The sequence below is a fragment of the Gossypium arboreum genome, chromosome 13, assembly GCF_025698485.1.
Source record: "Gossypium arboreum isolate Shixiya-1 chromosome 13, ASM2569848v2, whole genome shotgun sequence".
NCBI classification, from domain to species: Eukaryota; Viridiplantae; Streptophyta; class Magnoliopsida; order Malvales; family Malvaceae; genus Gossypium; species Gossypium arboreum.
Genome location: NC_069082.1, coordinates 84,876,816 through 84,948,904, shown reverse-complemented (window position 1 = coordinate 84,948,904; position 72,089 = coordinate 84,876,816). Strand labels below are relative to the sequence as shown.

Genomic DNA, 72,089 nt, shown 5'->3' with positions numbered 1-72,089 from the left:
GAACTTACTAAGCATTTGTGCTTACTCCCTCCTTTTCTTTCATTGTAGTTTTGACAAGTCGGGTTGAGAATCGGGATAGGTCGAAGACTCGTTCACACTATCCAAAGGCTTAAATTGGTAAAATGGCTTGTGTATTTTGAATGTGGCATGTATGGCAAAACACTCACTTTTTTGTAATTGATCTTATGATATGGCTATGGTTTGGTAAGAAACGGGTTTGTAAATGATTAGCCATTGGAATGGCCAACCTAAGTCATATTTGATGTTATGTATGTTTAAAATGCTATTTAGTCTATGAAAATCCTTAGTAAAGTGAAATTTGCCATAAAACAGAATCTGACAGCAGCAGTGATGTAAATTTGAAAAATCACTAAAAATAGTAGAAATGGAATTAAATGATGAGTAAGTTATACAATTGAATCTTAATTAGTCTATTTTTATATGGATTGAACAAAATAGGTATATAAATTATATTTTATGAGATATTTAAATTTTTGTGAAACAGGGCCAAAGTGATTTTTGGATCCCCTGTTTTGACTTTAAAAATTCATCATAAATTGTGTAAAGATAATTAGAAGTCATAATTTATATGTACAGATTCCTTATTTAGTCTAGTTTTAAAGAAACAAACTTCATAGTCATTGAAATTCTGTAAAGAGAGATATGTGATTCGTAATATACAGATGTCAGAGCAGTCGAACCCTAAAACGGGGGAGAATTTAACTAACAAACTATATTAATTGGCTTGACCAAAAATTCTAGAAAAAAATAGTAAATAGATATATGAGTATAGTTTCAGGGAAAATTTACGGAATTAGATTTCAAGTTTCAGAACTCGAGATATGAATTTTTAAGCGACTGTGATGCAGATTGCTAGCTTGACTGGAAATTTTAAAAATAAATTGTTTGAGTTGTTTAAGTAATGAATTAAGTCTGTTAACACCTCGTGTTCGACTCCGACGATGGTCTCGGGTACGGGGCATTACATTTGGTGGTATCAGAGCAGGTTTAGTCGGTTCTCAGGCTAATGTGTTGTATGTACGGGTTTTACTATACATGCCATATATATATTGTGATAGTGTGACGACTTCTGACCTTTTAAATGATTTTTTTATAGTAAATGGATCCCGATCTAGTTGTGGCTGATGATGTAGGGAGTAATGCACCAGCTCCGGCTGAAGGGGCGGTGCCAACTGAAAATCCACCTCCTACTGTTGGTCAAGGAGGAGGAGAAGGGGCTCGGGAAGCCTTTCTCCAAATGATGAATGCCTGGTATACTGAGTTCGTTCGTACGAACCCGAATGCACAACCTCCCCCACCTCCCCCGATTCCTCAACCTGTACCCCCGATGCCACAAGGTGTAGATCTGATGAAATTTCACAGGACTCCAGTTGACATAATCCGTAAATAAGGGGCCGAAGAATTCAGGGCAAATATTGATGATGATGCCGAGAAAGCAGAGTTTTGGCTCGAGAATTCTATTCGAGTATTTGATGAATTGTCTTGAACACTTGAGGAATGCTTGAAATGTGCTATATCATTGTTGAGGGATTCAGCTTATCATTGGTGGAAGACATTGACTTCAGTAGTACCGAAAGAGAAAGTAACTTGGGAGTTCTTTCAAGAAGAATTTCGGAAGAAATATATCAGTGAAAGATTTATTGATCAGAAGCGTAAATAGTTTCTTGAATTAAAGCAGGGGAACATGACGATTCTTGAATCTGAAAGGGAGTTTGTCGAGTTGAGTAAGTATGCTAGAGAATATATTCCTCTGAAGCTAAAATGTGCGACGATTTGAAGACGGACTCAATGAAGACATCAAAGTATTTGTTGGGATTCTTGAATTAAAAGAAATGGTAGTACTGGTTGATCGAGCTTGCAAGGCTAAAGAACTACTTAAAGAGTAGAAAAAGGTAGAGGCTGAGACTAGAAATTGGAAGAAAAGACCGACGAGCAGTTCATTCTCACAGCAATCCAGAAAATCTAGAAATATGAATCCTCGTTCACAGGTTTCGGCTGGACAATCATATGGAAATTTTAAGAAGCAAAATATGGGTCCTAAATCTCAAACTACTTCTGCAGCTAGTATGGAAAATACGAGATTTGTTAAGCCTGAGTGCCAGCAGTGTGGCAGAAATCATTTTGGCCCATGTAGAGCGAATGAATGTTTTCGGTGTGGTTCTCTGGATCATTTTATTAGAGACTGCCCAGAGAGAGCTGAGAAAGAAAAATTTCAGAATGTAAAAGCTAGTGGTGCAAACTCGAGGGGAAGATATTCGAGAAAAGCTGGAAATGAAGCAAGCAGCAAAAATGTAGCCAGAAATTCAGCAGCTAAATCTGAAGCAAGGGCTCCAGCTAGAACTTATGCTATAAAGGCACGTGAAGATGCTTCATCACCCGATGTGATTACTGGTATATTTTCTCTTTATGATGTTAATGTTATTGCTTTGATTGATCCCGGTTCTACTCATTCATATGTATACATGAAACTGGTGTCTAGTATGAATATACCTGTTGAAAACATAGAATTTATGATTAGAGTGTCGAATTCGTTAGGCAAATGTGTGATAGTTGATAAAGTATGCAAGAAATGCCCTTTAATGATTCGGGGTCATTACTTTCTGGCCGACTTGATGTTGTTGCCGTTTGATGAATTTGATGTTATTTTGGGTATGGATTGGTTGACATTGCATGATGCTATAATAAATTGCAAAGAAAAGGTTATAGAATTAAAGTGTGAAACTGGTGAAATTCTGAGGGTTGAACCAGACAAATCAGAGGCATTATCTACTGTGATTTCGTTGATGTCGGCTCAGAGATATTTGAGAAAGGGTTATGAAGCTTATTTGGCTTATGTAATTAATACAAAAGAAGTTGAAAAGAAAGTTGAATCGGTCTTGGGTTGTGTGTGAATTTGCGTCGTATTTCGGAAGAATTGCCGGGTTTGCCTCAAGTCAGGGAAGTAGAATTTGGTATTGATTTGATACCGAGAACAGCTCCGATCTCGATTGTTCCATATAGAATGGCACCAGCAGAGTTAAAAGAATTAAAGTCACAGTTGCAAGAGTTGACTGATAAAAGCTTTGTGAGACCGAGTTTTTCACCTTGGGGTGCTCTCGTGTTATTTGTGAAAAAGAAGGATGGTTCTATGAGATTGTGTGTTGACTATCGGCAGTTAAACAAGGTGACAATCAAAAACAAGTATCCGTTGCCAAGGATTGATGATTTGTTTGATCACTAAAAGGAGCGACATGGTTTTCAAAGATTGACTTGAGATCCGGTACTACCATTGCGAGTAAAAGAGTCGGATGTGCCTAAAAGCGCTTTTAGAACAAGGTACGGTCATTATGAATTTTAGTTATGCCATTCGGGTTGACAAATGCTCCTGCTGTGTTTATGGATTTAATGAATTGCATATTTTGGCCATACTTGGACAAATTTGTTGTGGTGTTTATGGATGATATTTTAATTTATTCAAAAGATGAGACTGAGCATACTGAACATTTGAGGATAGTTTTGCAAACTTTGAGAGATAAGCAGCTGTATGCTAAGTTTAGTAAAAGTGAATTTTGGCTCAGGAAGTTAGATTTTGGGTCATATTGTTTCGGTGATGGTATACGGGTTGATCCTAGTAAGATTTCAGCCATTGTTGATTGGAAACCATCGAAAAATGTAACCGAGGTTAGAAGTTTCTTGGGGCTAGCTGGGTATTATCGGCGGTTTGTAAATGGATTTTCTATAATTCTGCTCCTATGACTAGACTACTCAGAAAAATGTTAAATTTGAATGGACGGAAGAATGTCGTGAGTTTTGAAGAATTGAAAAAGTTATTAACTGAAGCACCAGTGTTGGTACAACCCGAATCAGGTAAAGAATTTGTGGTGTATAGTGATGCTTCTCGAAATGGCTTAGGATGTGTACTTATGCAAGAAGGAAAAGTGGTGGCTTATGCTTCGAGTCAGTTAAAATCTCACGAAAGGAATTATCCGATTCATGATTTGGAATTGGCTGCTATAGTGTTTGTTTTAAAGATTTGGCGACATTATTTGTATGGTGAAAAGTGCCAAGTATATACCGACCACAAAAGTCTTAAGTACTTGATGTCACAAAAAGACTTGAATTTGAGACAGCGAAGATGGTTAGAGTTATTGAAAGATTACGAGCTTGTTATTGATTACCATCCGGGAAAAGCAAATGTGGTTGCCGATGCTTTAAGAAGAAAATTGCTATTTGCTTTGAGAACTATGAACACTCGGTTAAAGATATCAAATGATGGTTCGATTCTAGTAGAGTTAAGAGCAAGACCGATGTTTTTACAAGAGATTTTTGAAGCTCAGAAAAATGATCAAGATTTGCAAGCCAAGAGAAAGCAGTGTGAAGCTGATGTAGGATCAGATTTCAGAATTGGATCTGATGGTTGCTTGATGTTTAAAAATTGGATTTGTGTACCGAAAAATGATGAGTTGATTCAAAAGATTTTGCATGAAGCACATAATGGTTGTTTGGTGGTTCATCCGGGCAGTACGAAAATGTATAATGACTTGAAGAAAATGTACTGGTGGAGTGGAATGAAAAGAGATATTTCCGAGTTTGTATCAAAGTGCTTAGTTTGTCAACAAGTGAAAGTTGAACACCAAGTACCTTCGGGATTACTCCAGCCTATCATGGTTCTTGAATGGAAATGGGATCGGATTACTATGGATTTTATATCAGGGTTGCCGTTAACTCCGGGGAAGAAAAATGCCATCTGGGTAATAGTTGACAGACTGACTAAATCGGCTCATTTTATTCCGGTACGTACGGATTATTCTCTTAATAAGTTGGCTAAATTGTATATCCGTGAGATTGTTAGACTTAATGGAATACCTTTGTCAATCATTTCGGATAGAGATCCGAGATTTACTTCACGGTTTTGGAAAAAGTTGCAAGAGGCATTAGGTACAAAGTTAAATTTTAGCACTGCCTTTCATCCACAAACTGATGGACAATCAGAGAGAGTAATTCAGATTCTTGAAGACATGCTCAGATGTTGCGTATTGGAATTTCAAGGTAGTTGGGAAAGGTACTTACCGTTGGTAGAATTTGCTTATAATAATAGTTATCAGACGAGTTTGAAGATGGCACCTTATGAAGCATTGTATGGTCGTAAATGTCGGCCGCCATTGTATTGGACTAAACTCAAGGAAAATTAGATTTATGGAGTTGATCTAATAAAAGAAACCGAGGAAAAGGTGAAAGTGATTCGAGATTGTTTGAAAGCTGCTTCAGATAGACAGAAATCTTATGCGGATTTGAAACAAAGGGAAATCGAGTTTCAAGTTGGTGATAAGGTATTTTTGAAAGTGTCTCCATGGAAGAAAGTCCTTAGATTTGGACGGAAGGGCAAGTTAAGTCCGCGTTTTATTGGACCATATGAAATAATTGAAAAAGTTAGACCAGTAGCATATCGGCTAGTATTACCACCTGAATTAGAGAAGATTCATGATGTGTTCCACGTATCTATGTTATGTCGGTATTGTTCGGATCCTTCACATATAATTTCACCGATAGAAATTGAACTATGACCGGATATGACTTACGAAGAAGAACCTATTAAGATTTTAGCTCGAGAAGTCAAACAACTAAGAAATCAATGTGTCGCTCTCGTGAAAGTATTGTGGCAAAAGCACAGGGTAGAAGAGACTACATGGGAACCTGAAGAAACTATGAGAAACCAATACCCACACTTGTTTACCGGTAAGATTTTCGAGGACGAAAATCCTTAAAGGGGGGAGAGTTGTAATATCCCGAATTAGGGCCTAATCGGAATAGTGGTTTTGTGACCACAAATCCGAGATAGAAATAATTATTTTATAATTATTTTGATGTTTATGATATGATTGCATGATTGTGTGAAAATTTCGTGATGAAATCCTATGCCTAAAGTGCTTAAATTGAAATTAGGGACTAAATCGAATAATTTGCAAAACTTACATTCTAAGGAGTTTTTAGTATGAAATTGTTTTGGAATATTAATGAGGAGGTCTTAAATAGCAATTTGACCAATTTCTAAGCCTATGGACAAAAATTGGACATGGATGGAATTTTTGGAAAGTTTAGTAGTAAGGGCATTTTGGTCATTTAGTTATTAAAATGAATTAAAAACAAAATTAAAAGCCAATTTTTGTCCATCTTCTTCATTAGGCTGAAATTTCAACGGTTCTCCATAGTTAGGGTTTGTTTCAAGCTTCCAAGCTCCATAGTAAGTGATTCCAAGCCCCGTTTTTAATGTTCTTTACGTTTTTGGAATCCCAGTAGCTCGATTAAGCTTATGCTAGCAATAATTCAACCTAGGGTTCATATTTGGAAAAATACCCATAGGTGAAATTTGTGTATTTTGGTGTTTTATGATAGAATATGAGTTTTTAAATTATGTTAGACAACTTGTACTACTCGGTTTTAAGCGAAAACGAGTAAAAGGGCTTAATCGGTAAAAATACCTAATAGTCATAAGTACATGTTAGAGTGTGAATTTGACGTTGCCATAGAAGGGAAAAATGATCAGCATGTCATAAAACATAAGAATAAGGGATGAAGTTTAATTCCCGAGCCTAGGGGCAAAAGTATAATTATGCAAAAGTTTAGGGGCAAAAATGTAATTTTGCAAAAGTTCATATTAAATGCTGTTTTGATGAATGTATGTATTGAATAAGATTAATTTGGAATTATAGATCAAGAGAAACGAGATTCAAGTCGCGATCGAGGGAAAAACAAAGTTTACGAAGAATAGGCTCGATTGCTAATAATTTTATACCGAGGTAAGTTCATGTGTAAATGTAGTAACATAATTGTCATTTTAAGCAATTTAATGTTGTTTATATGATATGATGCTGATTATTGTCATGAAATATTATGCTTTGTGGTTATTGTTGAATAATATGTAATTATGTGAATTACTTGATGAGTATGAACTATCACCGAAGTATCGATTTTGATATTCCGTGGAAGACAGAAAAGATGTGTGATCGAGGAAAACGCCCATTTGAACCTTGGGAATATATTAGAATACAAGTGACATGTCACTAGGATGGTTGAGTTCCGAACTCGTTGAGTTGAGTCCGAGTTCGTGAGATGTAACTAGGCATCCGAGCTCATTGAGTTGAGTCCGAGTTCACTTATGGGCGGGTTACATGGTAGCTTGGCTACATAAGTTCTGCAGGCTATTGAGTTTGTCTAGCTGCGGGTATGGCTTATATGTTTATGAGATCCGCATATGCGAATTATATTCCGATGTGTTCAACGGGTGAATCTTAAGTGAATAAGAAGAAGGCCTAAAACGAAGGTGACATGTTGGTAAGTGTGGTAAATGAGAAAATTTGACAGGTATGTACTTAAACCCTCAAGTTGAAAACTTGGTGTGATGAAATCGTAGAAAGATATTAAATGTAAATGAAACATGAATGTCTTGGTGTTGTTTATGCAAATGATGTTTTATGTGAGATTGTGTGATTATGTTACTTGCTATTTGCATGTGAACTTACTAAGCATTTGTGCTTACTCCCTCCTTTTCTTTCATTGTAGTTTTGACAAGCCGGCTTGAGAATCGGGATAGGTCGAAGACTCGTTCACACTATCCGAAGGCTTAAATTGGTAAAATGGCTTGTGTATTTTGAATGTGGCATGTATGGCAAAACACTCACTTTGTGTAATTGATCTTATGATATGGCTATAGTTTGGTAAGAAAAGGGTTTGTAAATAATTAGCCATTGGAATGGCCAATCTAAGTCATATTTGATGTTATGTATGTTTAAAATGCTATTTAGTCCATGAAAATCCTTAGTAAAGTGAAATTTGCCATAAAACAAAATCTGACAGCAGCAGTGATGTAAATTTTAAAAATCACAAAAAAATAGTAGAAATGGAATTAAATGATGAATAAGTTATGCAATTGAAGCTTAATTAGTCTGTTTTTATATGGATTGAACAAAATAGGTATATAAATTATATTTTATGAGATATTTGAATTTTTGTGAAACAGGGCCAGAGTGATTTCTGGATCCCCTATTCTGACTTTAAAAATTCATCATAAATTTTGTAAATATAATTAGAAGTCATAATTTATATTTATAGATTCCTTATTGAGTCTAGTTTTAAGAGAAACAAACTTCATAGTCATTGAAATTCTGTAAAGAGAGATATCTGATTCATAATATACAGAGGTCAGAGCAGTCAAACCCTGAAATAGGGGAGAATTTAACTAACAAACTGTACTAATTGGCTTGACAAAAAATTCTATAAAACAATTAGTAAATATATATATGAGTCTAGTTTTAGGGAAAATTTACGGAATTGGATTTTAAGTTTTAGAACTCAAGATATGAATTTTTAAGCGACTGTGGCGCAGATTGCTAGCTTGACTGGAAATTTTAAAAATAAAATGTTTGAGCTGTTTAAGTAATGAATTAAGTCTGTTAACACCTCGTGTTCGACTCCGGTGACGGTCTCAGGTATGGGGCATTACAAAAATATTCATGCAACATACATAGAATTTCATGTACAGTCAGATACTGATTCGGACCTAAGTCCGTAATAGACAAAAATATCAAAATCAGATAAACAGAACAGATATATAGAATTTTACCCCCATCCTCTACACACCATCTCCGACCATCCCATCACAGCATGTGGGGTTAAAAATACCCACCCATCCCAACACACTATATAGTGTCGATACGACACATAACAGAATAATATGCAGTCATACTGCCAGAATATAGGCAAAAGGTCACTGTACCGATCACTTCCTCCACATATGCAAGTCCCACCCCAAACACAGATACAAAATATAAAATTAACATGCTTAACATGCTCGTATACATATATCATATATATTCAAACAGAGAAGCGAGACATACCTATCAGTGTCCTACTTAGTTCAAACTATCAGAATATCATATCGCATGAGTTCGGGTTTGGTTAGCCCTTACCGACCCTATAGTAGGCCAACAGTCGATCGAAACGACCCGTGCGATCTTAGGAAAAATTTCAGAATCCTGGGCCCACATACCCGTGTGGCCCATACGCCCAAATTAGCCTTGCCCGTGTGGCCCATACAGCTTGGTCCAAAAACCACATACCGTGTGGCCCACACGTCCACACTCACACCGTTACATGGTCGTGTGTAACAGCCCGATTTAGGGCCAAAATGGAATAGTGGTTTCGAAACCATGAATTCGAGGTTGAAAGAAATTATTTTGATTAAGTTTTAGTGTTTATATTATGATTTCATAATTGTGTGAAAATTTCGTTGCGAAATTTTATCGATTGGGTGTTTAATTGGATATTTAGGACTAAATTGAAATAGGTAAAAAAAATGTGTGTTCTAGTTCATAAAGTACTTGATTGAAATGGGGGTTTTAAGTAGAGGTTCTTAAATGGAAATTAAACCATTATACTTTATATGGACAAAAATTAGGACATGGATGGAATTTTAAGAAAGTTTAGTAGTAAGGGTATTTTGGTCATTTGTATATTAAATGAAATAAAATGGGAAAAATAACACAGAAATGTGTTCATCTTCATTCAAGCTTGGCCGAAACTTACATGTTATCCATAGCTAGGGTTTTTCCCAAGCTTTCAAGCTCAATAGTAAGTGCATTCAAGCCCCGTTTTTAATGTTCTTTACATTTTTGAAATCCTCGTAGCTCGGTCTACCTATTTCTACCATTATTTCGAGTTAGGGTTTATGTTGAAAATTTTACCCATGAATGATATGCATGTATTTTGATGTTTGATGGTAGAATATGAATGTTTGAAGCTAGAATAATGATCTTTTCTAAGCGATTTTTAGGGAAAACGAGCAAAACGGTATAATCGGTAAAAATACCTATTGTTCATAACTATGTGTTAGAGTGAGAATTTGATGTTGTCATAGAAGGGAAAAATGATCAGCATGTCATAAAACATAATAATAAGGGCTGAAATTAAATTTCCGAGCCTAGGGGCAAAATCGTAATTTTGTAAAAGTTAGGGGAAAAAATGTAATTTTTCCATAATGTGATTTTTGGATTGAAATAAACAGCATGAGTGTTAAATGAGCTAAATGTGTTGTTATAGATCAAGAAAGGCGTAAAATCGATCTCGAACAGGGGAAGGAAAAGGTTTTAGACTAAATTGCAAAATTTCTATATTTTGCACCGAGGTAAGTTTGTATGTAAATAATACATTAACTTCATTTACATTTTTATATTTCAGCCTATTATATGTATTTTAGCTAATTTTGATGCATAAATCGACTATTGGACGAATAGAAATAAATAATAGAGAGAGAAATCCCGGTTGAACTTTCGAAAAGATTGAATAATATAGATGGAGCGTAGCTAGGTCACATGTATGGTGCTGAGTGCACAACATGTGTACAAGAAAGCTACGAGATACTATGTAGTAGCTAGGTCACATGTGTGATACGGGATGTATCCCATGTAGACAAGAGAGCTACGGGAGAGATAAATGTAGCTAGGTCGCATGTGTGATTCCAAGTGAAGGACACCATGTAGACAAGAGAGCTACGAGATAAATTGGCTAGGTCACATGGGTGGTACTAAGTGTTCACCATGTGTACAAGAGAGCCGAATTATATGAAATATGATAGTGGGGCGGTGTGCTGAAACCATCAAGTATCGAGGATTGATCCGAATTGTTTAACGGGATAATTTTACGGTGGCATTGTAATCATGGACTTATACTTGTGATGTATGAAATGTGGTGAAAACGAATTGTGATATGTATGCTAAGTGAGGTTAATACAAGGAAAGTGTGAAAGAGTGAATTTGCAATAATACTGTTTTGGACAGTAGCAGTGACGTGACTTTGAAAAATCACCAAAAATAGTATAAATTCTGGAAAAAAATTATTAAGAAGTTATATGAGTATAGTTTTAGGAAAATTTTATGGATTTGAATTTCGAGTTTTGTAACTTGAGTTATGATTTATTTAGTGAACATGACGTAGGAGAGACAGCTCAATCAAAGTGGAGTAAATATTGAAATTAAAAGTAAATACACTTGAGTTAATGTGTAAACATATTAGATTCTTTAATTATTATTTATATACTTACTTACTAAGCTATATAAGCTTACCTTCTTTTCTCTCTTTTGTCTTACAGTGTCGTCCGGCATTGCTCGGGAGTTAAGGGTTGTTGAAGATCTGTCACACTATCAATACTTTTGGGTATTTGAACTAAACATTTCTTTTGAATTATGGCATGTATAGTAGGCTTCGTTATTTTGTTACATGTCATAATTGCCTAGGTTTAAAATATTGGTTACATTATTTAACCAAATTATTTTGTAGAAGCCATTGAAGTTGGCTAATATTGTTCATGACATATGTTATAATGATACATTATCTATTTGGATGACATATTTCTATTTTGGTTTCATTTAATGATATATATTATGATCTGGTAATACCTCGTACCCTGTTTCGATGTGGAACATAGGTAAGGGGCGTTACATTTAGTGGTATCAGAGCTATGGTTTAGTCGGTTCTCGGACTAATATAGTGTGTCTAAAAGTCTAGCTATACATGCCATAAATATACTGTGATAGTGTGGTGACTTCTGATTATTCTAAACTGTGTTTTGTTTTAATATAGTAATGGATCCTGATGGAACTGTGGCTGATGATGCTGCTAGTAATACCCCGGCTCCCGCACAAGGGACCGCGCCTGTAGAAAGTAGATCTGAGACATTGAGACAGGGAGATGAGGCTCGGGATGCCTTTCTCCAAATGATGAACAATTGGTAAATTAAGTTTATTCGAGCAAACCCAAATGCTCAACCTCCTCCACCCCCTCCCATACCTCAGACGGTTCCTGTAGCTGCTCAAGGCATAGATTTGGTAAGAATGAACAAGCCTCCGATTGACAAGATTCAAAAACAAGGGGCCGAAGAGTTTAGAGCAAAGATCGATGATGATCCCGAGAAAGCGAAGTTCTGGCTTGAAAATTCTACCCGTATATTTGATGAGCTCTCATGTACACCCGAGGAGTGCTTAAAGTGTGCTATATCACTTTTGAGAGTTTCAACCTACTACTGGTGGAAGACTTTGGTAGCAGTGGTGCCAAAAGAAAGGGTTACTTGGGATTTCTTCCAGGAAGAATTCAGAAAGAAATATATAAGTCAGCGATTTACTGATCAAAAAAGGAAGGAGTTCCTTGAATTGAAGCAGGGCAAGATGTCTGTGGCAGAGTATGAACGCGAATTTGTAAGGCTCAGCAAGTATGCCCAGGAATATGTGTCCACTGAGGCCATTATGTGTAAAAGGTTTGAGGATAGGCTAAATGAGGACATTAAAGTGCTTGTGGGAATTTTGGAGCTGAAAGAATTTGTAGTATTGGTTGATCGAGCTCTTAAAGCCGAAGAATTGAACAAAGAAAGAAGAAAAGCTACTATTGAGGCTTGAGATGTCAGAAAGAGGCCGATAAGCAAGTCATTTCAATCTCAATCAAAGAGGTCCAAAGAGACAAACCCTCGAATGGTAGTTTCAGCTGGGGATTCACACAGAGATCGTGGTAGGGCATATTCGGGGTCTAAAGCTCAAGCTACTTCAGTGGCAAGTGTGGGTAATGTGCGATCTAGAAAGCCCGAATGTTAGCAATGTGGTAGGCAATATTTTGGTGAGTCTTGGGGAAACGACCGAGTTTGTTTCAAGTGTGGTTCTCGTGAGCATTTTATCAGAGACTATCCGAAGAAAGTTAAAGAAGAAAAATTTCAGAGTGCTAGATAGAGTACTACTGCTAGCAAAGGTAGACCACTGAGAAATACTGGAGGTAGAGCTAGCAGTAAAACTATAATGAAAGATTCAGCGGTGAGATCAGAAGCTAGAGCGCTTGCTAGAGCTTATGCCATACGTGCCCGAGAGGACACATCATCTCCCGATGTGATTACTGGTACATTTTCTCTCTATGATGCTATTGTTATTGCATTGATTGATCCCGAGTCTACTCATTCCTATGTTTGTATGAATTTAGTATCTAATAAAAAGTTGCTTGTTGAGTTTACTGAATTTACGATTAAAGTGTCGAACCCCTTAGGCCAATATGTGCTAGTTGATAAGGTTTGCAAGAATTGCCCATTAATGATTCAAGGTCACTGTTTTCCGGCTAATCTGATGTTGTTACCATTTGATGAGTTTGGCGTTATTTTGGGAATGGACTGGTTGACATTGTATGATGCCAAGGTAGATTGTAAACAGAAAACACTAGAGTTGAAATGTGAAAATGGTGAAACTCTGTGGGTTGAAACAGATGAATCAAATAAATTGCCTATGGCGATTTCGTACATGTCTGCATAGAAATACATGAGTAAAGGATGTGAAGCTTATCTGGCCTATGTAATGAATACTGAGCTATCTGAATTGAAGCTTGAATCAGTACCGATAGTCTGTGAATTTTTAGATGTATTTCCAGAGGAATTGCCTGGATTGCCTCCGAACAGGGAGATAGAGTTTGACATTGATTTGTTGTCGGGTACTGCACCGATCTCGATTGCTCCATATAGAATGGCTCCGACTGAATTAAAAGAATTGAAGGCTCAGTTGCAAGAGTTAACAGACAAGGGATTTGTGAGACCGAGTTTCTCTCCCTGGAGTGCTCCCGTATTGTTCGTAAAGAAGAAAGATGGCTCAATGAGGCTTTGCATTGATTACCGTCAACTCAACAAGGTGACTATGAAGAACAAGTACCCGTTGCCGAGGATTGATGATTTATTCGATCAGTTAAAGGGGGCCACAGTGTTTCCAAAGATTGATTTGAGATCCGGTTACTACCAGTTGAGAGTTAAGGAGTCGGATGTGCCGAAAAACGCCTTTAGGACAAGGTATGGACATTATGAGTTCCTTGTGATGCCTTTCGGCCTAACAAATGCTCTAGCTATATTTATGGACTTGATGAACCGAATCTTTTGGCCATATTTAGATAAGTTTGTAGTAGTGTTTATAGATGACATTCTAATTTATTCTGGATGAATCGAGCACATAGAACACTTGAGAACCATATTGCAGATCTTGAGAGAAAAGAAATTGTTTGCTAAGTTTAGTAAAAGTGAGTTCTGGCTTTGTGAGGTCAGATTTTGGGGACATATAGTCTCAGGCGATGGTATTCGAGTGGATCCGAGCAAGATTTCCACGATCGTTGATTGGAAACCGCCAAAGAATGTATCTGAGGTTAGAAGCTTTTTAGGCTTGGCCGGGTATTATAGACGTTTTGTCGAGGGATTTTCGATGATTGCCTCTCCTATGACTAAATTGCTGCAAAAGAATGTTAAGTTTGAATGGACTGATAAATGTCAGTAGAGTTTTGAAAAGCTGAAAGCACGATTGACTGAAGCACCAATTTTTGTACAGCCCGAGCCAAGGAAGGAGTTCGTAATTTATAGTGATGCATCATTGACAGGCCTTGGATGTGTACTAATGCAAGAGGGTACAGTGGTAGCTTATGCCTCGAGATAGTTAAAACTGCATGAGAAGAACTATCCTACACATGATTTGGAATTGGTCGCTATTATATTTGCCTTGAAGATTTGGCGACATTATTTGTATGGTGAAAAATGCCAAATTTTTACTAATCACAAAAGTTTGAAGTATTTGATGAATCAAAAGGATTTGAATCTGCGACAGCAGAGATGGCTTGAATTATTGAAGGATTATGAGTTAATGATTGATTATCATCCGGGAAAAGCGAATGTAGTTGCTGACGCTTTGAGCAGGAAATCTCTTTTTACTTTGAGAGCCATGAATACGGGGTTAGCATTGTCTGATGATGGGTCAATCTTAGCAGAGATGAGGGCTAAACCGTTATTTCTCCAGCTAATTTGTGATGCTCAAAAGAACGATAATGAGTTGCAAACCAAGAGAACTCAGTGCGAATCGGGTTACGACTCAGATTTTCGAGTTGGACTGGATGACTGTTTGATGTTTCGAGACAGGATATGTGTACCGAAAAATGATGAATTGATTCAGAAAATATTACATGAGGTGCACAGTGGTTGTTTGTCGGTTCACCCTGGTAGCACAAAAATGTATAATAATTTAAAGAAGTTATATTGGTGGCCAGGCATGAAAAGGGACATTTCTGAATTTGTAACCAAGTGTTTGATCTGTCAACAAGTAATAGCTGAGCATCAAGTGCCTTCAGGATTACTCCAATCGGTAATGGTGCTTGAGTGGAAATGGGATAGGATTACCATGGATTTTGTAACCGGTTTGCCTCTGACTCCTAAAAAGAAGGATGTTGTCTGGGTAGTGGTTGATAGGTTAACAAAGTCAGCTCACTTTATACCCGATGCGCATCGATTACTCACTTGATAAATTAGCTGAATTATATATTGCTGAAATTGTGAGCTTGCACGGGGTACCTATGTCTATAATATCAGATAGAGATCTGAGGTTTACCTCGAGATTCTGGAAAAAGTTAAGAAGCTTTGGGTACAAAATTGAACTTTAGTACTGCGTTTCATACACAAACAGATGGTCAGTCAGAAAGAGTAATCCGAGTACTCGAAGATATGCTTAGATGTTGTGTTTTAGAATTTGAAGGCAGTTGGGAGAAATATCTATTTTTGGTTGAATTTGCCTACAATATGAGTTTTTCATCAAGTATACAGATGGCACTGCATTTAAACCTTGTATGGTCACAAGTGTCGGACTCCTTTATATTGGACCGAACTTAGTGAGAAACAGATTCACGGAGTTGATCTAGTTAAAGAAACCGAAGAGAAAGTAAAAGTAATTCGTGATTGCTTGAAAGCTACTTTAGATCGACAAAAGTCATATGCAGATTTAAAAAGAAAAGAGATTGAATTCTAGGTAGGTGATAAAGTGTTCTTAAAGGTGTCACCATGGAAGAAGATTCTGAGATTTAGCCGAAAAGACAAGTTGAGTCCGCGTTTTATTGGGCCGTACGAGATTACTGAGAGAATTGGACCAGTGGCATATCGGTTGGTCTTACCGGCAGAGTTAGAAAGAATTCATAACGTGTTTCATGTATCAATGTTGCGACGTTATCGTTCTGATCCTTCACATGTGATTTCTCCAACAGAAATTGAGATTCGATCGGACTTGACCTATGATGAGGAAACGATTAAGATTTTGGCTCGAGAAGTAAAACAGTTGAGAAAGAAAAGTATAGCTTTAGTGTAAGTGTTATGGCAAAGACATGGAGTAGAAGAAGCTATGTGGGAACCGGAGAAAGCCATGAGAAAACAGTACCCAAATCTCTTTACCAGTAAGATTTTCAGAGACGAAAATCCCTAAAGGGGGGGAGAGTGTTACAAAGAAGGGTTTTGAAACCGTCGATACTTCGATAAAACCATGTGTAGTTATTTGATAAAAAGTCCAAGTTTTATAAAACAAATTCATTTATATATTTCTGAAACCATTATAAGTTGTTCTTTAAAGTTAACCATTTATTTCGTAGCAGAAGTTTGAAAATCGTTTAAAACAAAACCTAGCTTGTGTTTCCAAAAACCATTTGTTAAATCCATTTGTTTGCATGAAGTGTTTTTGTTAACATTGCGGAAAAGAAAGCAAAATAAAATCTGAAAGTTAAAACCATACAGTTCTGAGAGTCTTAAAAATTACAAACTCTCAAGAAAAACCAGATTTTAAAATAAAATCGTTACTACTAAATAAAAACAGTTCTCTGTTGAGTGGTCACCACTGAGCCTCCATCGTATTAACCCGCCTAAGTCTGTGGATTACTTGAACAGAATAAACAAACATATGTGAGTTTTCATAAACTCAGTGTGTAAACCAATAAAAATAGTCATGCAACATACATAGAATTTCATGTACAGTCAGATACTGATTCGGACACAAATATCAAAATCAGATAAACAGAACAGATATATAGAATTTTACCCCTATCCTCTACACACCATCTCCGACCATCCCATCACACCATGTGGGATTAAAAATACCCACTCATCCCAATACACTATATAGTGTCGATACGACACATAACAGAATAATATGCAGTCATACTGCCAGAATATAGGCAAAAGGTCACCGTACAGATCACTTCCTCCACATATGCAAGTCCCACCCCAAACACAGATACAAAATATAAAATTAACATGCTTAACATGCTCGTATACATGTGACATCCCTAAATTGACCCTAGTCGGAAAGTGGTTTCGGGACCACTAAACCGAGTCATAATAATAATTAACCATCATAATTGATGCTCATTATATGTATATATATGCATGTGTGAAAATTTCATGTTTGGATTTTGTTAATTGTAAGTGAATTTTTATCAAATAGGACTTATGTGAGAAAATTTAGAAATGTGCTAGGCAAATGTAAGGTGGCCTATTAATACATGTGGGAAAGTGTTGTCCTTGCATGTCAAATTAGCCAAAATGAAGCATGATGGCCGGCCATGCTATGGGTGGAAACATGTCTCCAACATGTTAGACTAGTGATGCATGTAGGAAACAATAAAATAAGAAAGTTAGCATTAAAGAAATGGAAAAAGAAAATGATGATAACAAAAAAAAGAGTGTGGATGCTTTCCCCCTTGCCGTACATGAGAGAAACAAAAGCAAAGAAAGAAAGAAAAAAAAAGGGTGTTCATTCTCTCATTTTCTCCTTGCTTGGCCGAATATACTAAGAAGAAAGGGGGGAAAAAGCTTGAGAAAATCAGCCATGGGAGCTTACTAGACTAAGGTGTTTTGATACAAGAAGGTATGTTTTATGCCACTCTTGAAAATGCATGTATGATTTGGAGGATTGGTTCAAAATTTTCCTTGAATCTCAAATCGAAACTAAGTTGTTAGGTGAGTTAAAATTCGGCCATGCATGTTGTTTTCCTTGGTGAGTGTTTTGATGTTGTTGTGATGAAAGCATGGAAATGAGTAAGTTCGAATGTTTAACAAAAGGAAATTTTGTGCCATTGAGTTCTTGTTGTTATGTGTGTGTGCATGAGTATTCGGCCATGCTATAGAATTTATGTTGCAACATGATTAATGCTTAATGAGATGTATAATAGTACTTGTGAATGAGCTTGAGAGTATTTAAACAATTAGACATGAAAAGGGTGGTAATGAGGCTGAAAAATTGTTGGATGGTTATTTGGGTAAGGAATGAAGCATTCGGCCATATGGGGTACAAATGGGCATAGGTGTTAAATACCTTGTATTGGAAACTTTGATAAATAAGTAGCAATAAATTAAGATGAGATTGAGTAAATTTTCAGCTTAGTTGTGTTAAGTATTCGGCAATAACCATAATAATGCATGTGAATGCCGTATGTTTGTGTTTGATGGAGAGGTAAATTGTTTGATTTAGCTCAAGAGCAAAGGGGAACTAGATTGGACAAAGGAAAGGAGAAAGCAAACGAGTAGCCGATTTGGAACCGTTCTACCCCAAACAAGGTAAGTCATTAAGCACGTATTTGATATTGCTTAAATGATTGTAAAATTTATGCAATTGTGTTTAATGGGATGATATATATATATATGAATGAAAATGTATGTGTATGGAGTGATGACATTTGTTGAATGTAAAAGAAATAGTGAAATGTGTAGAAAGTTTGCTTTCGGCACTAAGTGTGCGGGCAATACGTGTGTACGGTGACGAGATCGGCACTAAGTGTGCGTGCTGGAAATATATGGCACTAAGTGTGCAAGCTGGAAAAATACGGCACTGGGTGTGCGAGCTCGGAGGGTATGGCACTGTGTGTGCGGGCTTAAATTACGTGGCACTAAGTGTGCGAAATCGAGTAGTAAGCACTGTGTGTGCGACTTTAAATATATGGAGGGTGTGTCTCCATTGAATTGAGTATGGACAGCGGATCGGGTAAGTACCTCGAGCTCATGACGAATAGAGAATACGTTCATGCTTGGGGTTGAAATTGGTAAGCCTTAAATCTATGTGATGATTGAAATTGTATGGTTGTGCTGGAAAATGAGTTAATGTGTAAAATGCTTGATTATCTTGTTGTGTAGAATATGAAATGTGGATGTATGAATTGGTGCGAGATTGGACCGAAAGGTCCGAGGTATTATGGTATAGATTCGATATGGACGAGTACCTAGCCTCATTTGTTGTACATGTAGTAGTAACTTTATCGGTGGATTGATGAATGCTTATGACTTCTGAGTTGTAAACTCACTCGTTGTTTTTCTTGTCACCCATTTTAGGTCTCTCGGACTCGTATTGTTTATGTGATCGGGACCGTCGTTGAAGTCATCACACCGGCTGAAATCTTGTGGTATTGTTTTTGTTGTTGAAGAACATTTGGCATGTATAGGCTATTATATTTTGTCGAATTGTGGGTTGTAAACTTTAAGCCATGTGAAAATGGCCTATGTGGTCGTCGAGTGGGATGCTAGAACCTATAGCCACGAGTCTTAGAAACTCAAATTTTGATAAGGTGGCCATAATTTGTGTCATGCATGATGGATGATTAAGGCCAAGGAAAAATTCATGAAATTGGCATAGTTCATCGCAGTAACTGTTGCGGACAGCAGCAGTGAGATGAGATTGAAAAATCACTAAAAATAGTAGAAGTAGAATTAAATAGTGAGTAAATTATGGAACTGAACCTTGATGAATCTATTTTTATATGGATGAAACGAAACGACTATATGAGCAGTATACTGAGAAATATTAAGGTTCTCGTGAGACAGGGCCAGAACGGTTTCTGGGTCCCCTGTTGCGACTTTGAAAATTTACCATAAATTATCCAGAAATAATTAGGAGTCATGCCTTATATGTACAGATTCCATTTTGAGTCTAGTTTCATTAGAAACAAACGGCACCAGTATTAAAGCCCTGTACAGAGAGATATTCAAGTTGTAACGCGCGAAGGTCAGAGCAGTCGGTCCCTGTAACATGGGTGACTTTAACTAATAAACTGTACCAATTGGCCCAACCAAAAATTCTAAAAATAAATCCATGGATGGGTATATGAGTCTAAATTCAGGGAAAATTTACAAAACCAGTTTCCGAGTTTTGAAACTCGAGATATGATTTTTAAGGCGACGGTGACGCAGTTTTCCAGCCTGACTAGTAATGTCAAATTGGTTGGTATCTTGAGAGGGTTTGGCCGTTAACCCCTCGTGTCCGACACCGGCGTCGGTCACGAGTTAGGGGTGTTACAATACATATATCATATATACTCAAGCAGAGCAGCGAGACATACCTATCAGTGTCCTACTTAGTTCAAACTATCAGAATATCATATCGCATGAGTTCGGGTTTGGTTAGCCCTTACCGACCCTACAGTAGGCCAACAGTCGATCGAAACGACCTGTGCGATCTTAGGGAAAATTTCAGAATCCTGGGCCCACATACCCGTGTGGCCCATACGCCCAATTGGCCTTGCCTGTGTGGCCCACATAGCTTGGCCCAAAAACCACATGCCCGTGTGGCCCACACGTCCACACTCACACCGTTACATGGTCGTGTGTAACAGCCCGATTTAGGGCCAAAACGGAATAGTGGTTTCGTAACTACGAATCCGAGGTTGAAAGAAATTATTTTAATTAAATTTTAGTGTTTATATTATGATTTCATAATTTTGTGAAAATTTCGTTGCGAAATTTTATCGATTGGGTGTTTAATTGGATATTTAGGACTAAATTGAAATAGGTAAAAACAAAATGTGTGTTCTAGTTCATAAAGTACTTGATTGAAATGGGGGTTTTAAGTAGAGGTCCTTAAATGGAATTAGACCATTATACTTTATATGGACAAAAATTAGGACATGGATGGAATTTTAAGAAAGTTTAGTAGTAAGGGCATTTTGGTCATTTGCATATTAAATGAAATAAAATGGGAAAAATAACACAAAAATGTGTTCATCTTCATTCAAGCTTGGCTGAAACTTACATGTTCTCCATAGCTAGGGTTTTTCCCAAGCTTTCAAGCTCAATAGTAAGTGCATTCAAGCCCCGTTTTTAATCTTCTTTACATTTTTGAAATCCTCGTAGCTCGGTCTACCTATTTCTACCATTATTTCGAGTTAGGGTTTATGTTTAAAATTTTACCCATGAATGATATGCATGTATTTTGATGTTTGATGGTAGAATATGAATGTTTGAAGTTAGGAGAACGAACTTTTCTAAGCGATTTTTAGCGAAAACGAGCAAAACAGCATAATCGGTAAAAATACCTATTGTTCATAACTATGTGTTAGAGTGAGAATTTGATGTTATCATAGAAGGGAAAAATGATCAGCATGTCATAAAACATAATAATAAGGGCTGGAATTAAATTTCTGAGCCTAGGGGAAAAATCATAATTTTGTAAAAGTTAGGGGCAAAAATGTAATTTTTCCATAATGTGATTTTTGGATTGAAATAAATAGTATGAGTGTTAAATGTGCTAAATGTGTTGTTATAGATCAAGAAAGGCGTGGAATCGATCTCGAACGGGAGAAGGAAAATGTTTTGGACTAAATTGCAAAATTTCTATATTTTGCACCGAGGTAAGTTTGTATGTAAATAATACATTAACTTCATTTACATTTTTATATTTCAGCCTATTATATGTATTTTAGCTAATTTTGATGCATAAATCGACTATTGGAGGAATGGAAATAAGTAATAGAGAGAGAAATCCTGGTTGAACATTCGGAAAGATTGAATAATATAGATGGAGCGTAACTAGGTCACATGTATGGTGCTGAGTGCACATCATGTGTACAAGAAAGCTACGAGATACTATGTAGTAGCTAGGTCACATGTGTGATACGGGATGTGTCCCATATAGACAAGAGAGCTACGGGAGAGATAAATGTAGCTAGGTCGCATGTGTGATTCTAATTGAAGGACACCATGTAGACAAGAGAGCTACGAGATAAATTGGCTAGGTCACATGGGTGGTACTAAGTGTTCAGAATGTGTACAAGAGAGCCGAATTATATGAAATATGATAGTGGGGCGGTGTGCTGAAACCATCAAGTATCGAGGATTGATCCGAATTGTTCAACGGGATAATTTTACGGTGGCATTGTAATCATGGACTTATACTTGTGATGTATGAAATGTGGTGAAAACGAATTGTGATATGTATGCTAAGTGAGGTTAATACAAGGAAAGTGTGAAAGAGTGAATTTGCAATAATATTGTTTTAAACAGTAGCAGTGACGTGACTTTGAAAAATCACCAAAAATAGTATAAATTTAATTAGAGGCTGAATGAGATATGAAATTAAATCTCAATGAGTTTATTTTCATATAAAAGAAACATAGCAAGCAAAGGAACTCTATATTTTAAGATATTTATATTTGTGTGTGACTTGTTCAGATTGACTATGTGATCCCCTGTTCTAACTTTGATAAATCATTAAAAACTGTATAAAAATAATTAAGAAATATAGTTTATATGTATAGATTCCTTATTGAGTATAGTTTTAAATGAAATATGTTTCATGGATATTTTAATTGTGTAATGGGAGAAATTAAACTCGTAGTGAACAGAGGTCAGATCAGTCGAGCTGTATAACAGGGGAAACTTTAACTAATAAACTATACTAATTGGCTGGACCAAAAATTCTAGAAAAAAATTAGTAAGAAGTTATATGAGTCTAGTTTCAGGAAAATTTTACGGATTTGAATTTTGAGTTTTGTAACTCGAGTTATGATTTATTTAGTGAACATGACGCAGGAGAGACAGCTCAATCAAAGTGGAGTAAATATTGAAATTAAAAGTAAATATACTTGAGTTAATGTGTAAACATATTAGATTCTTTAATTATTATTTATATACTTACTTACTAAGCTATATAAGCTTACCTTCTTTTCTCTCATTTGTCTTATAGTGTCGTCCGGTATTGCTCGGGAGTTAAGGATCGTTGAAGATCTGCCACACTATCAATACTTTTGGGTATTTGAACTAAACATTTCTTTTGAATTATGGCATGTATAGTAGACTTCGTTATTTTGTTACGTGTTATAATTGCTTAGGTTTAAAATATTGGTTACATTATTTAACCAAATTATTTTGTATAAGCCATTGAAGTTGGCTAATATTGTTCATGACTTATGTTATAATGATACATTATCTATTTGGATGACATATTTCTATTTCAGTTTCGTTTAATGATATATATTATGATCTAGTAATACCTCATACCCTATTTCGATGTGGAACACGGGTAAGAGGCGTTACATCGTGTCTTGCGCACGACCACACCTACAACATTCAAACGGCTGTGTCTCACACATGGCCAGCCACATGGCTAGGCACACGCCTGTGTAGCGTCGACGATGCCCTTTTTTGACTTTCATTGAACCTAGATTTTTCGTGTTTAGGGTACACACCTGGTACGATTTTGATGTGAAAACACTCTTGAGACCACCAGAACCTAAAATTGACCATTAAAAAGTCGAATTAGCTGCCTAAAACGATGCTAAACGGAAACTATATCGACCCACACAATCCCTTTTTCAACCAAAACCCTTACCTTCAAACGAACAGTAATGCTTTCACGCAACTATGGCATCGATGGACAGCCCCGAGCCCCTTGATCTTCACCTAAACGAAAATAACGAAACCCCATCAACAAAAAATTCACCAACCAAAAACAAAAATCACACTTACCAAACCAAAATTGTGTACCAAAAATCGAAACACAGCAAATCGTGTGAAAATTTGATTACCGAATCGAAAAAGAGAAAAGAAGAGCAAAAATTTGACAGAAGTCAAAAATAAGAGGAAGATAGAACGTCAAAACAGAAACAATTTTGGGGAAAGAAAAAATAAATTAAAAAATAAATTAAACTCAAATAAAAATCCCACTATATCCACATCCATAACCACCCAACTAACTCAAAATCCCACTACCACTGAAGCACTATCAACCACCATCGGTAACAAGCTAATTCCTTACCACTCGAACCAGCAGGCTCATTATGTATTGAGTTTATTGACAAGAAAATATAACCCAACGACCAAGGATAGGGCTATGGTCTAAAATAACAAAAATTTTCCAAAAGTGGGACTTGAACCCAAAACCTCACACACACCTAGAATACTTAATCACTGAAGTAGATACATATTTATGATAAGATTTACAGAAACAAAAATATATTATTCAGGGCGTTATAGAGAACTTATTAACTGGTTCAATTTTAGGATCTTTAATTAATCTCCCTAGTTTGAAGAAGGGTCCATTTCCAAAATTTCCCAACACAGTTGAGAACATGGTACTAATAATTTCTGTAATAATAATGGTGATCCTTTTGATCCTCAAGTTATTACATTGCTTGAGATTGCTGGTGGTTTTGGGTACCCTATTTTTCTTTTCGACGATTAGTCCAGAAACGATGCTTGTCAATGGGTTTTTGTTACTTGTGATTCACAAGGCAATCTGGTTACTATGAATCTCGCAAAGAAAAACTTGGTCGGAATGATTTTGTCGGTGATTGCGAACCTCACAAAGTTGAAGAACTTGAATCTAAATAATTATAACTTAACATATTCAATCCTTGATGGTGGGGAAGAGGGGGAAAGGGAGAGACAATTAGATTAGGGGGAGGGATGGTGGCGAAGAGGGAGAAGGATGGGAGAGTAGTGATAGGGGGATGAAAAATGACAACTCCGTTAAGTATGTAACAAAAAAATGATAACTCTGTTACGTTTGTAACTGAAAATGGTTAGTGGTGAAAGTTTTGTTATTTTTCGAAAGTTGAGTGACTGAATTATAACCTGAGTGATTATTTTGTGAGCTACCTAAAAATTGAGTGACTGTTGATATAATTTATTTTTTTATAATTAGACGGTAAGCATAACTTAGGTTTGATTTTGTTATAAATTCATTTTTTTATAATTAATTGTCATAATGATGCTTAATCATTGGTATTTTCAACATCATCTTTATATAATAGCTTGTGTCATTCTTGATTTTACATGTTTTAGGTTTATGATTCATCGGATTTATTTCTTAATAATTTATTAAAAAATTATGTGTCTCTTCCATTCCTGCGTTCAAAAGTAACAAATAAGCTTGAATATTAAGAATTATAAACGCAAAACATACTTGAGAAATAGAATTTCGATTGTCTTACACCCAAAAGCATAGGTTGAATATTAATAATTTAATAATTACATAATCACAATTAATACTACATCACATTAAAATAACAATATTAATTAAGTGTATAATTAGTATTCTTTCATAATTTCGGTTCCTCTCTATCTAAAAAGTTTCAATACTAGTTTTTCAATGTCAATTCTTTCATTTAAGCAATTTTGGATTTCCAACCTCTACTTTATTGAATTTGGCCATTAGATAACATTACTGAATTCTAAAATGGAGTCAATTTCCTAAATTATTGGCCTAAAACAAATATATATTTATTAATCATCACTTTTGACTACCTTCATATGCAAATAGGCATAATTTTTTGTAAGCAAATTAAGTCTCTGTACCATGCCAATATAATACGGCACATGCAAATAGGCATAATTGATATGGACTTCAACACCTTAGCTTCCAACAAAAGAAAATATGATCTCCAACACCTTAAGCTTCGAAAAAAAATGGTCTTCTAAGTAACAATAAATTATTCACACAGGTGGGACTATAATGTTAAAATCAATAGAAGTAGCAGATCAATGAACATGAAACAAAGAACACGGGCACACAAAAAATTGATGCATTTCAGCATACTCTTTCCCAAATCATGTGAAACACTTGCCAATCAAAGCCAAGTCAATAAAAGTTATAGAATAAGGCCAACAAGCAAAGAAGAAAAACATATGATAAAAAGAAACACATACTTGACTCTCAATGAATTGTGGAAAACTCAGATTTGGAATGATTTTGCCGTTGCAAATCCAGGTAAGCTCATATCTAGGCAAAAAACCAAAAACTATATGAGGTTTTCTTGGATTTCAAAAAAAAAAAAATCCCAACATTTTTAAATAAAAGATAATGGAGAATATTATCGTAACTCACTTGAGTTATTAACGTTGGCGTAGATAATGGTGATCGTTCTTAGTCAAAAGTTTAAAAGAGAAATTTTTGGTTGCGATGAAGCTTTGAAGAATAGAGTTGGAAAATATTTTATAAGTTTACAATTGATGTTGGAGAGAATTTTAAAGATGGTGAAGGGAATAGACACACAACATGGAATGAATACTTTTCATTTTATATTCTCTTTTATCTCTCACTTTTTACAATGTTTTCATCACGTACAAATTTTATATAGTAATATGTGACTACTAGTTTCAATACAATGTATCTAATAATTAATGTACATCTAATACATACATGCATCTTAGATAAATATATTCATGCATAATTATTAAATTCCTAGATTTATCCATTCTAAACACGTTTATTACATGCACACATTTATGACTTCACATAATCCAACTATTAGGTAAGACATTTTACACAAGAGCTTCATTTTACTTTGACTTAAAAATGATCAAATCATTTAAAAATAAGGAAAAATATTTTCTAAAAATGAAACAAACATATTCTGAACTTTTATTATAATACTTATATTTCAGAATGTAAAATCATACTTATTGTAAAACCAGCATGTTTTAGTTTATTATACATCATCCAAATATCTGATAAAAGTATACAAAATGAGTGTTTTCTTTGTGCTTAACAATACCAAATATTAACAAACAGGAGGAAAAAACATTCAGATTAGCTTGTCCTTTCTTTTCCATGGTAATCCATGAAGTTCGACAAACCCGTTTCTCGATTCTTACGTTGTTGCATACTTGTATCATTCATTTCTTCAGCTGGAGCCCTTCTTTTGCCTTTAGCTTTGAAGTTGGATGCAGGTCGTTGTTTGGGTTCACTTTGTGACCGGACTTTGGCCCTTGAAACTGTGTGTTAGCCATGTAATGATATTCATTAGAACTAAAAGAGGATCTTGCTGGAGTGGGCTTCGATTTTAATGGAGGACAATGTCTTGGACTATTGTATGTTGTGAAGCTAAACTCTTTGTAATTTTGTTTTGAAAGCTCTTCAAAATAATTTTTGGGGTCTCTTTGCTCCAACGTCTCAACTTTCGAGCTCTTGAAAGTTCCATGTTGTTCATCCTATTTAAGTTCAGACTAAAACATAACAGTGAATTAGTTGTTCAATTTGGATTCAGTGTAGCTTATTACTTGCATTTCATTTAAGGCTGTAGGTGTTTGGTTGGTTAGAAAAGGGTGAAAAATGAAAGAAAACCAAAAAGGTTATCTAATACATTAGGACATTGATCACAATACATGATGGAAGAAACTGTAATTCGAACAACATCAAGGTACACGAAGAAAGGCTTACTTTCTGTGCTCTTTTGAATTCTTTCTCCAGGGGAAACCTTCCATATCTCAACAGTATACTTTTTGGATTGAGACGTGGCTCTGCAGCCATCTGGATTCTATGAATACGAGCTCTAACTTGTATCGCCATTAGAGCATGCATACTTCGGAGAGTTGAAGTTGCTTGTTTTCTCACCAGCTGACCTCTAACTAGTGCTTGCAACTTAACTAATCCCTTCAAAGCATGCAATGCTTTCCTTGCCTGCAATGATACAGAATCAAGGCCTGCAACATTAATGTCCAAAAATGGAAGTCATCAATGGCTATAATAAATCCCAGGATTCGTAATTTAGTACCAAATACGATCGAAAGGCAGCTTGAATCCGCGTTGCAGCGACATCTTCTATTGCTTTAGATATTGCCACTGAAGAGACTCTGGTCTTGGCATGTTGATTCTCCATGTCCAATACAGCTGGTTTTGCAAGTGAAGTAGCAATCATTGAACCGAAAGACCTCGAACCTTTAAGAGCTCGAACTTCAGACGCGGCCACCGGCTTCCGAAAACTCCATAAGCACCTAAAAGGACTTGCAGGTGGAATTGCAGATGGGATTGCCATCAAACTTCCTTGATCTTCAAAAGATTTGGAAATGTTCTTCCATTTACCTTTATCATCTTTCCTTCCTAACAAGAAGCTTATCAGCCATTTGCTTGCTCTTCCCATGTCGATCACAGTAGTAAAGATCCAACATCTTCTATGTTTAAAAGACTTGTATATAGGACTTGGGGTTACTGTATAATTTAATACTATAACTTGTTGCTCGACTGGCATTTTAAATTCATGTATGTTGGTATAGCTTTTCTTGCCATTGAATTTATGTTTTTCCATTGTTTTATATTGGTCAAAACCTGCAACAACCTGATTAAGCCATTTGCCATTAAATTCCTCTTGTTGGAGCTCTCCTAACTGCTAAATTTTTGCTCCTTTGTGTGTGTGTGTGCGTGTATAACTAGAAGAGAAGTTTATATTATAAGTTATTCAGGATCAGATTTGAGTATTTATAAATTATATAATAAATAAGTATAGCCAAGATGCTGCTTCCAAATTACGCCCCAACCTTAATATGAATATTTTTGCGGTCATTTCATGTAAATTTGTAATTTTAGAGTGAAAATAATTTGTAATAGAAAGCTCTGTGAATACGAAATTATTTTAAAAGATGTTTGTAATATTTATTTAAATGGATTGAGGTCCAACTGAAGAATATTTGTTGAAGGGCATTTGTCCAGAGTTGTTGTGGGATAGCCTTCTCTTAAGTCAACTGGTTGAAAGCCTTTGTGCTGAGCCTCGTGAATGGAATGGCTTAACGGCATGAGATAAAGTTGCGAAAACTAGCTCTCCGGGCATTACCAGTTGCAACGCTGCTGAGTTACCCTCCTAATAAAGCAAGACGAGTTATTCATGGATGTTGAAAATATTCTAATTGTTACAACCATATTCACTCCGTATTACATCACTCCAACATTTTTGAATTTAACATTTATTATTATAAAATTATATAATATAAAGGTAATGTATACGGTGGGATCTTTCTACGATGGGATTTCATTACATTTATTTTGAATTAATAGTTGTGGTTAAATGACACAAATGAAGAAATTGTAGTAATTTGATCAAGCCGCGTCATAAACTAAAAAATTATGTTGGAGACCTAGAACCTACTAAATTAGCTACTGAAGAGAGAGAAACTTTGTAACATTATAACATCCCAAAAACTTCCTAGTTATAAACATTATGTCATAGATTCTTAGTGAAATAAGGTATATGATCAGGCTGCTTGGTACAAAGGAAGTTGAATCAAGAAGTACAACATGACAAATTAATTTAGGGTAGGAACTAAATCATAAAAATGCGAAAAGTTATGTGCCCTTAGTGTAAATACTCAAAATTTTTGGGACCAAAATATAAATATGAAAAATTTAAAGGATCCAAAAGTGAAAATACCCCAAATAAGGGAAGGACTAAAGGGTAAAACAAATTAGTGAATGAGGACTAAACTGAATAAGTAGAAAAATAAGAGGGATAAAATTGCAATTTTGAAAGAAATGGCTAAAATTTTGTTTATTAAACGCATTGTTTCATTGAAGTGGTGGTGATCCGAAAATGGGGTGTTGGTTAAATATTGTTTGGGTGGGATTTGGTTATTTATTAAATATTTGAATTATTTGGGCGATGTTATAGTTACGGCGATTGAAACAAATACGAGTAACAGGTAAGTTGGTTGAAGAGATTTTGTTTCTATTGTTAATGCTATTTCTAAATAAAATTAAATAGGATTGGAATAAATCCAATAATTACGATTTTCCAAAAAACTATATTCTATTTCAACCAGATAAGGTATTAATGTAGCTTTACCTATCCATCATATTTCTGCCATTAAAGAATATTAGGGTCCTTAACATTGTATTCTCAGTATGCTTAACAGTGCCCTCCTCTTTAAACCACCATTTTCAGCCTATCTTTACACATGTAATACTGATTTCGTTCAACTTTTTAAATTTAATGTTTATTCATTGCGCACTTAATCCAAATAACTTCACATTTACAAATTTGATGTTTAAATTACTAATAATTACAATAAAACAGTTATAAGACAATATTTTTAGACCGACACTTTCTTAAGTGTTGGGATAGACTTGCTAACATAGACTTTGACTAACTCTTTGTATAAGGGTTGGGATATGCATGCCTAAGGCAACACTTAAAGAAGAGTCGACTTTGTCTAACACTATGCTGACACTTTTGGGCTGACATTTTTCCTAAGTGTTGGGATAGACTTGTCGACATACGCTTTAGCCAACTCTTTGTATAAGGGTTGAGATATGCATGCCTAAGGCAACGCTTAAATAAGAGTCGGTTTTGTCCAATACTATGCCGACACTTTTGGGCCGACACTTTCCTAAGTGCTTTGACCAACGCTTTGACCAACTCTTTATATAAGAGTTGGGATATGCATGCCTAAAGCAATGTTTAAATAAGAGTCGACTTTGTCCAACACTATACCGACACTTTCCTAAGTTTTGGGATAAACTTGGCGACATATATTTTGGCCAACTTTTTGTATAAAAGTTGGAATATGCATGTCTAAGGCAACACTTAAATAAGAGTCGGTTTTAGCTAATATCATGCCAACTTTTGTTATACCTTTTCCAACTATATAAAAATGTTGTCATATGAAAAACTCTCCACCTTAATAATTAACAATAAACATTTAAATATATTAATAATTATGTTATATATATTTCGAAACATTTATATATTCATGTAATAATTGCAGTAGTATTTAGCATTATATTTTAATTATTTTTTTCATATCTTATTTAAACGATGGCATCCTCAATTTAGTGTTTTTTTGCTTGGGGATTAAAGTTTTGGGGTTAATGTTTAGGAAAATGAGTTAAGATTTTTTGTGTGATAGAGGTAAATTTCTGTGTGATTTGAAAAAGATGTCAAGTTCAAGAAAAATCCCAAAGTTTTTAGCTTACTCAATCCTTGGTAAGGAGATGGGTTAAGATTTCTCAATGATATATGTCAACTTTTTATGAGTTTGTTTAAGCACGATGACTAACAAAAATCATCGAGTTGTCTAATGTTAGGTTTAGGGGCATGGGTAAGATTTTCCATTGTAGTAGTTACAATGGGGATCAATAAAAATTGTTTGATTTGAGGTAAACCAATATAATATCATAGTGGATGATTTAATGCATAAAACATGATATTGGTGTTTTGTGTTTGCCGCTTAGATTAACAAGTGGACACTTGAACAGTTATACACTTTGTTGAAGTTAGGGGTCTAGAGTTCTAAAGAAATTAGTTATTAGTACCAAAAAAAACATATTTTTGGAAATAATTCCAAAACATACCCATTTTAAAAACTAATTGAAATACAATAAATTATACTATTATTTAAATCTCTGGTTAAGTTTGTGTCACGAATTAATCGGACACTAACTTAGTTAGAAAAATTGTAAAAATATTTTCTATATTTAAAATAAATTATATTATTAGAGAATAACTTAATTTTTAAATATTTTTAAAAATAAAATTTACATATAATAATGTTTAAACCCAAACCAATAGAGTTTCTAATTAAATATAACTCAGTTAACTTTTATCTAAACAAAAACCTCAACAAGCATGAGAAAAAATCTAATTATACTCCAAGTTAATTTAACTGGCCATTATTGTAATAATAAAAAAACTTGAGAAAAGTAGTGCTGTTAAAATCAGAATGAATATGAGATTTTTTATAATTTAAATTAATTATTGTTGAAATGTGAATTTAATCCATTGAATTGAAAATCCCATTAAACTGGTTGTAACTCTCCTACTGTTTATTACTTGAAACTTGAAAGACACGTTTAAAAAAAGGGGAAAATGAAAGGGGTTTGTAAATTTGGATCTAAACCTTAGTCCCCCTTTCTATTATTCTCTCTTAGTCCTACAGTCTCTCCCACTCCTCCTCGCTGCGACTTCGTCTTCAAGGTTCTTTCTTAATCCTTTCTTTCATTTTTACTCCTTAATGCATAGGAATGAAGTTCTCCTCTTTGAAGATTTTTCCTTATTCCTTTTATTTTATTCTTTGTTTTTCATTTTTCAGGTCTCAGTTCTCAAATCGTAGCACTCTTTTCTATCAAGCCATGGCTCTGGTAAGCTTTTTATCTGTGTAGTAATTAGGTATTTTTGCTTACCGATTCATTTTATTTTGTGGAGTTTCTATGTTGCTTTTTGGATTTCATGCTTAGTTGCTTACTGCGATTTCTTTGATCTATTTAAATGAGAAGCAATTCGATTTGTTTCCCTTTAGTATCATTTTTTTCTTTATTAATTTGGGTATTTCTAGGAATTTCTTTAGTATCATTTTTTTCTTTATTAATTTGGGTATTTCTAGGAATTTCTTTACTGGATCTTTTTAAATTTGAAATTCATTTATTTAAAAAACATGTAACCTGATTAGTGAGCTGCTTGCATTTTCTTTTACAGACTGCAAAATATTTTTATTTTCTAATCTTTGCTACTGAGAATTGATTATATTATTACTATTATTATTAAATTCAATTTTTTTTTCTATTTAAATAACTTCTAGGAATAAGAGTTGTGCTCTGGGATCTTAGAGATACATTCCTGTTTCATTTATATCGCGGCAATGTTGAAAGCACTCGTTTGGAGAATTTTCTTCCCGATTTTGACACAGTAAGACACTAAAGTAGATGGTTTATGCCTTCTTCCATATTTCTATTTCTCTCTTTTGTTGTGTGCATGGTTGCACCTATGAATATTTGTAGGAATTTTTAAATATTTCTTTTCTATGTTCAGAATTTTAGTAGCTTGTGATAATTGTTATGTTTTAGGGTATGTTCAAATGCTTTACATCATGAGAGTTGGAAGCCATAATAAACTGTTTGCATACTGAATTGATGATTAATTCTTTGTTATCAATAGTTTTCATCTACTGAAATTTTGACTAATCAATTTTTGACTAGATTATGACAACACTACCTTAAGGGATTCGACCTCAAGATTGCCTCATATGTTAGATGTTCTTAAGCGAAGCACCTCAATTCGCTGGAACAAGAAACAACAAAGTAGTTTTAAATCGATGAAGAAGAAAATTCAAGGAGCAACAAATGAAATAAAAAATGTTGCAAGGTAATGCAGCTGCAAAATCATGTTATTTATATCTTCATCAAACCTCAATAGAGCATTTTAGCTGTCTCCTTGTGCTTATAAATTAAGTTTCATTTCACACAAGCTACTAGTTTCATCTTAAGCCTTTATGTCTAAGGAAACAGTTTGTTTTCTTAACATATTATTTTTTTAGTAGTTTATTGATTTCACCTTTAAGCCTTTATGTCCAAGGAAACAGTTTCATACAACATAATGCAAGGTTTATGTCTAACAAAAATAAAAAGTGCTATTTATGAATGCAAACAATTTTTATTTTTTATTTAACAATTAGTTTCACACAAGCTACTAGTTTCATATTAAGCTTTTGCGTCACCCAAAGGAACTTGATTTCAATTTCCTGTTTGAACAGTTTATTGGGATATGAAGGGCTTGAAGTTGTTAATCCAAAGGAACTTGATAATCTTCTAAAGGAAGAGGTATGCTGTTTCATTTGATTTGCTATTTCCTATCTAATGCACCATTGAGTTTGCTATATTTTACTATAACAGTTTGAGGTTTAATGAGGTCTGCAATTGGCTTACAACAAGGTTGGGGCTCGAGGGATAATGCTAAATATAGCCAAGATTAAGCAATAATAGTGAAAAGAGAGAAGACTGCAGACGTTACAAGTAGGTAGTAAACAAAAAGGATTGTTAGGGTATATGGTATACTTGGATCTAGAGATGTTTCACTACCTGGGTCTACCCTCTTAGAAATAAGAGATCAATAGAGTTTCTTGGAATTAAAGTTGCAATTTTAGACTGGATTAGCTTTTATGTAGTACAACATCAATATCAATGTCCATCGTCTTAGGTACTTCTTTTATTTGTTTACTATTGTACATTGGGTTGAATACTGGTGGTATACATTTCGGCTAAATGTTAAGTGTATTTTGATTGATGGGTCAATTTTTGTAGTGAATATTCAACATTTATTTTAATTTTAATGTTATATTTTTTAGTTGTATTTAAAGCACAATTTCTGTCATTATTAACTCTAACAGTACGTTTGGTTGGCCGTAATAGAATAAGGCTGTAATTGAATAGAGCTGTAATAAGTAATTCAACTGTTTGGTTGAATGGAATAGAATAGAACTGTAATAGTATTCTTGTGTTTGGTTGAATGGAATGATGACCGAATACCTTTAGCAAAATTTTTTAAGGTAGATGATTATTGTTATAGTTATTAAATTTTAATAAGATTATTATTGAAAATAATTTAATAAAATAATAAATAGTTTAACCATATTTTAATATAATTATTATTAAATATAATTTAATAAAAATATAATTTAATAACATTCTTAATATAATTATTATTATATGAATTAAAAATCAAAATATATAATACTATAAAAATATATATAATCTACTTTATTATTTTTAAACTGTAATACATATTTAATGTGTTAAAATATCATTATTGAAACAATAATTTAATTATTCTACAATAAAAATAATTAAATATTAGAAGTAAGAAATAACTTTTGCTAAAAAGTAATAAATAACTTAGAGAAGAAATAACTTATTGCTAAAAAGTAATAAATAACTTAGAGAATTATATTTCACATCCAAGCATAATATTCATATATTAACAAAAAGTTTCATGATTTCATTAGTTTATATGTCATAATCCATATGTTTTAAGATTTTATAACATCAAAAGTTACATCATTGTAATGACCTTCTATCATATCATTATACCATCCAAATATTATAAACACAAAAAGTTATCAAAATATCAACACAACCATGATTTTTAATGGTTAGCAATAAATCTTTTGACCTATTCCAATTGCATAGTAGAAGATAAACTAAAGAAAATGAGCATTTGTGTTGGATGATCTGGAATTTTCTCAATGCTTGATAGCGTTCATCCTCAGTTAAACCTTTCAGTCCACATAATGTTGAATATAATTTTGGAGCACTTTCTTGAATGGTCATTTCTGACTTTTGTTGAATTACCACTTCGGATACAATACTCTTACTGATTTCAAGGCCAACGGTCCATATATTTTCCGCTTTATGAAGTAGAAAAATCACTTGCATCAGAAATCTTTTTTTTCTTCTTTGAAAATGCAGAATCACCTTGGTTTTTAGCTGGTTGCGGTTCTAGTTGCGGTTGTGTCATCCAAAGAAACATCAGCTTCAGATCCATGTCATCCAAAGAAACATCAGCTTCAGATTCATAGAAATCGTTTCTTTCTTCATGAGTATTTATAGCAGCTACATCATCAGCATTTATTTCTTCAATAATATCAGCAGCTGTTTGAGCATCTTTTCCAGTGGTTCAATCTTTTGCGTAGATGGCAGTAAGTTGGTCATAATAAGGGAAACTCCGATGTCTGAATTGAGCTGCTTCTTTATGACTCTATAAAAATGAAAAATTCACATTAGATATAAGTTTTGTCAAAATAAGATAATAAAGAATTGAAATAATTCTTACATTTATATATGAGTTCCACATCGCATCTTCAGCAACAACAAGCTGCCTATGCTCATCCCAACCAAAACCGTTATTGTTTTTTTCACTAAGCATGTCATAAACGATTAACCATTTCCTTTTCAACGTCCTAATCCTCGATTCAAGATTAGGTTTAGCCTTCAACATGGCATTGGGTAAAACTTTTTCTAACATTTTTTCTAACTCATTTAAATAGCCAGCTTTGAATCCCGTATCCGCATTAAAGGTTCCGGCATTGTGCAAGTCGACCATACAAGCAACCAACGCAGCATCTTCTTCTGGAACCCATTTCTTTTTGGTTCCTCGAGAACTTTGGGAAGAAACACTTGATTGGGAAAAACCTGACATAACTATCTTAAGAAAAAACGCAAATGAAAATTAAGTTTAATATTATGCATCAAAAGGTCAACACTTTATAAAATTATAACACATGATGAATCAAAAGAAAATAAATTATCATTCAACAAGTTTAGTACAATACAAAAAAAAAATTCAAACACCACCAAAGTTTTATAAACTAGATATATGAAATAAAATAAACAACTTAAACGTTTACTATTTTTACTCTAAACCTAACTAATTTCTAGATGCTTTCCATTCATTGAACATTTGGTTGGCTAGTTCCATCCTCCAAGTAGTCCATGCATCCGACGGATGAATATTTATGATATTCGGTTCATCGTCATCTATCACATTACTAGGTAATCCTTCTCCCAACTCCTCTTCAATAGGATCTAGACTCATATAGGTTCGAATAAAATTATGGAGCAAACAACATGTAATAATAATTCTATTGTGCACCCTTACGGGCTAAAATGATGGACTCCTAAGTATTCCCCATCTAAGTTTTAATAACCCAAAACATCTTTCAATAATATTACACGCTGAAGCATGTTTTATATTGAAAAATTCTTTCGGAGTACTTGGTTGGTAACCCTGACGCCACTCATTCAAATGATATCTTTGTCCTCTAAAAGGCACAAGAAATCCCTCACAATTTGTGTATCCAGCATCAACAAGATAATAATAACCTATAAAAAGAAACTATTTGTCATGGTTAATTTCCCAAAAAAATATGATCTTAAAAATTAATTCCAATTCCTTTAATTTTTGCATTTTACCATGAGGAACTTTTAGTCCATGTCTCCTACTAATGGCATCTCGAAAAACTCGTCCATCAGCAACAGAACCTTCTCAACCAAGAAGAACATAAACAAATTGCATATCAGATATACAAACACCTAACATATTTGTTGCTATGTCACCTTTTCGCGTTCGATATCTAGGTTTATTAACTATTGGAACCCTAATCTTGATGTGGGTGCCATCTAAAGCACCTAAGCAATTCTACATCACATGTATAAAATCTCAAGTTAGAATACTATATTTAAATCCAAATGTACTAAATTATATACAAGTTATATATAGAACTCACTCCAATACCTTAAACCATTTCCACCTTGGGTCTGTAGAATTAGCTGTAATTGGCTCTGCCTTTTTAAATAACACATCTTGTAAGCGTATGACAACATTTAAAACATTGTGAAATGATCTGCTAACAGTTTCCTCAGACCTATTAAAGTGATGCTTGATAACTCGATTTTTAAGGTGATGAGAAATGATATGTAAAAACATTACCACTTGCTCATCCACAAGCATGTTCCTTGACGACTTCAATTCCCTTAAAGTTTGTAACATCTCACATAGTTTAAAAAAGATAGTTCTATTCATCCTAACTTGTTCAATACACGTCCCGTCACTAGCATATACAAGTCTTTTCACATAATCTCGTTTTGCATAAAAATCTAAAATATAGGATCTAACCCTTGGTCTATAAGTATGTAGGCTATGAATGGCACCCAATGCAACTAAGAACCAACTTGCAACTGTACACATTTGCAACCATATTGTAATAGCAAGATCAATTCTTTTACGCCTATCATTTTGTACTATTAAAGGTAGATGAGCCATTACTGCAAGATATTAAAGTGTTACATATCTTCAAATCGTAGTAAAAGGGTCACATTTCTCCAATACTAATTTCAATAATAGTAAAACAAAATCAAAGAATTTAATTGCCAAAGAACTTACAGTGATTCAGTGAATACAAGATGCTCAACTCTGGGTGAGGAAGCAATCAAACAAGCCAAATAAGAAGAGGAAGCAACAACAAACTGTCAAAGAAAAAATGAACAATATATATTCATAAATAGGATAAGTCTATTTAAAAATATATTTGCTTATGTATAAGTAAATAATTTATCAAGCATTTAGTAGTGTATAATAGTAATATCATTTTCAAAGTTTCAAAGTTTATTGCAACTGAAATTGATCTTATTTTCAAAGAATTTCATGTTTATTTATATAAATATAGTTATCCAAATAAATGTTTATTTGTATACTCACATCTTTTAACAATAAATATAATTATTCAACTAAGTTTAAGAGGCACAACTTTTAATAACTAAGAAACATAACTCAATACTTATACTCCTTCACTTATAATTGTTAAATCACTTATAACATTTTACATGTAGTCATTGAAACGTTATAAATATTTTACATGTAGTCATTGAGATTTATAAGCAATATTCTCTATGTATATTTATGGAATTGAAAGTTTTATAATAATGATATAAGTAATAAGATAAAGTACATGAGTGTAAACTTTTGAATCATGAAATAAAATCATTACTTTTTAGATATTTTATAAATAATATTCCATAACAAAGATATGAAATAATAAAGTACTAATAAATATATATATATATATAATTGTTTCACATATATATATATATATATGTATAACTCAATTCACAATTTTTAATAAAAATACATTTTAATAAATTTATAACCTTTTGTTTTGTATTTAAATAAGCTTCTCATTTTATTTTTGGGAGTTTTAAATTTCATTAAGTAGGGTCGAAATTAACAAATGTCTTAAAAAGTATAATAAAATGTTAAAAAAGAGATGCGTGACATTTTTAAAATTGTTTGTGGAATAATAATAAAACATATTATTAGTATATCAAATACTAACTCATTATTTATTTAGTATGAGATAAAATGTAGGAATGTTAATTGAGAAAAAAAAACAAAAGATTGATATGTATAGACAATTCAGTATGAGTAAGTGATGTGAAGGCAAATTGCAATTTGTTTTATATTTGCCCTTGGCCTTTACATCTATCTTTTATATTTGCCCTTGGCCTTTACATCTATCTCATCATCTTGATGAAATATCTTAAGAATTCTCAATTCTTACATCAATCCTCATAAATGGTAAAACAGATCTTTTATATAATGCCAAAGATCTTGCTTATCAATCTTCTTTCAAACTATCTTTGTTAGCAATATTATTTGATAGTTTATATTAAAAAAGTTGCATTATTCCTTCCAATAATTATGCAAATTAAATTTAAAGGCTGTAAATAGCGTAGTGGTGATGGTGGTGGTCTCAAGCATCAATTGATTCTATTCACTATTTTTCAGCAACAGAATACCAATCAAATTAATGAATAAGCATGCATGATCCAAGTCCAACATTGAATTTAATTAATGCTCAACTGCAAGTTTTAAAATATTGGGTATTTGAAGTTGAAAATCTTAGCAAGTACTTGAATACAAATTCTGGATTTTATTTAATAAAAATTATTTTCTTCATTTCAAACATAATATAAGGTAATTTATCAAATCTATAATTAAATTCCAATAATTTCTTGATTGGTCTGATTCAGATCCTAATAAACAAGAACTTACAGTGAGCTGGTGAGTACAAGATGCTCAACTCTGGGTGAGGAAGCAATCAAACAAGCCAAATAAGTACTTCACCAAACTGTCAAACAAAAAATGAACAATAAGATATAATTAAAAACTAAACTCCAAGCCAAATAAAATAGTTTGCTGCATAAAAATTAAAGAAAATATTGAGAAAATATTGCATGGTACAAGATGTGAAGGCAACGAATTACATAATGAACCCAAACTCCAACTCAAGACCCCTAAACTTGACAAATTCAAAAAGCCCATTCATAAAATCTAGATTAACTTGTTAAAATGATTATATACTTCATGAACATGAACTCACAATGCTCCAACCCATACCCACAACCTTTCCGTTTCCCACCTCTATCTATGCTTATTTTCAATGAATCCAATCAACAAATGCAAATACAGTGAAACATATTTCACATTATAAAGGGATTTTGATGATCCTTTTTGACAAATACAAATGCAAATAAAATGTACTTTTATTTTTATTATTAAAAACAAGATTATGCTGAACTTTGATACCAAAGGATCCACAAGTTAGATAAGCCCTTTTGCTCACAACTTTGACATTGCATAATCCAAAGCATCAACAAGATAATCTGCACAAGTACAAAATTGCATGTAACTGTATTGTGCCACGATGCCAAAGGACATAAAAGGAAAATTACAAAAATAAGCGATACTCTATTTCAATTAAATAAAAACAAATTTTCAGCTAGCCAAAGTTTAAATATCTTAATACTACACTAAGTAATTCACCAATCTAATACATTTTTTCTAACATATGTATACTTTTAAGTTTTTTTAATTAGTATTGGAAAATCTTAATTCTAACCTGAACTTATGCATACACAATAGAGTATGAAAACCAAACTCACCTTTTACTATGTAATAAGCTTAATTAATCTTAACCGAACACATTCAAATAGTCTAATTTTATTTCAAACTGAGTTCAAGTTTTAAAAGTGAAGCTTGATTTAGCTTGATTCATACTAACTGCAAACACTGAATCTTACCAACTCTATTCATATTAGGTTGATTGAATTATAATTCCCCCATGAAGATAAAAATTAGTTCTTGTCATAATCTTAAAAGACTGGAATGTACCATTAGCACCTATAAAATAACTAAAGCATTCAAGACTACTGGAACATAACAACAAAAAAATAGGAAAAAGAAAAAAGAGTACCTATGCATCATTTGCAGATAGAGTGATAATCTGTATAAAACAGAGACAATCATTAACCATGCAACAAACTACATAGAAAATGACTTTCAGACTTAGAACCTGCTACAGAGAGAATAATGTTTTTTTCGTGCTCATTTCAATTGCATGTGCTGGCCATAAATTATCAAAAACTCTTCATACATCATATCAGCATTCAGTACACAGAAAATGGTAAATTAAAAACCAGGCAACAAGATATGCAAAATGAGCTTCACACCTTGTACATGCTACCCAGCAAAAAAAAAAAAATAACAGTTTTGGAGTACTTGCTACGACTATATATTGCTGATTCTAATGAAGTGCTACAAGAAATATCTCGAAGGATATAGAAGCAGGGAAGTGGTATAGAGAAAAAGAAACAAGGACATACAGAAAACCATGATGGAGCATCGTATATCTGGAAGGCCAACCCTGTCACATCAAGCTGTCCATGAAGATTAGGAAATGTCTCCCCCCTTGACATGCAAAAGTGAACCTGCCAATAAACAAGGTTGACCGGTATATAGATCAACTATTCATCACTTTAGACTGTAAGTAGGATTTTCGGTTCTTGCAGAATATAGTCCTTCCAATAAACAAAATTAACAAGGATATAGATATCAACCAATCAATGCTTTTAGTATGAGTATCATATTCCTTTTCCCTTCTATAAGAAAACATTCAAAATTGGTAGAATCTTTTCTACTTATTAAGGGGAAAAATAAAAGCTATAAGGCCTAAAACAACGTCACCCATTGCCATTTGATATGTTTCTAGGTGACAATTCATGAAAAATTGTCCTTCCAATGGCAAGGGGGGATGGACACAAATCATACTCATAGTGCTAAACTCTCATAAATATCAACCATTCTACAAACTAATGTTGTGTAATTCAGAGTTGAGGGAAAGTATCAGACTGTCAAATACAAGCATGTTTCCGACATGTATATGTGCTATTTTTCTAAGTTATTCATGTATTCGGAATGTCTTTAGAGCCATTTCCATGGTCTGATATGTGTCAGATATGGATACTTCATGAAAAATGAGAGTTGGAGCAACATGCTAATAAAGTGTAATGATACTATGAAATCTATCCCTCTTCATTGATCATGCAATGAGAAGTAAAGCATGAAATTCACTCAGCAACTTCCATTGAAGTCAGCAATGAAATTTAAGAAGTAAAGAGAAGTCAATTGAAAAGGAGTAAAAGAGATCATAAATATCATATTGCAATAGTAAAAACAACTTTGAACATGGTACTGGAATGCGTATAAAATAACTTGATTGTCCATATTGCTTCTAAAAAATCACAACACGATATTTATTGTATATAATGAAAAAAAAAACACAATTGCAGGAAAAAAAAACAAAGTGAAGTCAGAAAAGCACCTCAACGGTGGCTCCTCCTTTAAGCCATGTGGCTGGAATTTCTAAAATTCTTTCAAAAAGCTGTAGAAAAGATAAACAAGGAAAACTTAGACATCAGATTCATGCTACCCTAAAAGCAGGAATTTACGGTGTTTGATGGAAGGGTGCCTTTCCTACCCTAAAAGCATTGACATTTATTAGCAGGACAAAATAATCTTAAAATACAAAAAGCTTGAGAATTTTTTTAAAACCAAAAAAAATTGAAAAGGCAGGAATGGCGGAAGGAAGAAGAAGGAAGACGATGAAGGAAGATGATGTGAAGGAAGAAGAAGCAAAAATGTTTACCTGACCTTGGATGAAGGGGAGGAATGCCGGAGTCAAATGGTATGTGAAATACTTGCTGATTGAGAGTGTTTTTGAGGTGAAATTTTGGTAAGGGTAGAATAGGGTTCTTCAAGCAAGAATAGCTAAACGGTGAAGAGGGAACGAAATAGAAATCCCCAAAAATCTCTGCTTAAGCTTGGAATGGAAAACACCCGTAATAGGGTATTCCATTGAACCAAACGCCAATTTAAGTGGGCCTGAAGAATAAGCTGGTAATAGGCATGTAATAGCTTAGCCATTACCTTCAACCAAACACACTGTAAATGTTTATAAAAATATATTAATATTGAAACAATAAAAAATGGAAAAAAATTGCTTAGACGTGTCTATCTTAACCTTTTTAAGGTTGTCTTGGACGAATCTATCCCAACCTTTTAAAGGTTGCCTTAGATGGTTCTATCCTAACCTTTTTAAAGGTTGCCTTAGATAAGATCTATCCCAACATTTTTTAAAGGTTGCCTTAGACAAGGTCTATACCAACCTTTTTAAGGTTGCTTTAGACGAGTCTATCCCAATGTTTTTTAAATGTTGCCTTATACAAGGACTATCCTAACCTTTTTAAGGTTGCCTTAGACGGGTCTATCCCAACTTTTTTAAAGTTGCTTTAGACAATTTTATTCCAACCTTTTTCAAAGGATGCCTTAGACAAGGTTTTTCCCAACCTTTTTAGGGTTGTCTTAGACAGGTCTATCTCAGCTTTTTTAAGGTTGCTTTAGACGAGTCTATCTCAACATTTTTTAAAGGCCAGCCTTGATTAGGACTTTGCCAACCCTTCAATAAAGGTCGCTTATGTTGACTTATGCCAATGTTTTTTCAAAAGTGTCGCGACACCTATGCCAACTGTACTAAAGACAACCTTTTTAGAAGTGTTGGCAGAAGCATCGTGAAACCTATGTTAACCTTTTTTGCGTCATCTTAGGTTAAAAAAAGTGTTGCGGTAGGCCTATTTTGTTGTAGTATAATGTCATTCTCGTCAAAGTTACTTTATAATAAATAAGTTATTCTATTCAGAGTTACTTTATAATAAATAAGTTATTCTATTCTAAGTTAGTTTTGTACATTATAAGTACTAATATTGGAAATGAAATTGAAGTTTTGAATTTTCCAAACAAAATCAAAATCAAAATTTAAAAATTTATCTAATGATAATACATATATTTGTTTTAATGCATATCATGTTGAAAGAGATGGATGCAAAGAAGCTCAAGAAACAAATTCTACTTATAGGTTTCAAGATACTTTGAACAATTGGGGAAAGACTTTTATAGAGAAAGAAATAAAGTTAAGAAATTCTAGGCTTCCTTTATTTATGGTATGTAAAATTTAGCTTTTATTTCAAACAGTACAAACTATTATTATTATTTGTTTCTAATCGTAAGCGTGGGTTGAGAAGGCCAAGAATTCAATTGTATATTTTATTTATTCGATAAATTTAGCTCCTTATTTTCCAAAAAAGAAAGTAATACATGAGTTAGAGGATAATAGTTTGTTATGAAGTTGAACTTTTGCTTCCGTTTGTCTGATGAGTGTGGCGCTGCTGGATGCCTAGGTAGTTGCATTTTGATTAGTCGCATCATCTTTATCACTTTGAAACATGGTACATTCAATTCCCTATCATCCACCATTGAAATAGGGCTTGATGAAAGCTTTATCACATGTTGAATTGTACATTTATCTTTTCTGATTGATCGGTTGACAGATTGTGGGGAGCCACAAGAGACATGAGCAGATATTGATGAAGTTTTGTGAATGGGTAAGAATGTATTGTCATATGAGGTTAATGGGAATTTAACTATCATATCAATTCGAAGAGAGTTGACTAAAACATCTGGTGATTGTATGCATAGGAGAATACTTTAAGTTATATTCAAGTAATAAAATTTCAAGAATTCTAGATTAATATAAGAAAAGTTGATTAGAATTTATAAGATTACAAATAATAAGCTAAAACATATATTTAGTACTTACTTTTGAAATGAGTATAAAAATGAAGATGAGAGAAAGAAACATTTAAAATAAAAATCAAGGCAAGAAATAAACTAAAAATAATAAATTAATACTTAGAATAAAATGCGTTGAGGTTAGTGGATCCATTCTTAGTGTCATATTAAGATTAAATTTTAATACTTAATGTTATTACTCAATTAAAATCTACATACAATGGAGGTTCTGGATAATCTATTGGTTAATGTCTAATAATTAAACACATAAATCCATAAGAACTGAATGGTCTATCAACGGAGTGTCCAATATGACTGTCTAACAATTCTAGTCTAAAACTTTAGCAAATGAATTCATATGCAAATGATGGTGTAATATGAAATTTCAATTGTGAAATTGTTTAAGTTTAATCTAAAAATATAACATATGATATTATAATCACTTGATAACTTCAAAACTTTTAAAGAAAATGTTCAAATATTTATTATGTCATTCTTTATATTTCTAGATAAACTAAGGTCAATTTATCCAAGCATTCATTGAGCCATCTATTGTCTATGACAAATCAAAACTCTTATTTTACAAGTATGATTATAACAAACGATTGATAATTAGTTTTAGCTCAAATGATGAGTATAAAATTTACTTTAATATTTGCCAAGAGTTTCATCCTTTCACCGCAGCATGAAAAACTTAGAATAACATAACAAGATAAGTAAATTTTGTAATATGCCATGTATGAATTGAAAAATGTTATGTACGGCCTGATATCTGATAAGCATGACTTGAGTTTAATTTTGAGCATATTTGACATATACATAGCTGACATATGATATATTTGTATGTGCATTTGGGATGAGATTTGTGTATATGGAGGAAGTGTGGGCAATATAATAACCTGTTGTATTTGGTGGCTTAGCCACACATATTTCTGTAAACGATGATAAATCACCTAATGATTTGGTAGCTAAGCTGTAAATATTCTGAAAAGTGTCGTACCAACACTAAGTGGTGTGTAGGGTTGGATGGGTATTTAACACCCCATATGGTGTGTAGGGATGGTTGGAGATGGTGTGTAACAGATAGGGGTAGGATTGTAAATTTGCATCTAATTCTGTTTCTATATGTGATATATGTTCTGTATCTGCTCTATTATGAATTATGTCTAAAATTTAATCTGTGGTACTAATTTAGTAAGTTACACACTTAGTTTCGAAAACTCACCCTCTATTTATTTGTCACTTTTAGGTAACCTTCACACTTAGGCAGATTGGTGCGACGGGAGCTCGATTATAATATTTTCGTACATTTGATTTATTTAAATTTGGAATTAATGTGTTTTGTAAATTTTGAACTGTTTAGACACTTGGGACTGTTTTGGTTTTGGTCTTTATTATCGTTTTCCTCTCAAAATTGATTAATCATTTTTATTGATGCCGCTCGATTTTTCCTACAAAACAATGGATTTTCAAACAACAAGTGGTGTTTTCCAAAATTTAACGCGCTAAAGATTTATGTTGCAAACTTATATGTTTTAGAAAATGTAAACAGAAAACCGTTTCACAAATCAGTTAAGAAATATATATGTTCTCAAATACAATAAATTTTTAGGTAACCAAGCTAATGGTGCCTTTTCAAAACCAACAAATTCTAGGTTTTCGAATGAACTTGCAGTAACATTTCTAAATCTAGCCATAACGTCTAGGCCAGGTTTGGGGTGTTACACTAAAGCGGTATTACGAGGTCAATTTGTAGTACAAAAAGATAGCTTGTATTAGCAGACGAATCTAAACATGTCTGAAGTCTAATTGGAAATGAGCAAACCTATTAAAAGACTAATATGTCATCTATCAAGTCCAATTGAGGAGATGCATTGTCTTAGACATTAGTGTAACAACCCATTTTTAATGGTGTCGAAAACAGTGGTTTTAGGACCACAATTCTGATGTGGGAATAGATATTTTATTTATTATTTAAAGCTTTTATTAAGAAATTTTGAGGTTTAATTAGCTAATTAAGTAAAAAGGATTAAATTGTAAAGGTTTCAAAAATGAGTTTCGATTAGTTAAATGGGTTAAATGGCTTTGGAAAGGTAAAATTATGGATCTAGATAGTAATTATACCATTTTTAAAGTTATTGGACAATTATGGGTAGGATTTTGTCATTTTATAAGTTATTAACTTAAGGGTAAAATGGTAAATAAATAAATATTTAATTAATAAAACCAAATAGTATCATGTTCATTTTTTTGCTTCTTCACCAATTTTTAAGCTAAGAAAATAACCATTTCTAAAGCTTTAGGGTTCGGCTGAGTCAAGGGCTTGCATATCAAGAAAAGAATTAATTAGACTTGAATCAAGGAAAGATGAAAGTCTCGCATTAGCTGTTAATTTAGTTGTAACAATTGTGGTGATTGAGGTAATTCGTATAGAGATAAAAAATTTCCATTTGATGTATTGAATTGAGTTTACTTATTATAATATATTAGATTTACTTTGGCTCGATGAATATGATAATATTTTGGAATGTTGACGGTTAATTAGTCCCATTTGAACCTTAAGAATTCTTAGGATACAAATGACATGTCATTAGAGATTTCATGTTTCGGGTGCTGGTCTTGAATGTTTTACCAGTATCATGTAGCTAACATTTTGACCTACAACTTGTATGAGTAGACCCATTTTACAGCTTGTGTGAGCACTATTGAAAAGGAAAGGTTACGGTTATATGAAAAGGCACACTATGTGTAAGCATTCCTGAGTATCCAATGTAATTCTAGACAATTCAACGGGTAAGAACAAGGAAATGAAAACGCTTGTATGGAATATCATAGATATGTATGTTCATAAGATAAGAAAGTTAATATGTACCATGGATGAAAAGACTATTGAATATTCACATGAGCAAGGTAAATGGATGTAATTCACTTCATGATGTTTATTGTGTTTTATGATGTTACATGGTTTAATCTTCTACTAATGTTGTAGATTATGTTGAATAGGAATATCAAGTATTTGTATGAACTACTAAGCATGATTAAATGTTTAAATGTAGGGAAAATGGTAAGTTTAAGTTTCTCTTTTACGAGCTTACTAAGCACGAGTTGCTTATGGAGTTATTTTCCTCTGTTTCGTAGATTATCAGAAGCTCGACAGGTTGAAAGCTTGCCGGAGATATATCACCTTATCCATCAATCACTTCAGTAGTTTTTGAGTTATTTTGGCCAATGTTATAAATGGCATGTATAGGATTTTTTATAATGAAAGTTTTTGAGTTTTCTAATGAACAATGTGGTATGAGTATGTCTTTTATGTATACATTTTGTTTGTGTAGACTTATGATGTTTTAGCAAGTTTATGTCCTTTGGTTAATTTTAAGTACTTTGTAATATATTGTCCTTTTGGTATGTTTATTATAAAAGGTGAATGATTTATAATTGATTTCATTAGGTAGCTAAACTGACTAGGTTTTGTGCTTGAGATGTGGCAATATAGCTTTGTTTTGATTGAAGTTGTTTTGGTATAAATGTGGTGCCTTTGAATATTAGTCCAGAGAAATAGGTTGATTAATTGGTATGTTTATTTGTGTTTGAAGTGTGTTTAGGTCTATTGAATGTATGAATTAATGAAGTAGATTGTTGGGAAAAATTTGAACTTTAAATGGCTTGTTTTAGGGACCAATTATGGAGCACACAGCCTGGGACATGGACTGTCACATGGCCGTGTGACATACACGGCCTAACTACACCGCTGTATGACATACACGGCCTGGCTACATGGTCGTGTGTTACTTATTATTTCAGGTGTAAGTATCACACGACCTAAGACACTGCCGTGTATATCAAGTCAGTGAGTTACACAGTCTAGCACATAGTCTACGACATAGCCGTGTGACCCAATTCAATGAGTTACACTGTTTAAGACACGGGCTAGGACACGATCATGTGTCCCATTGTTCGATTACCACATGATCTGGGCTATGTCACACGGCCTGGCCACATGGTTGTGTGACCCTTATTTTTAGAATTTTCAACTTTGACCCAAATTTTTTGAATTGTTTCAAATTAGTCCTGAATTGATTCTGAACTGTTTTTAGGGCATTAATGGCTCAATTTAAGGCCAAATGTATATGTTTCCTAGGTTTGTAATGAGTTTTAGGTAATTATTATTAAATGAAATTATTAATCTATTTTGAAGATAATTGTTCTGATTTGTATGGTAATCTCTGTAACCTTAATCTGACGATGAAGACAGGTTAGGGCTGTTACAATCAAAGCAGATGACTCTTAGAAGATAGAGACATATAAGTGATTGTTTGGACTGACAGTACATCAGACAGGACCTAAGGAAAATAGTTCCTGAATTTATTTATGGATTTATTCACTTGTGACGTTCATAGTGTGGCATATGTAAATCCTAAGTGGATGGTGGACTATGTATATATGACCCATACACTTAGATATAAATAAAAGCCTGAGTTCAAATAGACAAGGAACTGAAAGCTAGCGTGTTGGGTGTACGACTTCTGTAGTATGTAGTGTCATTCACAAAAATGGAATTCATAGCTCGAAAAATGGGTAAATGATATCCTCTCATTAGCATTACATGGTTGATGAAAAGTAAATGTAGCCACGGGTTGTCCGTATTTGTGATGAATGACTTTATCACTATTTGATAGTGATTGAGTTTTCATGAAGGAAGATGTAATAGTTACCATGAGTTAAAATAGGATCATATAGGGAGAACTGATATTATCCCAAAAAGATCAAAGATATCCTATGAGAGTAACACACTTATGACAAGGTCATTGGACGGGCATTGAGCAATTGCTTTTGTAATGGTATGTCGTTGGGGAAAGCTCAGTCACGATACTATAGTGGAATGACTTCATAAATAAATGAGTTTATAATTAATAAGTGAAAAGTCAGAACTTAATTATAAATCATTTGAGCATCAACTACTCATTGAAACCATACTATTTATTCATTTATTAATTATACTTTTATAATTAAGTTCAGAAACATACCTGCAAGGGGAGACACTAAGGGGATGAGCCACGCAAACTCAGTGTGAGTTTGAATCGAGACTAAAAATAGAATTACGAAATTCAATTCAATAGCACAACAGATTTACAGATATTCACTAAGTCAGAAAGTAAACTTGGAACTAACATCCAAACCGAACATAACACTCAAGCACACCAAGTCACATACAAATAGACAGAATACAGTCATATATTCTAGCTCCCAGAACTCTCAAACAGATGCGTATGAAATGCAGTCAAGTAATAAAACCCACCCAACTAGCCAACACACCTCTCCGTCCCCCGATCACACCCCATAAGAGCTGATTAAGCTCATCCAACCAAAACACACCACATAGGACCTCGAAGGGCTCGTTTAACCCTACACACCATATATGTGGACTAAGTCACTCAGATATTAATACGCAGCAGAGCTAGCGTATATGCAGTACAGTGCAATGTGGTAAACCGCTGTACAGACATGTTTTTGTTTAAACTGCCAGATCAGATAATAGTACGTACCAAAGTTGACGCACATGCAGTACAATGTGATAAATCACTGTACGAATAAGTTGCAGTAAAACTGCCAGATCAGATCAGAATCAGTCTCCCTTCTCTTCGCAATCCCACGCAAAAATTTACTTTATGCAAGTGTTTGTATGCATACAATCTCACAGAATAGTGACACGTTAATAGACAGTCAGACAGAACAGATATGCACACACACACCTAGTTAACTGGGTTTAGAATCAGACATCTCACACACTCAGTCACAAATTACACATGAACAGAAACCTGTATCAAAGTCTTATTCACCTTCACTAAAGCCTAGCCAAGATTTGAAACACATACAAACACGATTTCAGATCAAAATAGACACATAACCAATATAAGTGACCTAGGGTCATGTAACAGCCTATTTTTAGTCAAATTGGAATAGTGGTTTTGAAACCAAAAATCTGAGGTCAAAATATTTATTTTATTATTATTTTGAGGTCTACAACATGATAGTATGATTGTATGAAAATTTTGTTAAGAAATTTTATAGTTTGAATGCTCAATTCGATAAAAAGGACTAAATCGCATAAATTGTAAAAGTTGTGTTCTAATAGCTAAAGGGGTCTAATAGCTATGGAACTTTAAAGTGGAGGTCCTTATGTTGTAGTTAGACCATTGTTAATATGAATGGAAAAATATGTACATGAATTAATTGTTTTAAGTAGTTAATTAATAAGGTTGATGTTGTAAATTGATAATTAAAGATATTAAAATATAGAAAACAAAATAACCAAGCATGCATGTTCATCTTCTTGCCAAAATTTGAAGAAGAATAAATCCATGGAAGAATTTTAAACATTCAACCATTGATACCTTGTGCATGTAAGTGATTTTTTATTCAGTTTTTAATGATTTCTATGTTTTTGGAGTCGTTATAGATTAATATAGCTAGCCCAGGGACTAATTTGCAAATTTATTAAAGGTATAGGGTTTTACCATTCATGAATGTGTGTATTTTGATTTTTGATGATAGAAAATGAATGGTTGTTGTTAGATAAACAACATTTGTTAAGTGATTTTTTATAAAATTGTCAATTAGGGATTAAATTGAGAAATGTGATAAATTGTGTGGAAAAATGTGTGAAATAATAAAAAATATGGGCTGCTATGAGTATAGGTGAAATTCAGCTAGCATAGGTGTCGACTCAATTGCATGAATTTGCATTTTTATGAGCTAGGGACTAAATTGTAAAGAATTCAAAATTTAAGGGGCAAAATTGTAATTTTGTCACAATATGATTTTTGGTTTAAATTGAATAGAATGATATTTAAATGATTTAAATTTGATTATATAGATCAAGAAAAGCAATGTACGGATCTAGATCGAGGGAAAAATAAAGTATTGGACTAGTCGATCCAATTCGTTGTTTTTGTAATCGAGGTAAGTTCATATGTTAATAAACATTAATATAATTGTGTTTTAAATGCTTTGTAATTGCATTAATTGTGAATACAACTTCACTGAAATGTTCGACGAAGATTCGACAATGTATAAATCCCGGTTGAACATTAGGAATAGATAAGATACAAATGACACGTCATTAAGGGTTATTATGTTTTGGGTGCTGGTCCGTACGTTCTACCAGTGGTTGAGTTTTTTGGCATGTGTTGCGGATTCTAGTCAGCTTGTGTGAGAAGCACCGTGTAGCTACGTCTTAACCGTCAGCTTGTGTGAGCAGACCCTGTGATAGCTCGAGATGAGCATTTGCATATGAGAAATGAGATTGAGATGGTTTCGACCATGTATTGGCACTTAGGGGCGAGGTTCCCGAGTGTTTGGTATTATTCCAAATGGTTCAACGGGTATATCAATAATATGGGATTGATATGTATCGATGCATGCATGTACTTAAAACATATAAGCATTGAACTCATAAAATTGATGAGTTCCACGATCAGCTATGTGAATGAATATTGTGTTAACCTTGTAATTAAATGGAATTGTAGTATATTTTGTTTATCTTACCCAAAATTGTGAATGACTGGTAAGTTATACTTATTAGCAATACGAGCTTACTAAGCTTTATAGCTTACTCTGTTTATTTTTTCGTGTTTTATAGTGATTCGAAGCTTGCTCGGATTGGAAGTTGTTGGAGATCTCATCACACTATCTAGGTGTCATTTTGGTACTTTTGTACTTATGTACTTGGTTATCTGGCATGTATAGGAGTTGTGGTTAATATGGCCTATAAGTTTGTAATGTATTTAGCCAATTGATTTGGCTTGTAAATGATGTATGTTTTGGTTATGTGTATAGCCATGTGATTTGGCTTATTTTGTTATTCTTGGTTATGCATATATGTGAAAATGGTCTTTTGTTATGTGGTTTATAATTGCTATTTGAATGTTTTGTTGTGAATTGGTATTTTGAGTACCAAATGGTTGGATTTTGAGATATGGTATGCATGTTGATTTAGGCACAAAGTCTACTAAGTAAGTTTGATCATTTAGGTGATTTTTGGATGTGAAATTGGTATGAAATTGAATGGCTAATTGTGATAGTTATGAGTATTATAGTTGTTGGTATTGGAATAGTATGATTTATGCTTGGTTGTGATTGGTTTGAATGCCTATTGAGGATTTGGTTATATGTCATTTAGGTTATTGCAAGATTGGGTGAGAAATGTAACTAGCACACGGCCTGGAACACGGACGTGTGAGGCCATTTTGAAGGGTACACGGGCTAGTCACACCGGCGTGTGGTTGGTCGTGTGACCCAAGTTAGGGAGTTACATGGGGTAGGACACGGGCTAGGACACGGCCATGTGATCCCATTTCGAATGTCCACACGGCCTGTGACACAGGCATGTCTTTGGCTGTGTGAGCACAAGGCTAGGCCATACGGGCGTATGTCCCCTGTACTTTGAAAATTTTCTATGTTTTCCAAAATTTTTCCCAAGTTCTTGGTTTAGTCCCGAACCACTTCTAATGTTTGATTTGAGCCTTGAGGGCTCGTATTAGGGACAATATGATTGATTGTAAATGACTTTTATTTGAATATGAAAAATGTATGAGAAATGTATGCTTGTTTAAGTAATAAGTTCGGAAATGCTCCATAACCTTATTCCAGCGATGAATACGGGTTAGGGGTGTTACAGGTCACACGCCCGTGTGGAACCGCCTAGGCCATGTGGGAGGGCAAACGCCCGTGTGAAGAGGGGCACACAGCCGTGTGGCTGAGGCACACGCCAGTGTGAAAAGAGGCACACACCAGTGTGACTGAGGCACACTCTCGTGTGGACCAGGGACATGGCCGTAGGAACAGGCCGTGTAACTCACTATCTAATTGTGCTAAAATAGAGTACAGGGCAGACACGGCCATGTAAGGGTCTCACACGTCCATGTGCCCACCAGACATGGTCATGTGTCCAAAACACACGCCCGTGTGACCAGGCCGTGCGACACCACATCATTCAAACCCTAATTCCCAAACAAACAAGCCCGTGTGCCCAGAGGACACAGCCGTGTGAAAATCAACTAATTTTCCCTAATTTGGCCACATGGCCGTAAGACACCAAAATTTACCGAAAAACCCTAATTCCTAAAAGCATATGGTCGTGTGAACTGGAACACACCCGTGTAGCAGTCCATGTGGTCACAAAATCACCCTAAAATAGCCCCAAAAATCGTGCTTTCACCCTCATAGCACTTTCTTCCCCTCGATAACTCGAGATTATACCAAAATTAACAGGTTCTAAGCACCAAAAAGTGGTACCACATCGAAAATAACAGATTGCTGAACACTCACACCAATTGTCGAGTCTTCAAAGAGTATAATTAAAATTCGCAAATACAATAGAAAGAGTACGAAACCCACACCTGATTTGACGACGGAGGAGCAAAATTCTTTGAAATATGCATAGCGAAAACCGTTTCCCAAGAGAAAGAAAACAAAACTATTATTTAACAAAAAAATTATATAAAAATGTTTTCTCAAAATGCACACACAGAGACTCAAACCCAGAACCCAAAGGCACACTAACATACAATCTACCACCAAATCAGCAGCCACATTCTGACACTTAAACGCACAACTAAACGCAATAGCGTAACCTTCTCACTAACCCGAACCCACAAAACTCAAAACTTTAGCCCCAAAATCCGGGGTGTTACAAGATGGGACGACAAAACCCTAGTATTATTAAGTAGGGTTGCTACCCTTACATCCTAGTTAAACAGGGATATCTTTTTTTCTAGTAGAAATAAGCTTCTACAACTCTACAAGGGTTTTACTTTCTATTCCTATAAATAAATGGCATCGATAGAGCTATTCACAGAGTTTTGAGAGATTGTTATTCTGCTAAAAAATAAAGAGAATTTATTCTCAAATGTTAGATATATTTTTCTAACATAACAATTTTACTAGTTTCTATTAAAAAGAGAGAATTTTCATTTTCACCCAAAAAATAGAGAAAACATTTCTAGTTCAGTGTTTCGATTCAATTAGTTTGAACCCACACTCGAAGCAGTTCGTGGTACAAGAATAGCAGAAAAAATTGTTTGGTTGAAAGCTGGGAACAATGAACATCAAGTATGAATTCGGTTAGGATTTATTACTATAAATATCACAAACTGGGTCAATTTTCAAAATTTTAATATTTTGCTGTGCAAGAAAACCGTTTCCAAACCGAATTTTTTTCCAACAGATTACTCGTCCCCTTATGCTTGAGAATGGTAACGATCCCTATTAGAAAGCTATATATGAAAGCGTACATTATGTTTGTTGACGAAAAGACATGGAGATTTGATCTCATTGGATGGCGAGCTCCTACTATTGATTCAGACGCTAGAGAGGTTCCTAAGCCTGAGGTTGAATGGACAGCTAAAGAAGGGAAAGTTGTAAATGTAACACCCCATACCCGAGACCGTTACCGGAGTCGAACACGAGGTATTTACGGACTTATTTCATTGACTTACACGGTTTATTTTTAAATTTCCAGACATGCTGGCTAACTGTATCACAGCCACTTTAAAAATCATATCTAGAGTTCCGAAGCTCGAAAACTTATTCTGTAAATTTTCCCTGAAACTAGACTCATATATCCATCTACAAATATTTTTCTAGAATTCTTTATCAGGCCAATTAGTACAGTTTATTAGTTAAATTCTCTCCTGTTTTAGGGTTCGACTGCTCTGACCTTCATGCATTACGACTTATATATCTCCCTGTACAGGGCTTCAATACTTATGCCTTTTGTTTCTAATGAAACTAGACTCAAAAAGGAATCTATACATATATGGAATCACTTCTAATTATCTCTTGTAAATTTATAATGAATTTCCAAAGTCAGATCAGGGGATCCAGAAATTGCTCTAGCCCTATTCCACGAAAACTTAAATATCTCTTAAAATACGACTCATATGACCGTTTCATTTCTTCCATATGAAAGTAGATTCATCAAGGTTCGATTACATAATTTATTCACTATTTAACTCCATTCCTACTATTTTTAGTGATTTTTCAAATTCACACCACTACTGCTGTCAGCATCTGCCTTTAGGGTAGACTTTACCTATTACATAGTTTCCATGATTTAACTAACCCTTTAGCATATATAGCACAAAATATGATTGTGATTAACCATTCCAACGGCCAATCATTGCCAAGCATATCCACACCTCTCAATAACCATATACATACAAGATGATTATAACATTATACTCAAAATATATATATAAGCCATTTTCGCATGGCTATCCAAATTTGTACAATACCGAAAGGTACATGACCAACATCAAAAAGGGTAGTCCTATACATGCCATTTCAAAGTTCAACCAAAAGTGTACCAAAAGGGGCTTTGATAGTGTGGATGACTTCGACTTCGACAATCCCGAGTCCGATAGCTGACGAACCAAAATCTATAAAACAGAGATTCAAAGAAACGGAGTAAGCATTTAATGCTTAGTAAGTTTTAAGAAATTAGACACAACTAAAGTGTAGCATTCATATGGCTAAACGGATAATTTCATATGCACAAATTCTCAATATCATACTTACTTCACATTACCAACCCTTATATTCATACACAAAGATCAACTTAGCCAAAGGCGGTAGCTCATTTATCGATCGAGCGAATACTATTTGTAAGGGATCAACTAATTCAATGCATATACGAAACATACCTCATCGCTGGAATTTTACGAGCGTATTAATTGAAACTATTACAGCAAGGTCGCTCATTCCCAAGCCAAGTACCTTCGGGATTTAACCGGATATAGCTACTCGCTCGAATGCCTTCGGGACATAGCCCGGATATAGTAACTCGCACCAATGCCTTCGAGACATAGCCTTGATATAGTAACTCGCACAAAAGCCTTCGGGACTTAGCCCGGATATAGTAGCTCGCACAAATGCCTTCGGGACTTAGCCCGGATATAGTAGCTCGCACAAATGCCTTTGGGACTTAGCCCGGTTATCAATCCGAATATCCATGCACATATCAATAAATCATGACACATCAATATTTCATTTTCATAACTAGAATTCAAACACAATTCACTTATCAAGCATTATCATTTTCGGCTCAATAGCTACATACAAAGGGCATGATTTTGATTTGCTTATAACATAATCTAATCGAATCATAATCTAAGTTTCATTACTCGAAAACTTACCTCGGATGTTGTTGAACGATTTCGATGGCTATTCGATCACTTTTTCCTTCCCTTTATCGGATTTAGTTCCCCTTTGCTCTTGAGCTTAATATTAACAAATAAATCGATTTAATCATTTTGAACATCAAAGAGGAATTTAAGGTACTTAGCCCTTATATATTAGGCATTAGAGTCATATATGTATGAAATCACGAATCAAATTCAACATATTAGCCAATATTCTCCTTAGCCGAATTTTCTAAGTCAAGATAAAGCCATCAATATGCTTACCTATGGCCGAACATACACATCAACCTATGTACTCATTCATGTGGCCGAATATGCATGTCTATGTTGAGGCCGATTGTATACTTAATACATTCTACAAATATGGTCACTTGTATTGACTAAATACCATTTTGTTTCAAGTTCAAAACTCGGCTAATACACATATATACACTAGAAATCAAATACTAACATTCACACTTCACCTTAATAGCTAGCTTAGCAAACCTTGATTTAACACATAATTGTTCATAACACAATTTAAGCATACTCTCCATTCCATCAATTCCAAAACACATACATTACTCAATGATGTTCAAACTTATATTCGGCCTTAGCACACAACTTGTTAGCCGATTCTTCTCCATCTAGCAACTAATGCACATATGTGCTCATTTGTTAGACTCTACTTCATCTAACAACAACCATATTTCTCTTCTACCTCCTACCATGGCCGAATGCTCAAGATACCTCAATACCGAAACTTTTAACTTGGGTTGCTTAAAGAACTTGGTGATGAGTTAAAATTTATCTAACACCTCAAGCATCATAACACATCCATATAGCCAACATGCTAATAGTATCAAGGCTTCAACTAAAACTTTTAAAGCCTCTTAGTCGAATACTAACTCTCTAATAACCCCAAATCCCTCCATGAGATAGTTAGAATTTAGACTAATCATCCAAGGGATGTATGAACTTTCAAAGCAACATTAAACATACTTTAATCTAGTGAACCACCATAGCCGATTTTCTCCAAGCTCTTTCCCTTCCTTTCTTTCTTCTATTCGGCCAACTTGAACAATATGAGAGCTTTTTCTCTTTTTTTTTTTCTTCAAGTCACGGCAATGGGGGGGTAAAGGGGAGACAACTTTGGTTTCATCACCCCTCCCTTTTCATTACTTAATTACTAAACCCCTTTATTTTATTCTTTCTAACATAACACACTAACACAACATGTTCACAACATGTTTCACCCTATAGCATGGCCGGCCACTAGCTCAAATTTTGGGTAATTTGACATGCAAACCCATCATTTTCATAACATGCATTAATAGGCCACTTCACATTTGCCTAGCACATTTCTAAATTTTCTCACATAAGTCCTATTTAATAAAATTCACTTACAATTAACAAAATTCAAACATGAAATTTTCACACATGCATATATACATATAATAAGCATCAACTATGACTGTTAATTATTTTTATGACTCGGTTTAGTGGTCCCGAAACCACTTTCCGACTAGGGTAACTTTAGGGCTGTCACAGTAAATGCAAGCTCTAATGCCCTGTATAGCATATTTTATGGCATTGATATACAAGAGTTCAAACGTATTTTAAAGCGCAAGGTTGCAAAGTAACTATGGGAAATACTTCAAATTGTTAATGAGGGAACTAATACGGTCAAGTAATCCAAGATGTAAATATTTAACCACCAAATTTGAGACCTTGAAAATGCAAGATTCTGAGACAATTGGTGAGTTCTGTGCCAAGTTGTGTAACCTGTCAAATTAGGCTTTTTCTCTTGGAGAAGAGTATTCAAACTGAGCCTTAAATATCTCATTACCTAGAAGGATTTGAATTTAAGGAATTGTAGATGTATTGAACTATTAAAAGACTATGACTGTGTGATTGATTATCACCTGGGTAAGGTAAACATTGTTATCTTTGAGTCAAAATTCATTAGTCGAGTTGAGATTGATGTTTGCTCACCTGAGTGCGTGTGATGATAATAATTTGTTGGCTGAATTAAAAGTGAAGCCATATTTAATTAAGTAGATTAGAGAGGCTCAATTGGTTAATACCAAATTGTTGGACTGAAGAAGGTTAATTGAACAATGTGGTGCTAAAAGATTCAATATTTGTAAGAATGGGTATATACAATTTCATGGTTGAGTTTGTGTGCCTAATAATGATGAGTTGAGGCGTTAGATTCTTCAAAAAGCCCATGATGGACCTTTTGCTATGCATCATAATAGTACAAAAATATATTGTGATTTGTGAGAACTATATTAGTGGCCCAATATAAAGGAGGTAGTTGAGTTTATTTCTAGATGTTTGACTTGTCAGAGGGTTAAGGACAAGTATCAAGTTTCGTTGGAATTGCTTCAGCCAATAGCGATTACTGGATGTAAGTGGGAAAGAGTGACTATGGATAGGATTACAGATTACTTAGAAAAAAAATAGAATGTTATATGGGTCATTATGGACCGATTGACTAAGTTAGCTCATTTTCTAGCAGTACAAACAAATTGGTCTTTTTGAAAACTTGTCGAATTATATATAAAAGAGATAGTAAGGTTGTATGATGTGCCAGTGTTGATTATTTTGGATTGAGATCCTTGGTTTGCTTCAAGGTTTTGGAAGAAGTTTCATGAGTCTTTAGGTATGAGGTTGAGTTTTAGTATTGCTTTTCATCCACAAATGGATGGTCAGTCAGAACGTGTTATTCATGTTTTGAAAGATATAATGCAGGCTTGTATTATTGACTTAGAAGGAAGGTGGGAACGTTATTTGCCATTAGTAGAGTTCCCCACAACAATAGGTTTCAATCGAGTATTCAAATGGCTTCATATAAGGATTATATGGTTGAAGGTGTCGCACTCCATTATGTTGGATGGAACTTGGTGAGAGAAAAATGGTGGAACTAGAGTTAATAGCAAAAATGAAAGATAAGGTTCGATTGATTCAGAATCCGTTAAAGACGACATCACATAGACAAAATTCGTATGCTGATTTGAAGAGAATGGAGATCGAGTATGTATGAAGTGGAAGAAAAAGTATTATGGAAAGTGTTTTCATGAAAAAGTGATGTACTTTTTGATAATTTGTCCTAGTTTCGACACCTCAAAACATCAAAGCTAAAATAGTTGAAACTTAGGCTTAAGTCTTGAGACTTAAGACTAAGTATTGACACCTAAGGTCAAGTCTCGAGACTTAATTCTGCATTTTGATAATTTGTCTTAGGATTCGTAACTAGGCTCTATTTGATCGACCCTAACCCTAACCTTAAACTTTCATAAATGGGCCCTATTAAAGTCTTATTCATGCTTTTAACAAATATTTCAATCAATAATTACATGCCATGATTATTTGTCTAGCTTCGGTGTTTTGTATTTGTATTGTTTGAAGTGCTCCAGGAACGAATGTGACATCCTGCATTTATATCCGTTGACTGGATCAATTATAGGATGTTACACATTTGTCTGATTGTATCCAGAATAACAGCTCCAAATGCCAAACTTAAATTTATATAATAATTTCATACATATGTAAAAATAAATAATAAAGAACTACATCGATAATAAAAGTAAAGCTAAAATATTATACACATTATTATTTTATTAATGAAATTATGATTTAATTTTTTATAATTTCATAAATATCAAATAATGTAAAATTTTCATTTAATATTTTTATTGGGGAATTATTTTTCTCATCTTATTTGTTTAAATCTGAATATAAATTTTAAAATTAATTTTAATCTCATTGCTATATTAATCTGAATATAAATTTTAAAATTAATTTTAATCTCATTGCTATATTAATTTGAGATGGCAATAAGATAGGGCGGAGAGATTTTGTTACTTGCCTCGACTTCAGCCTAGTTTTTATACCTTTTGCTTTAACTTATCACGAAACTAGTCTTTTAAAAAAATTTAATACCCGAATCCAACCACAAGAAAAACCCTCGATCCTTACTTGTCCTGTTCCAAAATATTAAATAATTTTATATTACATTAATTGATACAAGATAATTATGAAATCTTATAAAATTTAAAAATTAACTAAATATATAAAAGGTAAAAGTTTAGAAATCATTATAAAATTTAAATTTTAAAATATTAATTAAAAATATAAAATTAGGTATTGGTTGAAAAAAGTATCAATAAAAATTAAATGTTGAATTTAAATTTTATAATCTACTTGGTATATTACTTAAAATTAAATACAAAGTATAATTAAATTGTTTTAAAATATAATATGATGTTAAAAGAAATGAATTAAATTAAAAGATAAGTTTTCTTTCAATAGTTTATCGTAGTTATAAAATTAAAGAGGATGTTTTAGTAAAATTACCAAGCGGAATGGTGTGAGTTGATAAATTTTTAATCAAAAAGTAGTCTCAATTTCTTTTAAAAAAAAATCTGATCGCATTCCAGTTACTTTAACTAAAATCACCACGATTGTTGGTTTATAAATCTCGCCTTAAAAGGGAAGTAAAACACAAGCTCTAATGTCTTGTCGAGTAGATATATTTACAGGTTGATTTATATGGTTGAATTTTGAAATACAGATTTTTCAAATTGGTTTCAATTACTCCTAATTCAAATTAAATGAATAATTATAAAAATTATAAAATGTTTTCTAGATAAATTCAATTATAATTTATTTAAGTCTTAGTATAATACTAATTTCTATATTATTATGTTTTCAACAATCTATTTATACAAATCAACGAGGTTTTGGTTTAATGGTAATGTTGAAGCCTTGATAATTTTGATATTGTAGGTTCAAATTAAATCGATATAAATATGTAGTTGAATTTATTATTGAATTAATTATTCAATTCAGTATTTATAATAATTAATTCTATTTGAATTATTCTAACTTCATAAATTAATAATTTGTTAATACAAGATAAGATATGATGTTGGTGGTAAGAGGTGGCTTTCATTGTGTGCTAAGAGTTACTAATGCTTGTCTAGGAGTGTTTGGAGAGCATTGATGAGATTTAGGCAGCAATGGATAAATAGCTTGGAGTCTTTGTAATTATAAAATGAGGTTTATATGGAGGGGAGCTTGGTGTGGGCTCTTCTAAACATTTCTCCTACTGTGTAAGATTGGTAGTAGAGTTAATAGACAACTCTATTAAGATATGATGTAATTGGATCATATTTTGGAGGATTGGTAGTAAAATTACCAAGACTTTATTGCACCTGCACTTGATTGTGATAAGAGAAGTCTGCAAGTGAATCTGTATGTGATTTGGTAGTAGTCCACATGGTAAGCATGCAAGAGTTTTTAGTTGGGCAAGTCTTTTTATAAGCCAACCCTTTCATGGTCAAAGTGTTGACTGAGGTACCTTGGGTAACGTAGTTATTAGTGGCAGAGCCACATTCAAGAAAAAAGTAAAAAAAAAAGAAAATACTTCTAATTTTAAAATACATATAATAAATGTATTAATCCCCCCAAAAAAAATTAAAACTAAAATTTGAGAAGGACTTGCCAAATTTTTGGAAAAGGGATTATTTTATGTAAAATAAATGAATTTCTCTATACTCACTAAAATTCAAAAATCCCTAATTTTTTTTTTCAATACTCGCCACGTTTATCTCAAATTTCTTTTATTGTCTCACTCTCTCTAGAATTTTTACAAGATGTTGGCCTTCCTTATTTGATAACAACTCTTCTTTTGTTATTATATTTTATTGATTAATCTCATGATTGTGGCTTTTCTTATGATAGAAATTTTGTGATTTTAATTTTGTCTAAGATTCCTAACATTGTGATTGGGTAATAAACTTTAGAGGTTGATTAATATAAAATTTTGAAGAAATTAGGATTATTTTGTTTAAAATATTAAATTTCCTGAATATTGATTAGAAATTTAGTTTTTTTTATTTAGAAATAATTGTTGTTAGTGAAATTATCATGAATCTTGTATTTGAAATTTTGATATCTTACATTGTCATGACATAAAAAGCAATAAGTAATTTTTATTTTGTGAAAGAAAATTACTAGTTGTATATTGAATTTATGAAAACATTTATGTTTTTAAGACTTAGATTTATTTGTTAAATGTTTACCGAAATGAGAAAATATTTTAAAAGAAAGCCTGGTAGTGCCGTAAATGAAGAACAACATGAAAAAGAAATATTATGTATTAATTTATATGACTTTGATAAACATTTTAATTTTTAAAAAATTGACTCCATAATCCAAAATTTTAACACCTTTCTAAAAATTGTTCCGTCAGGAGTTAGATTATAAAATGATATTCTCAAGACAATCTTCTTGAGAAGGTTTCTTCTGACGAAGGTGATACTGCTATTGACGAGCCTAAAGGATCAAAACGATGCATGCAAAGATAATGTATGCAATAATTGTTTTGCTTATTTGGATATGGGTAGTTTTCTAAATTCTTTTTAAAGTTAAAAAGGATAAAACTTAGATAGTGCAGAATAATAAAAAACAATATATGTACATTATTAGCATGATGTTATAAGAGGATTAAAATTATATGAAAGAAAATCGAACCGTGTTCTAAGATCCACCTTTGATTAAAAATATTGACTTTCTAGGCTTAATCTAGAACCAAAGCTAAATTTTTAAAATTTGATACGTTAGAAAACGAGAGATTTTTTTTCTTTAAAAAAAGTAAACCACGTTTGAGAAAACAAGACAGAAGCAAAATACATAAAATAAAACCAAAACAAACCAGGTGTGTGTTTTATTATATACATAAATGTGAATTTGAGAACAATGGAAGCTTCTAACTTGTATTCTACAATTACCAACTGAGACGGCAATCTCTTTGTTTGACATTTAGCATCAAACTTCCCACTTCACCTTTATAAACAAATAGAAAAAATCCCATTTCCCCAAAGGTTTAGGTTATGTTACTCCGATTCTTTTACCTTCTGTTCGATTTGAGTGTATATTTCAACATCATAAGTACATTTATTTGTCTAGGAAAAAGAAACTAACGGGTTAGAAAATTTGATAGAGTCAGATTGAAAAATTAAAGTAAAAGCTCGACTGATTGTAAATTAATATCAACTTATTTATTAATTTTATGTTTTTTTAATAGTATTATAAATTTTAAAATTTTAATAATTTATCTAATTTAAACCAGATGAATCAAAATTGGTGGCCTAATCGATTTGTCTATTCATCCAATTCCAAAACATTAGCCATAATATAGTATAATTTAATAAGTTAAGCTGATTTGATATTCTATTTTGTGGTTAAAAAATATTAAATGTTTTTATATTAATATTGTAATATTTTTATTCTTAAATTTTAAATATATATATTTTAATAATACTTTTTATTTCGGATTTGTTTAATCCGAATTTGAAATTCTCTATCCACTTGATACTCTTACTCTTATAAGGTCTAACATATCTTTATATGTTATGTTCAAATAATATAAACATCAAACATATATTTTAAATAAAATAAACACGATGATTTGATTTAACGGTAAAATCGAGATTCCAAAATTTTGAGAAATTAAAATTAATTTTAACCTCTAAATTTTATTCTAATTAAAATTCTTTCATATTTAGAATCTGTCTAAATTTGAATATATCACATGTGCATCACGATGTACATATAAAAGGGCTTCCTCGAAAAAAAAGCTGCGAATTCCAAGAGGAAATTTACTATAATAAAAGGTAACCAACGACCATTACCAAACAAAAAAAAAAAACGAATGCAGCCATATTGATAATATGATATCGCATACATATATATAGAAAATGAAAAGAAATTCCAATAAAATATAATTTGAGTATTGAAAGCTAAAACTGATGAAAAGACTGAAATTAGAATTCAAAAAAAAAAAAAAAGAGTAGAAAATGGCATAGGATTGTTGAAATTCAACCTGAACTATAACATAATACACTATTTTAAGTCCTTAGATTGAATTCTTCTTCAGCCTGTAGAAGATTCTTTTAGGTAAAATAAAAAATTGTTGTACCTTATAATATATATGTATATATTTTCTTTCATGTTTTTGGGTACCTAAGAAAATTTCAATCTATGATAACTTCTATATATAAATACCCCTTTAATTAAACGAAACACTAGCATCAGATTCTTGTGTTAGAAGTACAATCTAAGTCTCCCTGTGAGAAAATGGCATCCTACCAAATCTTAGCTTTCGCAGCTTTGTTCTTGATCTTGTTACCCGTAGCCGTCAATGGAGATTTAGGTGACTTATCTCCTGCTCTATCTCCTTTCTATGGTACTTTCCTCACTTTAAGTTGCTTCATCTGTGACACAAACTACTGAAAATCAAGTATATGAAACACTATTTTTGTTTGGTTTTGAAAAACAGATAGGTTGTGTGATGATGTTGATTGTGGAAAGGGAACATGCAAAGCGGACAGAAGCTACCCTTTGAACTACATCTGTGAGTGTGATGCTGGTTGGAAAAGAACTCAAGACGACAGTGATGATGATGATGATCATAAGTTTCTGCCATGCGTTATTCCCAACTGTAAACAATCTATGTTATGTTTGGATCATGGAAGATTATATCATTCGATTTCATGCAGTTTAATTGAGCAAGTTTCTATTGTTTCTTGTCGCAGGCACTCTTGACTACTCTTGTCAACCAGCTCCTCCTCCAGTACCTCAGAGAGAAGTTCCTCGCAATTCATCTTTATTTGATCGTAATCACTCTACATCTTAATCTTTATTCTTTTTTTTTTGTCTCCCCAAATCTGCCATAGTTGACAGCTTCTTGGTTTAATAGCCTGCTATTGGGCATACTGTGGAGAAGGAACCTGCAACAAAACTGCAACATACAAGTACGTATGCGAATGCAGATCTGGGTTTTCCAATCTTCTCAATAGGACATACTTCCCTTGCTACAGTCAATGTATGGACTCTAACTCCAAATTCTTGTGAACACTAATTGAAGTTGAAGAACAGAATTGAAAGAAACTAATCAAGCTCATGGTTTTCTTGATTTCTAAGGTACCCTCGGATCCGATTGCTCCCGCCTCGGGATTACGGTCGAAAGTCAAGAAGTTACACCCGATGGTGGAGTAGGGAAAGGTGAAGTACCTCTAATGATTAAATATTATTTTGTTTAAGGCTTCAATAGACAGAAGTTCCAAATTCGATATCTGAATAACCCCTACTTTTGAATAACTAAACCCAACTTCATGGCATAAGAAAATATAAGTCAAACTAAAACCAATATCAGTTTTCAAGTCCTTATTCAAAATTATAGCTGCCTTTCAACATCATACTACTTGTGTTTTCAATTGTTCAAAATTGACTAAACGGCTTTCTCATATTTGACTTCCATGTTATGTTTCAAACTCTGATATTTTATTGTGTTTTCAGCCAACACATTCCTTCCAGGGAAGCTTCATTGGGTGGCGATTGGGATGATGTCCATGGCTATAGTTCTATGGTAGTAGCTTAAAGTAGACCCTCAGTCACCAGTCTGCAGTTTCATCACTGAGAGTCGATTTTACTTGGATATTTGATGATTTATGTTTATTTGATTATTGTTCTGGTTTCTTCTTTATATATATATATATATACATTATTCATTTCTGTATAAATAAGTCAGACCTGGTGAGGGATGCTGTTTCGTACTCAACTCTATTTGTATTCTGTGGTTATTTTTTAGTATATACTTGTATACATTCTTTTTTTGGGGGTTACGTGCCGGAACACTTATTTTAGTTTGCGATTTCGAAATTGGGTTTGGTTTATGCAATTGCAATCTGATAAGTAAGGTTATCGACGGTGTTGTTAAAGTTGTTACAACACAATCAACAACACTTGACACTTACTCGTATACATACATCTTGAGAGAAAAATTCACTATCGATACAACCATCAATTGTGATAAAATAATCTTAGAAATGCATCCGTAAAGAAAACTCCTTTTTGAGTAGATTTGATGCTCTTAAGTTGTGTTTTTCATCAAAATTTATGATTTTCTGATCAATCTCCACAAAATAATCTTCTAGATTTTCACCATGAAGGTCATCATCCTTCCGATTTTCATCCCAGTCTTTACTCATAATAGTGATAAACTCAATCCAGTTTCTTATTAGAAATAAAATCTTAATATTTGTTGTAATTAAATCAATGATTACAAGTCAAAATTGCCTTGCAACATAAAAGTGATCGGAATGAGTAACAAAGAACTTTTCCTAAAATTTGGACTGAATTCAAATATTAAAATAGTCATTATTAGAACTTTACTTAAACACCACTTGGTCTAAATAAAATTAATCTTAAACTGTAAAATAAATAAAATATCTATAATTATATAAAAAATTAATATTACTTGTAGTATTACTTAAGATGTGTTGAGTCATTTTGTTTAGTATCTCACCAACAGGAGCATTCGGGTATTTATACTATCATAACTCACCACCTGACCCTACTGTTTTGTCTTGATTCCATCATTCCTAGGACTAACACCCCGTGTGGGCTCCAAGCCTGCCAGACACGTGTTTCGCCTTGGGCTATTCGCAGTGTACGCGATCCTCTCTATTCTTACAGTTTAAGATCCTCTCTAGACATTCTGAGTTGGCTTTAGGCCTGCTGGACACGTGTTTCACTCTAAGTCGCCTGCAAAACACGTGATCTCCTTTTTGTGAACACCTTGGGTATATGCGGATTGGGGCCGTGATCCTCACTCGATTCGTGTGAGCTGGATCCGCGAGCTCGCCTTGCAAGCTAGATCTACAAACTCCCCTACTGTCCTTTCGAGGTTTGCCTTGCACTCAATCATTTGGTGGGACATATTTGGGCCACGAGTAGGTGACTCAGATCTTATCTAGGACTCAAATTGGTGATCATTAATGTATAACAATAGTCCCCCTATTGGGCCTAAGGAGTGTTATACCGTCATTTCGCATTTATTGTAGCTTGTGGGATATGCGTTGGTCGTTGGAATATGATGTATGTTTCATCACATGTTCAGACGGGTCATGCTCGCACATATCTAACTATTGGAACTTCTCGGCTATTTGAACTTTCAAAGCGTGAGGAAATTTTTCTTTAAAAGAGGAGTTTTTCGAAGCCCTAATATTTACGCTTACTCACTCTTGAAATCAGAATCAACTAAATATCTTTCTAATGGTAAAAAAGAAAATTTTCTCTGCCTCTTTCTTTTCTTTCCTTCATCGAATATGCCTAGAATGAGAGGAGCCGACGACCGATTATTGCCACGTTGCCCATTGCGAGAACGTGTTTCCAAGACCTCCGTTGAGGCTAAAGTTGTTCCATGTACCATAAAGTATGAATAGGTGAGACGGAGTTTGCATGTGTGGGGAATCAAATTCCTCATTTCGCGTATGAGTTCTCTGTTCCAAGGGGGAGCATAGCTTTAGTGACATAAGCGATGGTGGTTTCCTACTTCCCCTCCACGTCTTGGAGGCTGGGTTTCATTTACCCATTTATCCGTTTTTCTGCAGCCTCCTAAGCGAATATGGATTGCTCCTGGGCAATTTTGTGGGTTATTTTGGTGGATTGCAGTGTCATATTTCATTGACTGCCATCACCTAAATGAGGCACCAAAGCTTGTCATTTTCCAGAGTCTATATTTTTTGAAGGCTTAGAATTGAAGGGATTGGCCAAGCTTCTATTATTTCTCTCATCGCTTGAAATGTGAAACAATAGTTGCGAACCGATGCTCTAAAATGAGAGAAACATATTAGGGTTAGATGCAAGGTTGCAGACGAGTTCAGTTTTCACACGGAGTGGTCCATGTCGAGCCAGAATATGTGTTTGTTTAAGCGGACCATACAGATTATGGGAAAGCTCAACTGAAAAGGCTTCGTAGAGGGAGTCTCTCGATCATCGAGGATCTCATCACTGTGAGGAATGTGTTTTTGTATTGTGTGGAGGGTCATAGTCCTAACTGATATAGGCTAAGTGATAGTAGAGAAGTTGCCGAAGCCTTAGGGGCAGCTATTGAAAATCGGTCATGGTCACATGGAATTTATAATAGTATTAATAATGATGACTAGGGCCGAATTTTGACCGGTCTTCGAAAGGAGCTTGCAAACTATTTCTACAATTATTGCGGGATAAGGCCTCGTCCATAGATGGTGGCCTCCTCGTGGGTAGAAAGGGTTAACTGCTCCCACTAATGTTAGGATTGTTGGTGGTGCAGATACTACTTAGGCTTTAGGAAGTGACTCTAAGGAAACACTTAGCAATTCTGTAGAGATGAAAGATGCTTTGGGTCTGCGAACTAGACTTCTAGCAGTACACAAAAAGCATAGAATTGGAACAGGAGCTATCAACATGGTAATCAATAGTGAGGAAGAGACGAATAGTGGGAGATTGTAATATCGTCAAAAAATGAGAGAAGATTCTATTGGGATTTCTACTATGGTGATTGTCAGTACTGCCTCTCCTGCAAAATCTGCTCCCCGGGTGATTTCCTCCATTACTGTTGTTGATAACCCTCCTCTTCCTGCTTCACCTTGTGCTTCTACTCCTCTACCCTTTGTTGAATAATTTGCTGCCAAAGATAATAGCAAGCTCATTTCAACTCATAGGTATATGAATGCGAGAGACTTGCAAGGGGTGATAGAAGGTGTTGAAGTTTCAGTTCCTAGGACTATTAAGGACCGAATACGTAGTGTTAGATCGTCGAGTGGTCACGAAGTGACTCTACTTACCCAGGTTACCTCTTTTTACATAATTTGCTTACTAAGGCTATCACAGTTAGCCTGGGTGTTAAAGAAAATGCTGATAGGGTTCAGGCTCGTTATAAAGAGCTCGTAGCCTTACGTGAGAGGGATCATGAGCAATTTCTAGAAATGAGAGGGTAGAATGAAGTGTTGTACAAGTAGAACTAGGATCTTGTTGGGAACTTGGGAGTATATCAAGTAAAAATCGATGAACTACCTGCCAAAATTGCAACCAATAAAGATAAGAATAGGGCCTTAGAGGCTGAGCTGATAAGGGTTATTGAGGACTATAAGGTAACCAAAGATCACCCTTGTTGCTGAACATGAAGCTTCCATACTAAGAGCTGAGTAGAAGCGTGCTGAGGCCCTAGAGGGACTTAGGAAAAGCTCTATAGAGACCATGTTGGGTCTTCTTGCTGAAGTTAAGTCCAACATCATTCTACATCCCACGTTGTAGTTGGTCCCTTCAATGCTCGCCACATTGATTTTTATGCTCTCTACAAGGTAGAGATAGATAACTTAGGTTTTGATGTTCACTTCCCCTCAGGGACTGTATGGGAAGAGTTCACGGCAAAAAGGAAGGGTTTGACGAACTTTTACCTTGAAGATGGTCCTGGTGAGACAAGTGTTGTGGTTATTGGCAATACTGCTACTGAGCCTGCTATTGAAAATATTAAGGTTGCTGAGGAAGTGGGGAGAGGAAATGTTGTAATTGAGCTTGTATTGGCAACATTGAAGTTACCGAGCAAAGAAGGAGAGAGAATAAGAACTGTGATGGTCTTGACTGATGTTTAACCTATTGTAATCCTTGTAACCTTGTATCTCCCTCTTTATAATGAAATGAAGTTTTATTTTTTTTAGGAAATTTGCTTTTATTAACTATTGTTATAACCTTTTAGTTTCTGTGAACTTATCACATTTATTGTATGACTTCATCGCTATCAAATCTTTAACTTAAACAAATTTTCGAAAATCATCAATTGTGAATCCGCAAGTTGTTTTAAGCTTAGGCTTATTTTTTTATATAATTAGTAGGGAACTGTTTTGATCTTAGGCATATTTTCTGAAACACTCTGCAAGGAATGTAAATCCACGAGTTGTTTTGAACTTAGGCCTATTTTTTGAAATAATTAGTTGGGAATATAAATCCGCTAGTTGTTTTGAGGTTACGATGTTAAACCTGCGAGCCTTAAAATGAAAGTTGGGAGCTTTTAACTATCGCTAACTATTTGGGGCTGCGGTATTGAACTTGCGAACATTAGAATAATAGTTGGGAGCTTTTAACTCTTGCTAACTGTTTGAGGGTTGTGGTATTGAACCTGCAAGCCTTAGAATGACAGTTGGGAGCTTTTAACTCCCGTTAACCATTTGGGTTTTTGATGAGTATAAGTATCAGCAAGAAAACATCTTTTATTCAAGGAGTAAGGAACTATATAAAATATTTTTTAAGGTGTCCGGCATTCCATGTTCCCGGTACAATTGGGCTTTCCATCCTTGCTAACTTATATACTCCATAACCAATTTTTTCTACAATTTTATATGGCCCCTCCTAGCTTGGAGTCATTTTTCCTTGTTGGGAAGTTGGTAAACTAGCTTCGGTATTTCTTGAAATAAGGCCGCCCACTTGAAACTGCTTGTTTTTAACCTTGGTGTTGTAGTTGCGAGCCACCTGCTGATCGCATGCTGCGTTTTTTACTTTAGCTATTTCCCTGAGCTCATCAATCAGACCAAAGGTGTATCTATCAAACATAGGACAAAATATGTTGTTTTAATTCATTATGGGATTAAATGAGTTCTCAACATTCAAATATTCAATTCACGCATTGTTTATGCAGGTACTTGTTATTTGTAATAATGACATATTGCAGCTTTACGTTGTAGCTTCACAAGCTCCTTTTTCCCTTGGTTATCTTGTCTACCTTGGAGAGTAAAAACTATTGGGTCATCCAAGTTTCCTCCTCATCCATGCATAGTACTTGTGGTATGTCATAACTCGAGGTCTCTCCATAATCGAGTAGGATTTTCTCTTTTTGTTCAATGACAATAGAGGATGCTAACTTGGATAAAACATCATCGCGTGTGTTGTCACTTCTCAGGAACTGTTTAATCTAAACTTTGTCAAACCCTGTGAGAAACTGAGCTGCGATTATATGATATGTTTTTAGCAGCGCCTCTTTTACATCGTATTCACCGTTCATCTGTTTTGCCACCAGTTGTGAATCTCTGTGGACAATTAGGTTTGCAATCTTGATACCAAAACTTCATACTTAGTGGTGTTGTTGGACTTTTGAAACCTAAATGACAATTTATACTACCATTCATTGCCATTGGGGTTAATTAGGAGTGCACTAGCCAACTTTTTGAATTATCAATTGCATGTACACTGTCTAGAGGTGGGTTAACTACTAAATGGTGTACAACAAGTGAAAAAGAAATCTTCGTATAAAGTGCTAAATTCATCATGCCTCATCATAAAATATGATAGATTGAATTGTTAGTTTTCAACAGTGTTCATGTAAAATTCAATTTTTTAGGATATTCGTTATTCTATATTCCAAATTGCAAACTATATTACCTGTTGTGCCAACAGCTTTCTCAAAAGAATACTCCACCATAAAATCAACTAGCACTTGCGCTTTTATCATTATTCACAGAGTGCAATTTATTCCAAATATAGCTAGATCGATACCCTATTTTGTTACCCTTCCTAAAGTGTCTAATTTGGACAATACCTCTTTCATGGGCTGATTGGTCACAACAACAATCGGGTGGGCTTGGAAGTACTGTCGCAACTTATGAGTTGCAATTATCAAAGTAAAAAAATACACTTTTCTATTTTCGAGTACCTTAGCTCATCGTTTTGGAGTACTTTTCCAATGTAATACACTGGAAATTGATGAATTCCCTCTGATCTAATTAACACCACTACAATTGTCTCCTCTGAGGTAGCCAAGTAAAGATAGAGGGTTTCTCCTACTTGAGGTGATTTCAAAAGCGAATGGGAGGTAAGATACAAATTCAATTCTTCAAAGGCTTTCTGAAATTCTTCAGTCCATGAGAAAAGGTTCTCAAGGCTTTGAAGAAAGGGAGACAC

General features: G+C 33.9%; 1 protein-coding gene, 2 long non-coding RNA genes and 1 pseudogene across 7 annotated transcripts; 2 read left to right on the top strand and 2 right to left on the bottom strand.

Annotated features, from left to right (window-relative positions):
- Window positions 1–26,654: 26,654 nt before the first annotated feature.
- On the bottom strand, window positions 26,655–27,984 carry LOC108462260 (protein IQ-DOMAIN 19-like; annotated as a pseudogene).
- A 3,659-nt stretch (window positions 27,985–31,643) lies between these two features.
- LOC108462955 (uncharacterized) lies at window positions 31,644–33,960 on the top strand. 2 transcript variants are annotated; one of them, XR_001867968.2, is made up of 6 exons: window positions 31,644–31,806; window positions 31,922–31,970; window positions 32,408–32,514; window positions 32,805–32,970; window positions 33,359–33,425; window positions 33,498–33,960. It is a non-coding gene; the product is annotated as an uncharacterized LOC108462955 (long non-coding RNA). The 2 variants fall into 2 exon arrangements; XR_008277006.1 differs by lacking the exon at window positions 32,408–32,514.
- A 3,609-nt stretch (window positions 33,961–37,569) lies between these two features.
- Window positions 37,570–42,355, bottom strand: LOC108463235 (uncharacterized). Of its 3 annotated transcripts, XR_008277007.1 has the most exons (7): window positions 42,143–42,355; window positions 41,819–41,878; window positions 40,821–40,925; window positions 40,412–40,441; window positions 39,745–39,821; window positions 39,211–39,286; window positions 37,570–37,625 (listed from the first exon to the last, which is right to left on the bottom strand). It is a non-coding gene; the product is annotated as an uncharacterized LOC108463235 (long non-coding RNA). The 3 variants fall into 3 exon arrangements; XR_001868031.2 differs by lacking the exon at window positions 37,570–37,625 and having other exon boundaries at window positions 39,035–39,286; window positions 42,143–42,353; XR_008277008.1 differs by lacking the exons at window positions 37,570–37,625; window positions 40,412–40,441 and having other exon boundaries at window positions 39,035–39,286.
- A 21,975-nt stretch (window positions 42,356–64,330) lies between these two features.
- LOC108463503 (uncharacterized) lies at window positions 64,331–65,998 on the top strand. Of its 2 annotated transcripts, none has more exons than XM_017763433.2 (6): window positions 64,331–64,560; window positions 64,654–64,815; window positions 64,910–64,990; window positions 65,074–65,199; window positions 65,298–65,378; window positions 65,673–65,998. In XM_017763433.2, exons 1-6 carry the CDS (start codon window positions 64,452–64,454, stop codon window positions 65,744–65,746), a joined length of 633 nt encoding a protein of 210 aa, XP_017618922.1. In that variant the 5' UTR covers window positions 64,331–64,451; the 3' UTR covers window positions 65,747–65,998. The 2 variants fall into 2 exon arrangements, with proteins under 2 accessions (XP_017618922.1, XP_017618923.1); XM_017763434.2 differs by having other exon boundaries at window positions 64,342–64,527.
- Window positions 65,999–72,089: the final 6,091 nt, after the last annotated feature.

Bases quoted from the DNA above. Each gene is read 5' to 3' on its own strand.
- LOC108463503 (XM_017763433.2), top strand. From the start codon at position 64,452: ATGGCATCCTACCAAATCTTAGCTTTCGCAGCTTTGTTCTTGATCTTG. The intron at 64,816-64,909 runs GTAAACAATCTA...TTCTTGTCGCAG, and splicing joins GCCATGCGTTATTCCCAACT to GCACTCTTGACTACTCTTGT. The intron at 64,991-65,073 runs GTAATCACTCTA...TTGGTTTAATAG, and splicing joins CAATTCATCTTTATTTGATC to CCTGCTATTGGGCATACTGT.